The sequence below is a fragment of the Cajanus cajan genome, chromosome 6, assembly GCF_000230855.2.
Source record: "Cajanus cajan strain Asha chromosome 6, NIPB_CcT2T_4, whole genome shotgun sequence".
Taxonomy (NCBI): Eukaryota; Viridiplantae; Streptophyta; class Magnoliopsida; order Fabales; family Fabaceae; genus Cajanus; species Cajanus cajan.
This window is the reverse complement of record NC_138522.1, coordinates 4352031-4424119: the sequence shown is the minus strand read 5'-3', so window position 1 is coordinate 4424119 and position 72089 is coordinate 4352031. Positions and strand designations below refer to the sequence as shown.

Here is a 72089-nt window from a genome sequence, read left to right as displayed (position 1 = left end):
TGTTTTTTAGAAGGTGGTTTTCCTTTTCTCCTTCTCACAAATAAACTACCCTAATTGATGCATAACTTCAGTTGTATTGGCCACTTGGTATCAAACTGTCTTGGGGTTTTCTTTGTTTTCTTTTGTTGTGTTTTTTTTTTTGTTCAAAAACCCTAACTTTTGCCTAGGATGCATCCTAGCGGGTATTTTCTTGCTTTTTTCATTTGCCCTAATTTTTGCCTAGGATGCCCTTTACGGGTTTTCATCCCAGCGGGTCATTTTCATTTTTTTTCTCTTTTTTTTTGTACTTGTTTAAATTTTGACAACCATCAACAACATACGTCATTAAGATTGAACAAGACAGAAAGGAAAGAAAAAGATGATTTAGAATGAATGGTTAATGGAGGTAGGATGATTTAGAATGAATGGGTAGTGGAGGTAGATGAGTGTTTAAGTTTTTTAAACAAACATTTCCTTGGATAATTATTATAATCATTCTCCTAATTATCTTAAACTACACATCCGAGTCTCAGGCAGAGTCTTCGCAAAATTTGGCCCCTCATAGAAGTGTTCAAGCCGCCTTTTAGCTTTTAACTATGAGAATCATCACTTGCTATTTTTATCCTTTTTTAGATCCCTAATTTTTGCCTAGGACGTGTCCTAGCGAGAACTTTCGATTTTTTTTTTTTGCCTAAGATGTCATTTGCGGGTTTTCATCCTAGCAGTATTTTGCAAGTGATATCATTTTTGGCATAACACTTCTTTGCTTTGACAAAATCTCCTGTCATCCACGTTTGGGAGGACCAGCGTATTTGATGATTAACACTGCCCCCCATTCCCGTACACCAAGGAGAAAGATGTTGCCCCCACTTACAGGTGTTGAAAGAGAGTTCTTTCATGAGCCAGGATTTGTGGTTCCTTTGTCGGTCAAATTGGGCGAAAGTTGTTTGTTATTTTTTTTTTGTTTTTTTTTGCAAGACTCTTCTTATGCAATAAGAATCTTGTGTAAGACTCTTCTGATCACTTTTCTTATTTTTTGTGTTTCGAGGAGGTGATCTTATTGTCTACCTTAGACTCAGATAATGCGTTGTAGATGTTCGAAGCTTTGATTAATTTTATTATCTTCGGTCATGTTTTTTTTTTATGGTAATTGATTTCTGAATTTAATGTGTGACATAAGAGAGAAAAGAATAGACACAAGGGTTTTATGGAAATGACGTATGTTATTGATGAATGTAAAAATAAAACAAGCCCTTATTTTGAACTCATGATCGTGGGCGAAGGTCATGAGTTAAACATGAACTTAAAGTAATTTTAACTTTAAATTTTTTTATTTTATTTTTATTTTTTTATTTTTATTTTTTTTGAAGAGAGACCCCTCAACAGCTTTCAATAGATCATTCCCAAATAACTAGTTATCATGGTCGTTCGTTGATGTCTAGTCTGTTGGCCTCAAACTTGAGTCGCCCAGTGTCGATAAGTTCTTGTACGCGAAGCTTCAAGGCCTTGCAATTTTCAATAGAATGCCCTGCTGCCCCGGCGTGATAATCGCAAGTTTCCTCGGGCCTATACCATAAGGGGTAAGGCGGTTGTTGCTTTCTTTGCGGTGGGGCTTTTACCAATATTGAGGCCTCCAACAGTTGAGGAAGCAAGTCGGCATAACTCATAGGAATTTCGTGAAAAGTCCTTTGTGCTTTTGAGACTATTTTAAGCTTTCGAGGAAAGACGGGGAGGGTGGTAGCATTTTCTCCCGTAGATCCCTTTTGATTGAATATCCTCGGACTGTGGGGGTTTTGTGATTTCAGCAGCTTCTTTACCGTCAAAATTGTGTGTTTCGACAGCTCTCAATCTTTCTTCTAGAGTATTCAAACATCCTCTAGTATGGTCGATGTCGTGTTGCATTCTGGTCATGGCATCAATCATCTTAGTCATTTGTTGTTTGAGTTGTATGAACTCCATAAAAAGTACCCGACTTCCTTCTTGTAGAGCTTCCATGAGTCTTTCCCCTTGAGCTTCGTGAGTATGGAGTGTTTAGGAGACACCTTCGAGTGACAATGAATAGTTTTCTATTAAACTATTTGGATGTAAATGCATGAAAGGGAATTTCTAATAAAGATTCGATGGCTCATCCTTGAGCGAGGTGAGTTATCGGTGTTCCTCTTCATAATATTTTATGATGTCACAGAGGTCACACTAATTTCTTGTCTTAGATACAAATCCCCTTGTGATTCTAAATATATGATATGCATGTTCTTTTTTTTTTGCCTACTCTTTATCATGTTTCTATTATCTAAAGGGGGAATGATGCATGGTAAAAATGAGATTTCTTTTATTGATTTTTTTTTTACAAAAAGGAAACTACCTATATGATGTTAATAGAATACTGACCTAAGAATGTACAAAAGGGTATAAAATCTTTATTATTATTTTTATATTTTTATTAACAGTTTGCTTGTTTTTTTTTTTATAAAGTTAATTCACTTTTATTAGAACAAATAATGCAAACAAATGCACACAAACATGTTCAATCAAGATACACCTGCGAACAGTCACGTTTAAATTCTTGGTCTGTGGTCCTTGCAAGAAAAGTGCATTGTATAGGACAGTTCTAATCTCACTGGTCTTAAGGCCCCCAAGGTGCCCCCATTATAGGGACCCAGTATCTCTGTCGCCGTCACCTGGCAAACTCTAAGGTCTGTCGCAGTATTTCGGGCTAGAGTAACCGGTTATCACCTTGAGTGTGATTTCCGACAAGGCTCGCAGGCTCTAAGGCCAAACTTGGGTCGGTCGTACGTCAATCACTCCTTATGTTTAATACCCTCATGCCCCCGGGCGTAGGGGGAACTGTTGTGTGCAAGGGTTTGTGTACAATTTTTTTATTTAAAAAGATGCAGAATTTAAACAGACAAACAGATATTAAAGCCAAACAAATAAAACAAACAAGGTAAAGGGGAAAAATATTTAAATTATTATTATTTTTTAATTAACTTCATCAATTAAATGGGCCTGACCCTCTTTAAACTTCTCCAGTGGAGTCGTCATCTGTCGCAACCCGAAAATTTCCGATCTTGTGACCTATGGTTTAAACATCCTTTTAAAGATCTCATCAATTAAGGAATGCCCGAACACCAGACTAATCCTTAATCAATGGTTTTGAAAATAGGTTCTATGGAGTCGCCACCAATGTTTTACTCAAAACATTGGAAAAAGAAAAGATTTTTAAAAGATCCAATAATAGCCTTGATAACCAGAATTAGGTTCGAGGGTCGGTTACATGTAAGGAAGGTATTAAGCACCCTTACGACGCCCTTAATCGGTACCCTATGACGAAGTTAACATTATAAATAATAATAATATAAATATTAAATCCCCTTTTATTGATGACTATTTACATGCTTGAATTTTAAATTAAACAATTGACTCTAAAATATCTACATGATTATTTTTATTATAACAATGTAAAATAAAAGAAGAGAAAGATAAAACAAGAGATTGATGAGTAATACCTCGTAACAAGCTTTATTGGATCTTCAACTATGAAGGTTTTAGGTGCTTTGTGGCAACCTTTCACACTACAATAAGCCTCACAAAACTCAAGAAGTACAATAGGAGAGAGAGAAAAAAAAAATGGAGAAATTTCAAGCTCTATGGAGCTTTGGACGAAATTTTGGAGGTCCTTTAGAAATGAGCACAAGCCGCCTATTTATAGCCTTCAGCAGGGGTCCAGAATGGCCCGTTCCGAAATCAGAACGGCCCGTTCTGGATCTGGCCGTTACGTGTTATATTTTTACCTTAGAACGGCCCGTTCTGTAGAACCAGAACGGCCCGTTCTGACGTAGAACGGCCCGTTCCAACCTAACTTTTTTAGGCCTTTTAGGAGTCTCGGAACGGTCCGTTCCAATTCCAGAACTGCCCGTTCCGGACTTGGGAACGGCCCGTTCCGGGCCACTAAAAAGAGTTGATTTGGGCCCTTTGATGTCTTATTTTGCTAATTGTATGCCCCGGGCAAAATTGGGTATCTACAACTATAACTATTTTAATACATAAAAAAACAAAAAATAGAGAGGCACAAAAAAACCCATTTCTCTACTAGTTTATATGAAAAGGTATATGAAATATTTTCTAAAAATTAAATTTTAGTAAGACAACGAACTATTAATTTATAATTATATCCAATTTTCATAAAACTTGTTCATTTATGAAATATATCTACCTCTTTTGTGGATATGATTTGGTGGAAATGATCTTAGAAGCATTTTTTTTTATGAAGTAAAAAATATTTTTTAAATGGTTTTGTTAATTAGATCACCCTAATATTAAAGATAAAAGAAGTTATAGTAAAAATAATTTTAAGATATTAAAATATTAAAATATTTTATACTAACTCTAGACTTTATGAATTTAAAATTAATCCTTAAAATAAAAACCTTCTAAATTAAAATCCTTTAGTGGATCTTTCCAATAATATAAATTTTTACCATAAACTTTAAAAATGAAATGTGTATTTTTTTTTATATAGAAAAAATCTACACGTTGAAGAAGGTATTCATTTTAAAAGAAATTGTAAATATTAATCCTTAAATACGAACTCTAAAATAATAATCGTTTTAGTTAATTTGTTATAGAGTTTTACCCTAAAAGTAAAACGTTATATAGTGAAATGTATTTTTTTTATAAAAAAAAGGTGTTTGCCTTTTGTTCTAAGAGAATGCTAACATTGAGATTGAACTACTTATAATAAATTATATTTGACAATATAAAGGACTATACTTTTTATTATTTATTAATTCTTGAATTGTTTGAATAAAAATATTAATATATATATATATAGATAATACAAGAACAAACTAATAATTGACAACATAAATTATAATAAGAATGATAACAAAAATAATTGTACTATTTAGTTCAAACAAATTGAGTTGTCGTCTTGTCAATTCATGCTAGGTGTATAGTTCATGATTAGTTCTTAATGGCTAACGAAATGTTTTCACATAATTATTTACTAAAGATCTCGGATTAGAAACATTCTTTTCTCTTGATTGATAAGAAGATATCTCCATTAAATATGCAATATTATATCATTAATGGATAAAATACTCACCTATTTTGAATAATCTTAAATCTACTTATAAGAATTAAACACTTATTTAAGGGGCACAAGATATTACTTTAATCCTAACTAATATTTTACCTCTAAACTCTCCCTTTAACTTGAGTATCAAAGTATTTTTACACTTACCATCATTGCTGATATTAGAGCACGAAGATCACTGTTCATTTCGCTAGAATACCTACAAAACTTAATGGTAATAACATTAACAATTTTTAAGTTAAACGATGAATTAGAACTCCAAATAATTTGAACTAAATAAGCAAGTATATGATTATATACTAGTTATGAAAAAAAAAATTATTTTATGTAGAACAAAAGTATGCAGGGGCGGATCTTCATAGGGACAGGGGGGAGCCACGGCTCCCCCAAACTTTTCTAAATTTTTTTATATATATATATATTAATATTATATTTATATATTATTATATTATTAATTATAATAAAACTAAAAAAATTATGTTAAAAAAGAGAAATTCTAATTTTTTTAATTAATAAAAAAATAATTTATAATTTTATATATATATATGAAAATAATCTGGCACCCCTAAAAATAATCTGGCACCCCTGAAAAATTTTTTCAAGTTCCGCCACTGAAAGTATGTATGAGAAGAAAAAAAGTATGAGATAAGTAATGAAAATTATAGTTGACCGAAAAATCAACATAATTAGAATTGGCATGGTCGACCATGAACAAACAAAAATTATTTATTTTTTATTATTTATGGACTTGTTATATAATTGTATAATTGTGTTTGCTTAGTTATGTTTATTTTGTGATTTTTCTCGAATGGTGTGAGGGGGTCATAGTAGAGGCATGACACCCTTGTTTTTAGTATTAAAATATATAAAAAAAACTTTTTAAATTATTTACTTTATCAAATTTGTTCATTTTAATTCCTCCTCTAATTATTGCTTTACTAATGCCATGATTCCTTTGCATGTTACAAATGAATATGACTTTATAGAGTTTTTGAATTTTATATATAATAATACCTTGAACATTATCTCACCACCTACTCTATTGGATGTGTTAATGCTTCTAACAAATTTAAAGTTATTTCCTATATAAGATATTATTGACAAAATTGAAATCGCTTCTTTAACATTTTTTAGATCACTTAACTGAAGAAGGTTTCGTATCAAGTTTATAAATATGCTTGCAAGAAAAAAATGTAATACCTTCCTGTATAAAATAATGAAATATATATTTATTAACTAGACATAAATCCCTCTTCAATTAAGTAAACTAAGAAATATCAAGAAACAAGTTCAAATTTGTCTATAGTATCTCATACAGGAAGCAACTTCAAATTTATCAACAACCATCAACATATCAAATAAAGCAGGTGGTAAAGTAATGTTTGAGATATTACTATACATAAAACTCATAAGCTCCATAAAAACAAATTCCTCTGTAACATGCAAAGGTAGACATAATATTAATAAAGCAATAATTAGAACAAAAACTAAAAGGAACAAATTTGATGAAACAAATAATATAAAAAGTTTTTTTATGAATGTTAATACTAAAAGCATTAATTCTTAGGGTGACATGCCTCCACTCTAAATCCCTTATTCCATTTGAGAAAAGTCCCAAAATAAACACAAGAACACACAATTTTTTAAGTCTAAACCAATAGAAAAAAAATTACTTTGTAGAAGAAAGGGCTTTTGACAATCAAGATAATAGAACTAATGAGTAGTGTTCTAACTCTCATAATTACAGAGCAACGCATATTCCAATTTGAATCATTGCGATTTGCAGCCTCATAACCTATGTTAACAATAACCAACTTAAATCATTGAGAAACACTGACAATTTCAAGAAAAGATATGTTTTTATTCGTGCAAGCAAAATGAGAATGTTTTATTTTTATTATTATCTTTCTTTATCAATTATGTAACTTCCTTTACATACTAATTTCACTTTTCAAAAGGAAACTTGTTTAAAGCATACCGAACTTTTAGATTCAAGAATTTCATTTAAAACACACATGCTTTTGAAACCCAAAGGAATATGTGAGTGCAACAAAAAAATAAAAAAAGATACAATGAAATTCACACATAATGAATTATTTCAGAAAAATAAATCTAAACTCACTATGACATGCTTGACACCAATTTCAGAACCTATAGCTTTAAACTAAACTAATTGGCAATTTAACGTCTCTAAAACAGTGAAAAGACAAAATAAATAACAAATTAAGTGCAACAAAAGGGGCAATATAATGAAACAAGAAAATATAAATAACAAGAAAAAAATGAAATAACATACCTAACACCAGGGTTCATAAACCATAAGAAACGATATAAAGAGTGATTAAGAGTAGGTTGACATGGAGTTGGAAGTTGAGAGCAACAAGAAGAAGGGACATTGAAAAACTTTTGGCTCAAGCCATTTTGGAGGTGAGTAAAGTATAAAACGACGTGTAATTAGTTACGTTAGTATTGACAAGGTCAATGATAATAAACAAAAATAAATTAAATTAAAAGTAGTGTTTCTTAAACCAACACAATAAATAAAAATAATGAAAAATAGATAAATCATTTTAACCAATCACTAATCCCTTTATAATTCATATGACTTTATACTTACCATACTATGTGTATCACTTATTTATACACTTTACGGGCATAGACAAATATATGAAAACTAAGTTCAAAAACAGGCTTGTGCCCAACAATTCACACCCTTTAAATTGACACAAATATAAGTTATATGATTTTTACAATTTTAATTCAATAGTATGTATAGTCTAATTAATTCTTTACTTTTAATCATACAATTATAATTATTTCAATTCAATTTCTAATAAAGGGTTTAGGTACATCTTTATATTATGTTTGGATGGAAAATTTAAATAGAGTAATTCATTTATTTGAAGAATTTCAAATTTTTTAAGGTGAAATGTTTTGTTTAGATAGAGAATTTACAAAGAATTTGAAATCCAAGCATTTGTGAAATTCTTTAAAATAGTAAAATTTCAAATTCTCCCAAAAAAGTAACAATTTGAAATTTCTCATATTTGTTTTCTTATTTCACTTATATATTTTATCTTATCCTTTATCTCTTCATTCTTTTAATTATTGAATATTCAAAAATATTTATAAAGTTATTAAATATTATCTAATATTAATTTATAGAATTATTAAATATTTTAAAATTGGCTAATATTCATTTTTATAAAATTTAATTTAAAAATTTCAACATATGAATATATTTTAAAAATAAAATTTACCATAGTGGAATCAAATTATCATATACATCTACCAAAAAAAATACAATTCATAAAAAGAATTTTAAATTCCTTGAATTTGTAAAATTTCCCATCCATACACACCCTTAGGGTTTCCTAAGAATCCACAATTACTCACAAAGCCATAATCACATACAATTCATAAAACCAACACATCAACACATGCATATATCACAATCAAAATATCACAATTTCATGACAGATTTACACTAGGTTTGGTTTTAATCCCTCACCCTCGTACATGTATACATACATATGCATAAAGCCAATGGATTAAGGGTCAATCCTGCTATCTAACAGTTACCCTACACTCTGTATCAATGTTCTCACTCTTCCTTACCAAATGTTAAAATCTTGGTTTGATTTTTTGAGTTCTTTTCGGTCGTCTGTAATTCTCCTTCTCCAAATGACCAAATGCACAATCATATTTTTATGAGAAAAGAGAAGTCTAATTTTACAAATGTATTTAAAAGAAAACCCTAGCCTCTATTCACACTCATGACTTATCCACAAAAGCCTATATACAAATTTTAAATTTTAAAAACATAAAAATTACTCATATCTCATTCTATCTCTTAGAATATATTATCTCTTAATTAATTAATTAAAAAATATTTTTAAAGATAAATGAACAATTATCAAAATAATGAAAGCAAGAATATATCTTTAAAAATAATAGATAAATAAACTATTATCTTAAAGTATCTTTTAGAATATATTATTATCCTTATTAACTTTTTAAGAAAATCTTATTTTTAAATACATAAGATAATATCTTTTCAAATAAAATAATTTTAAAGCTTTGTTTTTCTTATTTGGAAACATTCTTATTTATAAAGATCTCTCAATTAATCAAAACTATAATAAATGATCAAAAACATGCAAGCAAATAAAATCTACTTATATCCCTAATAATTAACTTAATAAATAATTTCACAAATCTTTCTTTAATTAACAAAAATAATTATAACCATTTAAAAAAATTAATATAATTATATAAATTATTTATTTAATTAAAATATCTTTTAATATTTTTAGAAAAACTAGGATATTACAAATAAATTTAATCGTGGTAGAATCAAAATATCATATCCAAACAAAATATTTTAAGAATGATAGAAATTGAAATCAAAGAAATTCAAATACCAATAATTTTAAATTCCTTGAATTTGAAAATTTTATCATCTAAACACACCATTAGGATTTTCTAAGAACCCACAGTCACTCAAAGAGTCATAATCAATCACTCATAGAGTCATAATCACATACAATTCATAAAACCAACACATCAACACATGCATATATCATAATCAAAACATCACAATTTCATGACAAATTTACACTGAGTTTGGTTTTAATTCCTCACCCTCATACATACGTTCGCATAGAACCTATGGATTAAGAATCAATCCTGCTATCCAACAATTACCATATACTCTGGAACAGTGTTCTCATTCTTCCTTACCTTGATGAATGTTAAAATCTTGGTTTGAATTTTTGAGTTCCTTTTCAGTCGTCTCTAGTTCTCTTACTTCTCCAAATTATCGAATGCACAATCATATTTTTGTGAGAAAAGACAAGCCTAATTTTAGTAATATATTTAAAAGAAAATCATAGCCTTTACTCATACCCATAGCCTATCCACAAAAGCCTTTCTTAGTTAACCTTGCAAATTTTAAGTTTTAAAAAAATAAAAATCACTCATATCACATTGTATCTCTTAGAATATATTATTCCTTAATTAATTAATTAATTAGAAAATATTATAAAAGATAAATACACAATTATCAAAATAATTAAATCAAGAATATGCTTTTGAAAATAATAGAAAATAAACTATCATCTTGAAATATCACTTAGAATATGTTATTATCCTAATTAATCTTTATAAAAAAAATCTTATAGATAATAAATACATAAGATAATATATTTTCAAATAAAAATATTTTTAAATCTTTGTTTTTCTTATCTACAAACATTCTTATTTATAAAGATCTCTTAATTAATCAAAATTATAATTACTGAGTACACAATCATATTTTTATGAAATAAGACAAGCCTAATTTTACTAAAGTGTTTAAAAAAACCCTAGCCTTTATTCACACACATAACCTATTCACAAAAGCTTATCTTAGTTAACCTCACAAATTTTTAATTTAAAAATAAAAATAAAAATCATTCATATCTAATTGTATCTCTAAGAATATATTATCCATTAATTAATTAATTATAAATTATTTTAAAAGATAAATACAGAAATATTTAAATAATTAAATCAAGAATATAAATAATAGATAAATAAATTATTATCTTAAAATATCTTTTAGAATATATTATTATATTAATAATTTTTTTAAAAATCTTATAAATAAATACATAAGACAATATCTTTTCAAATAAAATAATTTTAAATCTTTATTTTTCTTATGATTATTTAGCTGAATAACTGATATCCATGGGCCGAATTCAATAAGGCGGCCCAACCTTTCTTGAGCCACATTTTAGCTTATCGACCCAATGATAAGTTCCCAGGCAACTACAGCATCATGTTCCTACTTTACCAACAATACAAGTCATCATAATACTCTTTCTTTAGACCCAATTAATCATCCACTTAAGTGTTGTTATTTACAAAAAGAAATAAACAACAATCTTACAAATGAACAATTATTCGATTTATCTTTTTGTGATTTAATTGCAACTTTCCATTATAAAAGAAATTTGGTTGGAGCTTTGAAAATAAGTAATAAGAACAATAAAGACACAAAGTTGTTTTATGGTGCATTTCCCATATGTTCTCATCGTTTCAGCAGCTGAATATGGTAATTATCAAAGATATTATTTGATTTAGTTAATCTTTCACCTGACTTATTATTTAAATTTGTTTTAAAGTTAAAAAAAAATTAAAAATAAAGTTAACAAATATTTAGAGATTTTATATATTTTTTTCTTAAAAGTTACTGGTAATATTTTATAAAAGTTTGAAATTATCACTCATCAAATTTCAAAGATTAAGTTTTTGGAAAGTTAAAAAATGACGAGGTGGAACCGTGGAAGTAAAAGCAAGAAACCCTCGTCTTACAAATTAAATTTGTAGAGTTGAGTTAGGCTCAAATATATTATTCTAAAATCTCTATTAATTAGAAATTAGATAATTAAATAATATATAAGTGAAAAATAACCTTTATCTTTACAAGAAATTAAAAAAATTTATTTGTATTAAATTTTATTAATTTTACAATATATTTTTTAAATTGTTCTCATTATAAGTGTTAAAAGAAATAATACAATTAAAATGTCATCTATTTAAAAAAAATTACTAAATGTGAAAAAATTAATTAAAATTTGTTTATAATTTTTACAATAAATGTGATTTTTTTATTATAGTACAGAATAGAAGGAGCAATGGATTTTCACCCAGTAAAATGATTTAGCAAAGAGTATGATTAAGATCAGGCTAAATTATTTTTTTCCTTTGTTTATATTATTTAATTTGATCATTTTATTTTTAAATATTTAATTTGATCATTTTATTTTTTTGAAAAAATCAATATTGTTCTTTTGATCAAATTAAGATTATATCAATATTTTAAAAATGAAAAAATCAAATTGAATAATAACTGACAAAATAATTTATATTCATGTGTAATAATTAAATAACTGTTTTTATTTAAATTATTAAATTAAAACATTAAGAAAATAAAAAAGTAAATTTTTCAAAAAAAAAAGCCATTGTTTTTTTTTTTTTTTTATCTCGATTTTGGATTAGATTAACCAATTTTTGTATCAGCCAAAGTTCTTTTTTTTCCTTCATTAATTTAATTGACTCATTCATCTACTCAAACTGTAAAATTGAGAGTATAACAAAGGTTAAATTTGAAAAAATTCATGAAAATAAACTTAGTTACATTAACAAGATGATGACAGATAACAAATTGAATAAATAATAATAATAATAATATAAAATATTTAAATATATTTTTAATCCCTTAAATTTAAAATAAATTTATTTTTATCCTTTACATTTAAAATTATTACTTTTAGTCGTATAATTTTTAAGAGTTTATTTCACCAATAGTATATTTAAAAGTGACATATTCAAATAATTATGCATTATCAACTAGATTTAATGTAATATTTTTACTAATAAATAAAAATAGAAATTTGTGCTTAATATATAGAAATTGATTAAAATACATTACATATAAACCAATTTAAAAAGTTACTTTTTTTATATATGTAAGTTAAAACAAAATTAATTTTAGAAAAATAAAATATATATAGACACATTTTAATTTTTTTGTAATTGATTAAAAAAGCTTTGTGATGACATAATAGTCTTACAATAACCACCTTTTATGATGATTATAAAATAGACCAAAAGTTTGAAGAAGAAGAAGAGATGAACCTAAATGTGAAAAGTATTTTTTTTGTCATCTTGTATGTTTTTTTTTAAAACCTTTCTAGTACCATTTTTTTCAAAAATATTTGTACTTAATCTTATGTATTTGTCATTATAATAAAAGCAAGATAATGCATACTCGTTGTGGAGCCTAAAGAAACTTCTTAAAAAGAATATTTGTATTAATTTTGAGATAGTAAAAATCCTAATGGGATATAATTTAGAAAAGACCGAACGTAATATTGTTAAAAGTAACTGACTTAAAAACTTTGTCGATGATCTTTAACTCTTTTATCTTCTCGCTTTAAAATAAAAGTTAATCATCTATACATTATTAGTGTAAAGTTTTTTTACACTAACAACCAATTATATCTTTTAATTATGTCATATCACTATAAATACATTTACTTTTAACAGTGACATGATACAATTAAAAAATATAATTAATTGTCAGTGTAAGAAAACTTTACATTTAACAGTGTTAGGTGGTTAACTCTTAAAATAAACCTTTTATTTACTATGTAAAATAATTTTTATAAGACAAGAAGTAACCTTATTACTATTTTAATCAAGTACCTTCATTTTATAAGATGGGAATATATATATATATATATATATATATATATATATATATATATATATTATTATATTATTATATGACCTTCTTAATGTTTTTTTTTTCCTTCTATATTTAATTCAACAAAAGCGTAGGGTATATTTATTGAATATATACAAAATTATTAAATATTATATTCTTTAATAATATAGATATTGGTATATAGCAACAAAAAAATAATAAAATTTATCAAGTGAAACGAAAAATTTGACGATTAAGTTATCAATATCTATATTATTAAATTTTATAATATATAATAATTTGATATATATGCAATAAATATATCTCAGCTGAATTGTATATAGAAAAGAGAGTTTTCCAGAACATCAAGAATATCATTTTTTTATATGTATGTATTATGTATTTTTTTTGACAATTTCTTAAAATCACAATTCAATCATTTTTTTTGTGTGTTTTTTTTTCTCATTACTTACAAAATAATCACAACAAAAAGTTTGAAATAACAAGAATAAAAAGTGCGAAAACTGAAAATGTGAAAGTAAAAGTAAAATAAAATCCAACAATACAACTGAAGTTTGATAATTTCGTCTTAGATTAATTATAAGATGAACCAATATAGACAATGGCTTCTTAGATTGATTTCTTAACGATTCATGTAGAAACTCGAATCTAGATAGAAATTTAAAATATTAATATTTTAGTATGTGAAAATGCATAAACATGTTTATTAATTATATAATTAAATTTTATGATAACTAAATATTATATTTTAAATATATAAATTATATTTAAAATTAGTGTACATAAATATTTTTAAATATAAAATTATATTTATAATAATTGTAAAGAAATTCCTACAAATCTTTTTCATTGAAGAAAAGTCCTCAAAAATATTTTCGTGTGAGATAGAAGTTTGTGTTTAATATATAAGGGTTAATTAAAATCCATTAATATTCTAAATTGATTGTAATATATAGAAACTAATTTAAAAAATTATTTTTTTATGCAGATTAAAACAAAATTAATCTAAAAAAAATTAAAAACATATATACACTTTTTAATTTTTTGTAATTAATTAAAAAAAAACTTTGTCAAATCAATTTCTTGTACAATCAATTAAAAAAATATATTATACTTTATTGATATAAAAAAATTTATTTAACAAAAAATCCTATATTCAATTCTGGCTGTGTGTAAGCTAAAAAAAATATTTAAAAAAAAATAACAGAACCTTCATAATATTTTAAATTCTATTAAAAAAATTAGTTACTATATTATTTAAGTATCTGGATCCAAAAGATTATTAGATTTCTTCTTTTTTCCTTCGAGGGAAGAAAAAAAGCTCATAGAAGAAAATATTCTACCCATAGAAGAAAAAAATGAATTACATACATGAAAAAGTTGTATACATCAATATGTATATACCGTTATGGAATCTTATTATTTTTCTCATTTGTATTTATCGTTTATCTTCTATTATAAATAATAATTTTTTATCTATTAAAAATACAATGAACATATTAAGAATCAAATCTAAAACTATATATATATATATATATATATATATATATATATATATATATACTATTTCAACTTGAACTGCTATATATATGCCGACCCTAGTGTAAGTATAAATATGATTAGTTTATGGTAAGGGAATTAGAGATAAGGTAATGAGAAAAATGGTTGGATTGTAGGCAAGTGTCGGAAGGGCAGCAAAATGAAAGAAACTAAACAAAGGAAGAGGTGCATGATGATTGATGAGTGGACAAGTTGTTGAGGCAATTGCAGAATTCAAATATTTAGTGACCATGACATAACCCAGTAGACAAGGGCAAATTAACGTTCTATGTCCCATGTTCACGAGGTTAGTGGAGAAATAATAAAGGACAGTATCTTTCCTTCCCTATATTCACTGCTCCTTATTTAAGATTCTTGTCCCACTCCAATTTCTAACACATTCACCAAATCATACAATTTCTTGCATTCAATTCTCCCTCAGATTTACACATGCATGGTGTAAATACAATTATATCTTGTGGGACCAATTCATATTCGATTTTTCTTCATCGTTTTTTATATATATACAAAAATACACCATGCCATGCATGCTCAGGAGAATTCAAACGTAAGATTTTACCAACAAAAATTAAACATATACCGTTTCAGCCATGCACTCTTGATATATTACATTTTATACTAAATAGTTCTCATCATAAAAAAATGAATTTAACTTTTTACTATAAACCTATATATAAGAGACAATGTTACTCTGACTGAGTAAGATAATATAAACGATAAAAAAATTTCCATTTGAATATATAATATAGTTTTATATATATCGATAATTCAAATTTAACTATTAATTGAATAGGCGATAACAATTTTATATCAATTGATAAACGTGTTTGGTAGTTCAATTCAATATAATGAATTTATATAGAGTGTATGTTAATATATATATTTTTTTTGAAAAATAAATATATAGTAAGAATTCATTTTCTGATATTGATGAATATAATAAGATGGAATTCTTTGTAAAGAGATTTATAGTAATTAAAAAAGAATTGGGGTGTTATATATGGAAGAAAGAAAGAAAGAGGTGTTATAGTTCCAATTGGACAGTAACAGCGGTGACAGAAAAAGCTTCACGAGATACTTGGGATGAGACTCTCTCTATTAGACTATTACCCTTCTTCATTCTCTCTACTTTTCTACCATCTTCTTCTTCCTTATGTCGAAATCACAATTATTGTATCTCAAACTCTTCCTGCCACCTTCCACCTAGTAACAAACCTTATCTGCCTATTTATTTTTAAAATCTCATTCACTAACAAAAATCATTCACATAATATATATATATATATGACATATTTTTCTTTTATTTCATACTGTAAAATTTGAATCATCAACGTTTAACCAAATTATCCACAATTCAAATCTTAATATTGAATTCTTGGGTATAACATGGATTATACTGTAAAGGAAATACTAATATTCTTTATCACTCTCAATCATCTTAAAAATTAATACCAAAGATTGGTCGAGCTATAACGATAATTAATGCCTTCAATTTACCGAGATTCCCTTAATACGGAAGCTATGCTTTCCTTACATCAGTACTTGATTATAGGTTATCTTTTGTAGGTTAGGATCATCTTCATGTACTTGAATTCAGGGGCTTGCTTAAGTTAGAGTCGCTGAAAAAGTTGGTAAGAACATAGACCAAGTCGCTAGTCTTCAACTAAATTCAAATTCTTTAGCTTATGTTTAATAAAGAAGAAAGAAATTAATGAAAGGAAAAGAAGAAGAAAAAAAAAAGAAAAAGAGAAGAGAAGTATGAAGAAATGGATAAAAAATAAAGTAAAAATAAAGGTGTTTTGGTAAAGGAAAAATAAAAGAGAAATAAAGTGGAAGTTTATTTTTTTTATAAATAATTTTATCTGAAAATAGTAGGTAAAAATTATTATTATTATTATATTTATTTATTAGTATTATTGAAAGTTTATTTTTTATAATTAATTTTATTTATAAATAATAAATAATTTATTATTATATTATTGAAAGTTATAAATTTTCATTTAAAAATACTAAATAAAAATTATTATTATTATCATCATAAAAATTAGATTGTTTATTATTTTTATTATATATATTTAATAAATTTTTTTTATCAAAAATTATTACTTTTTTAACCTTCTCACACTTCCTTACACTTCCTTATTGATGTTCTCCTCCATCTTTCCTTTACCAAATAAACCCTTAAGATTTCATACCGAAAAAATATAATTGAGAAAAAGAATTACTAAAAGTAGTTAATTAAATTATTTGACAAATAATAATCATTGACAACTTAAATTAATAGATACTTTACGCTTGTAATTAACATGATGACGCAAATAAAATTATTAAATAAGTTATTAGTAACATTAAATATTGCATTTTTAAGAATTTCATGTTCATATATCGTTAATGTTATTATAATAATGTTTAAACAATCAACTAGTTAAAAATATTCTAAATATGTATATTAAAATAATTATTAAAAAATTTAACAATATTATTATATATTTTATTCCTTAAACATTACTACCTTAAAATAATACTTAACGTACAAGACCATCAATTAAATAATACGAAGAAAATAATTAGAGAACGGTACATTTGCAGAATATTTTTACTCGTTGGCACTATTTTTATATGGTAATTAGCTAGTGGAAGAAATACACTTCGAATTGACAAATAAGAAAAATGTAGTAGGGTTATGAATAGTTTATAACAATTAAAAAGAAAATGTGAGAGATGTAAGATACTAATAAAATAAAATAATGAGTAATTACAACGATTAAAGAAATAATAAGTACCTAAAATTTGAAAACCAAATGCTAGCATTGATTTTTATTAGATGTATACAACCATAGATACGATTAAAACATATTTTATAAGTCACCTGAAATCTTATAATGCGATTACTTATTGTCATTTTTCGCATGCATGAAGATACAATATAATTATTTAAGTTAGATAAAACACAAAAGGTTACTTGAAACATGAAAGAACCCATTCTTTCCCCATCATAACAATTCATGTAAACACGATACAATGTTATTCATAATTATTGGTTTTGTCTTGACCTCCATAATCCATTATTCAATCCGTTGATCAATTTGTGATGCAAATCTCGTGCATCCCCCTTCCGTACCAAATTGTCTGTTTCCTCAATACAAAGTTATTATATAAACTTATGATCCCAAGATAATTAAAATTACACAGAGAAACAAATTAAATATAGTCACAGGTGTATACTGCATATGGTATCTCGTATAGAGTATAGTGCTAGCTTGGAGAATTGGACAAGTTGATTTTCTTGTCACGTACCACATTTTACATGCGACGACAAAACTTTAACATTCGTACAATTACGACCTTCCATGCCAAGAATGTTATAGCCTATATACAAGGTTCCCGAGTTAACTTCAATTTGACGTACAGCTAAGCTATTTTGCTTAGTTGTAAACCCAGAGAAAAGATATACTATGAATGGATAAGACTTTCCAATGTGAATGATAATCAAACAAATGAACATTTCGTGAACCAAAAGATAGCACATTTACGTTTCTTCTTGTTTTTGTGAGATCAAATAAAATCAACATCTGAAAAATATATTGTCAAATAATATTCACGTGCTCATGGAATCATAGTCATAGCCGCATATGGATAAATAGACTCCATGAGATGACATTGGCATTCCCAAGAGGGAACAACAAGCTACCTTCATTTTTTTAATGTCATGTGTTGAGTTGAGACACATTCATTAGAGCCAAGAAAGATGAAGACTCTATGTATGATAGAATTAATTTTAAGGCAATTGATTTGTGATTATATACGATACTTGAAAAGTTTTTTTTTTAATTTTTAAATTACCCTTTGATTCTGATATGTTTCACCTTGATTACTATTTGGAGGAGTGAAAAATACTGTAAAAATATATACACATGACTAGCTAAAAGTAACTGAATTAGATTGCGTGGGTGAACAAGAAGTTTTATAACGCCAGCTTGTGTTGAAACTTGAAACCCGAGATTTATCCAAACATGTTGTGAACATTACTAACAATAATTTTTGAATGTGAAGGTTAAGTAAGAGGCTGAAATTGTGAAACTAGTGGGCCACCAAAATCTTGATTTTTTTATTAAAGTATCTTGATCTTGCATTTTTGTTTTTAATGTTGGTACTAAATGAAAATCTTTTAAATAAAAAAAATGATGCAATATAATTTGGGTTAGATTGTGAAGTGCGATGAAAGATATATATAGGTAAAAGGAAAAAAGAAGGAAAGTGATATAAATGTTAATATGGAGTTGACATAGATAATAATTAGGCAAGAGAGGAAAAGTTTGTTGGAGTTGCAGAAGGAGACAAAAAGTGGGTAAGTGTGTTGTGATCCTCCCTCGTCTGAATCTGAAACAAAAAGCAATGCCCTTTTCCCTCTGCAACATCTTCCCTCTTTAACTCCGTGTTTCCCCATTGTTGTGCAAAGGCATGTCCACAATAAACAACGTTCCCTGTCCCTGGATGGAGGAAAGAGAAGACGAAAACTCTGCTTGTGTTTCTGCTTCGTGGCCCATTAACTCGAGGCCCAACAACATGATAAGCAGCGACACAAACACAAGCTCTGGTTTCCTCCCAAACGACTTGTGCGCCTTGAAGCCCATGGTGGAAGAAGAATGGTACCAACACCAACACCAACACCAAGACATCACCTTCGACCCCGACAACCTCTTACTCCTCAACCTCAACCCCTTCGACCTTCCCTTCCTCGACCCTCTCCCTCTCCCTCTCCCCGACACCCCCCTCCCTCCCCCTCCCACCTCCTCCTCCTCCGACAACCCCCTCTTTCTCAACCGCTCCAAGCTCCTCAGACCCCTCCACTCCCTCCCCCCCTCCGGCGCCCAGCCCACGCTCTTCCAGAAGCGAGCCGCGCTACGGAAGAACGTCACCAAGCCCCACCACTTTCACCATGCTACCTTCAATTATGACTCTGATGACTTCACTCAGACTAATACTAACACTGCTCCTAAGCTCGATGAGCTTAGTGCTAACAACGCTGCCAATACCTCCAATGGGAACACCACTCCTTTCGACCACAAGGGCAAGAAGAAGGGAATGCCCGCTAAGAATTTGATGGCCGAACGACGTCGTAGGAAGAAGCTCAATGATAGACTCTACATGCTTAGGTCCGTTGTTCCTAAGATTAGCAAAGTAAGTAACTCTTCTTTTCTCTCCTATTTCCATCCTCAATTCATGTCAAATTACTTTAATTGCTTGCTTTGCTTTGGCTCCATCTGTTACTCCTTTAGGACTTGTTTGGATAAATTTCTTCACAATCACTGTAAAACAAATTGAAATAAGTTTCTCTATATGGATAAGTTAAAATTAAGATTTTGGAAAGGTAGCATGTAAAAGTATGTATAAGCTAATTTTAACTCATGGAAGAGTTTACTTCATTTTTTCTTGCTATTTTTTTTTTTTTTTTCTATAAGTGATTCTGGAGAAGTTTAAGCAAATTGGACCCTAGTTAATTGATGTAAAATTACTTTGTAGATGGACAGGGCTTCAATCCTTGGAGATGCAATTGAGTATCTTAAGGAGCTTCTGCAAAGGATTAATGATCTTCATAACGAGTTGGAGTCGACTCCTGCTGGTTCTGCACTCACTCCTGTCTCCACTTTCCATCCTTTGACGCCTACTCCTCCTACACTGCCCAGCCGTATCAAAGAAGAACTGTGCCCCAGTTCATTGCCAAGCCCCAATGGCCAACCTGCTAGGGTAATGTTGTTTCTTCTCCACTCTCCGATCTTTCCCTTTTGCCTCCATGTATATAGAGTCTATTTGAATACGTGTATAGCAAAGTTTGAGGGTTCTTTTACTAAAAAAACTTTTTTATTTTCAGTAGAAAAACTCTCAAAAGCTCTTTTAAACTTGTATCTAAACAGACATACTCATTTCGACCAAGCTTCCTTGCTTTGTGTTAATGTTACTGGAAACTGGCCCCATTTGAAAGAGCTTATTTAGATTAATCTTATCACATAGATACTTACGTAAGTGTTTCGAAGAATTTGAGAAAATGGCTTATAATATTACTTTGCTTATATAAACTTTTCCATAAACACTTACAACAGAATAAAATAAAGAGGTAAATTAAAATGAGTCTTTTCATAAATTAAAATTAATTTTTGCATAAGTTAATTTGTAACAGTTTTTTCATTATAGTTTCTCCAAAAACTAATTTTAATTTATATACAAGTTAATTATAGTTTATGGGAGAAGCTTATCTCATTTTGTTTTATTATTATAATTATTTTCCTATAATAGGATCCATATCCATAAACAGTTTTTTTTTAAAACTTATTTCAACAAGCTATTCGGGATAGGAGTCTGGATTCTTAGCCCTCACAAAATTGACTGCACGAAATCCTATCCATTAAAATTAAATTATACACATTAAATAATAAACGAAAACGTAATATATATATATATATATATATTAGAAACAACTTATACGTAAGTTCTTAATTAATCTATTTATGTGGTGGGATATATGACAGCATGCAAATTTTTCTATGTGCTTTAATAATTTGGAAGTGAAGTTTTGCTTGTTTACCAACTCTACACTAATCAATCTTGCTTTAACACTAGGCTCATAGGAACAGTCAACATTTTGTGTTGCTATTGGTGTGATTTAATAGAAGCTTTTATTAATACAATGGTGCGTGCAATTATAGGTTGAGGTTCGGCTGCGCGAAGGAAGGGCTGTTAACATCCACATGTTTTGTGCCCGCAAACCTGGTCTGTTGCTCTCAACCATGAGGGCTTTGGATAACCTTGGATTAGACATTCAGCAGGCTGTTATTAGCTGTTTCAATGGATTTGCTATGGATATTTTTCGAGCGGAGGTAAAACTTTTATTCTGTTACCAACACCTACATGTGTGTTTGATTTAGAGTTACATTCAACATAACCCAAAAGCAACACATTAGTTGCTTTGATATTTTTGCATTGGAAAGATGAAAAAGTCCGTTTAACTAGTGTTAAACGGTTTCCCAAACACTTTGTACATCACTTGGAAATCAAATCATGTTGCTACCAAGCTGCAAGGTTGATTGATATTTTTTCCTCAACAGTCTCAACCTTGTTATAAATATCTAGTCGAACTTGGTGTCCCACCTGTTATAGATAGGAGAAGAGATATATCTAAAGAGAACTTGGTATGTCAACTGTCAAGATCCATTATAAGATGCGTATGATATTCTAATGGTTTCCACATCTATTAATGGCTTAAGTGTTGGAATGGTTTTGTAGTTTCTGCTTCTTAAGAACATTATTTGCTCTGTAGTTGTCATCAAGGTTACACTTATTGTTGAAGTAAATAGGAATTAAAAGAGTTTTGTTATATACTACTAAAACGTTATCCAAATAATCTTCTCAAGAGGAATATTAGAGACACTCTCTCTACTACTAATTGAAATTTATTGGAAATCACAAATTTTTTGTGGGTTCTACTACTAAAGCAAGAGGGAAACTAAAATTTGTGATTTTCAGTAAATTTAGCCAATAATAAAGAGAGAGATAGAAAGGGAGTTACTAGCATTGTTCGTCTTCTTAATACTTTTTGAATAAAGTAGTACATGAAAACCATAGATATATTTAATGTCTTAAATATATAAAAAGCATTCAATAGTGATTTGGAATTTCGGAGGATGATTTAGAATTACTTGATAAAAAATCATGTTTGCTATTAAACTGATGATTGTTGTGTAAAGACTATAACTATCCTTCTCTCTTTCAGCAATGCAAAGAAGGTCAGGATGTTCATCCGGAGCAAATCAAAGCAGTTCTCTTGGATTCAGCAGGCTACAATGGCATGATGTAACTAGTTTTGGCAAGAAACAAACTAGTAAATGCCATTTCACAGTCAAATTTGGCAAAGTTTAATCAGCTTTTTCTTTGTAATGTCCTCAATTTAGGTGTACGATACTAGCTCTGATAACTTAAGTTTAATTTGAGGTAGAAGAATTTTTCACATGAATTTTACCCCGGCACTGGCAGCAGCAGTTACTGTTTGGTACCTTTCACATGTTCATGTGGAACCCAAGGTTGATGATATTTCGAGTTCAATTAGTTCAAGGACATTTCTGAAGGCGCGTTTTGACGTGAAGTTTGTATTTAGGTTAAAACCCTATTTTGGTCCCTTATAATCTTTTTTTGTTTCAATTTAGTTTCTCAATAATTTTTTGTCTCAATTTGGTCCCAAATTAATTAATTGGTTTTAATTTAGTCCTAAATTAATTAATTGGTTTCAATGTGGGACTTTCCGTCCAAATTGCTTTAACGGTGTTAACTTTTGGCCACGTCGACGCCAAGTAGATGCATACGTGGCATCCACGTGGATGAGAATTTTTTGAAAACACCTGGACCCAGAACGGCCCGTTCTGAAATCGGAACGGGCCGTTCTGGGTGCACTTTTGGTGTGTTAATTTTGTGACACCCTCTACCCCATTATTAATATACAACAAATGTAACAATAAAATATTTCTTTTCTTCTTTTTGGGTAAATAAAATCTTTCATAGTTGACAAATATTTCAAATATCACAAGGTAGAAGATTCACATTCGTAACTCATAAATCATAACTCCAGTGTAGAAATTATAAAAGAAAAGAAGTTAAGATTTTCAATACAATTTAGTGTAAAACAAGAAATCATATATATACAAATAATAATAAAGGAAATATAAATTAACTCCAGTAAAGGTGGCAGTGCCTCCTAGTTAGGAATCAATTTATATTTTCTAAATCATGTAATAAAATATAACAAGGATATTCATTCTGGTCTTTTATCAAGAACGTTCAAATTACAATTTCTTAACATACATTTTCCTTGAATTATCTACGTTATTTCTTCGTTAGAAATTACAAAGAAGAGAAACTAAAGTTATTAAAACAATAACATATTAAACTAAAAATAACTATGCCCCGATGTCACATCCTATCAGAGCATGCCCAATTGAAGCCTTTAAGCCTCATCACCAACATCCTCATGATGCTGATCATCTGCAACATAATTTAAAACATATACAAAAACAACAAGGGAGTGAGAAACATCTCACTCAGTTTCAGGTGAAGAATAAAGGTTAGATAGCACCCACACACACACAACAAATATAAGTCACATGTAAACAATACACATACATCATCAATATTACAAATACATTCATTTATCATGCAATGATGTCATGGACTCATCTCATAAATGCATGCATGTGGCGCCATAAGGAAGTTTCACATATCATCACTGGTGACCCTAAGGCACACCTGCACAACTGTCGGTGACCCTAAGGTACACCTGGTTAGCATATCATCAACTGTCGGTGACCCTAAAGTACACCTGGTTAGCATATCATCAACTGTCGGTGACCCTAAAGTACACCTGGTTAGCATATCATCAACTGTTGGTGACCCTAAGGTACACCTTGTTAGCATCAACTGTCGGTGACCCTAAGGTACACCTGGTTACATCACTGGTATGCGGCCTCAACGGCACACCTGGAATAAGATATGCATATGATGCATGTCATACATTCATTATTTCATGAACTCAACATTTAACTTATTACAGAATTTCATTTAGTACATCATGTCCTCATTTGTCATAGTCTCATAATCATAGTTTGTCTCAATAGTCAATTCTTAGGTCTCATGTCATTTGTCCATATTTCACATGGTCATGTCATCAATATTCCTCATAAGGTCCGCATAGGTATTCACAGAGATTCAGAGAGCATTCTTATTTATATTAAAACTCATGTATTGTTAACATTAATTTCATATTCATTTATTACTTCAACAAAGAAAAAGGTAGAGTAAATAGAAAATCAGACAGAACAACGGCACTTTCAACAAAAACAAAGTAGAATAAATAGAAAATCGGACAGAACAACGACACCTTTAACAAAAAGCAAAGTAGAGTAAATAGAAATTTAGACAAAACAACGGCACCTTCAACAAAAAGCAAAGTAGAGTAAATAGAAATTTAGACAAAACAACGGCACCTTCAACAAAAAGCAAAGTAGAGTAAATAGAAATTAAACAGAATAACGACAAAGGATTGGGGGCCAATCCGACAAACAACTATCCAACAATTATCCCCACACCCCTGAGCGAGGTTCTCACTCCCCCCCTTACCTGGATAGGCGGAGTTGGAACTTGGGCAGGACCTCCTCCTCTGGATCCCCTCTTTCTTCCCTCTCTTTCTTTCTTTCTTTCTCTCTCTCTCTCTCTCTCTCCTCTTTCTCTCTCTAAGATTACCACTTCTTGCTCAATATAAATTTTTCACCCCCCCTTGGCCCTATTTATAGGCCTCCTGGCGCAACCGGAACGGCCCGTACTGATTTCGGAACGGCCCGTTCCGGATCCTTCAAACGTGGGCAAATTTCTCAACTGGAACGGCCCGTTCCAAAATCGGAACGGCCCGTTCTCAAAAAGCAGAACGGCCCGTTCTGAAACCAGAACGGCTCGTTCTCAAACTCAGCAGAACGGCCCGTTCTCCCTCCGGAACGGCCCGTTCTCCTTGTTGGAACGGCCCGTTCTGGGCCCGTTCCCAACCTAAAATTTTAGCTTATTTTAGATGCTCAGAACGGCCCGTTCCACTTTCGGAACAGCCCGTTCCGAGTTACTCAAATGCCCCTAATACCTTTATAAAATTACGAAAATGCCATCAATAATTACGAAAATGCCATTACTAATAAAATTATCCTTTTAAGGAAATTGGGGTGTTACAAATTTTGCATCCGGAACGGCCCGTTCCAAAGTGCAAAATTAACACACCCAAAATGCACCAGAACGGCCCGTTCCAGTTTCAGAATGGGCTGTTCCAGTTTTATTTTATTTTTTTATATATAAAATATTAATAATTTTATAAAATATATATTATTAATTATATTTTAATTATGTTATTATATCCAATAAAATAAATATATTAATATTTTTTTTATATTTTATTTTATTATGTTTATTTTATTAATTTTTATCATTTTATTCCTTTAATCTAAATAAGTTGCAAAAAATTATAAAGTGATATTCCTTTTATCTTATTAATTATTATATTTTTTTAATAAAATTAATTAAGAATATTTGATAAATATAACTTGTTATATATTAATATACTTTTACAAAAATATAAGTATATTAATTAGAAATATATATCTGATCTTATATATTTATATTTTTGTAAAAGTATATTAATATATATTAAGTTATATTTATCAAATTATTAGTTTATTTATAAAAAGGGTAAAAATATTATTGATATTAATTTATCAGTAATATTAAAATACTAATAATATATAAATTTTATTTATTTAGTAATAGTAAATATATATCATTTGATACATTAAGAAAAAAAATATACGTTAATTTAAATAAACAAACAATTATATAGTTTTAAAACATTATATATATATATATATTAAAATTTTAAAATTATTAAATTTTTAATGAGAAAGACTAAAATTTCACAATTATGATATTTGAGAGATTAAAATTGTTCAATTAAAAATTGTGAGACTAAAATTACACAATTATAATCTTTTAAGGACTGAAATTACTCAATTAAAACCTTAGAGATCAAAATTGTATAATTATAATATCAAAAACACAATTAAGTAGAGAATATTTTATTCACAGTTCTGGAACGGGCCGTTCTGAAACTAGAACGGCCCGTTCTGATTTCAGAACGGCCCGTTTTGAAAACAGAACGGCCCGTTCTGATTTCAGAACGGTCCGTTCTGCTTCACTGGTGGTGTTTTAATTTTGCAACCAGAACGGCCCGTTCCGGTTTCAGAACGGGCCGTTCTGGGTTCAGGTGTTTTAAAAAAAATATTTCTCATCCACGTGGATGCCACGTATGCATCTACGTGGCGTCCACGTGGCCAAAAGTTAACATCGTTAAAGCAATTTGGACAGAAGTCCCACATTGAAACCAATTAATTAATTTAGGACTAAATTGAAACTAATTAATTAATTTGGGACCAAATTGAAACCAAAAATTAATGAGGGACTAAATTGAAACAAAAAAAGATTATAAGAGACCAAAATAGGGTTTTAACCTTGTATTTATGTTTGTCCAACCTATTGTCCTCTTTGTACAGATTTCAACAAGGACAACTTTAAAGCAACTTTCTTTTTTCGTGTTCTTTCCCCCGATGAAGCATGGTCTTCACACACTTGTTATATATCCCCTTTAAAATCAAAAAGTAGTGGAGAAACTGAAATGAAGGAGTTAGGAGTATGGTGCATCTACAGCAAAATTGGTAAATTAGAGGTTTTGGCTGACAATCCCACTAGTGGAGTCTCCTTTTGAATTTAAAATTATAAATGATGAATGGAATCCTTGGGTCTAATAAGGACGGTTGCTAAAGCACCGACGCTGAAAACGAGTTCCACTAGTTATGCGTCTTTTTTAGATACTAATTGACCTATATTAACAAAAGAAGAAAAAAGCTAATTGACCTTGAAGACGGTGCTTCCTAGAAGACGGCTTTATCGCGTAACCTCAAGTATTCAGTTAAGCGCTGACCACCACAACTAGTGGTCATCCCAAGAATTAATAATCACAAACATTTCTTCAAGTGACCTCACTTGGCAAACACCAAGAGTAAATGAACAAAATTTAATTATACATGATGCAGATTAGAGTATCCACAATTTTCATTTCACAAATTATGATTAATAAGAATCAAATAAAGTGGATACCAACCATAAGACCGCCCTCGTATACGAAATTTTCATTACATTAACGGGTTGTTGTTCAGAGGATGGGAGAGAAAGAACTATGTACAACTACAACTACAAGGTGGGATTGTTTAAAAAACGCAAGGCAGATATCACCCCATATCACCTCGCTCAAAACACAATTGAATACAATACTAGGACTAGGAGTGTATAACTGGGCAAGCAAATACTACTAATTCCGGGATTTCCAAAATTGGACGGATACTCTTTCATGCCATCTATATATTGATTGATTCCAAGCAGTCAGCCTGTCTTCAAGTTATGTTCTTCAACTGGATGGCTTCATCATAGCTCCCTACTTTCCAGCCCGGAATCTGGTTCAAAACAAAACGTTACACCATGAAACTCCTCTAATAAACAGAGCTAGATTCAAAATTCATGTATGTGGGGCAATTTCATGAGGACAGAAAGTTACCCGAAAACTATGGAAATCAATCTACTAATCATTAAGCGTCAAGGCCATTTTCTGAATTGAACTTTTGATGCTGCTGATATTTAACATCTTTAGCATCTGCACCTTCACTAGCCGTAGCCGGCTGGCTGTCTTCATTTCTTGAACTCAAGGTACCCGGGCTCATTTTCTGAATCTCCTCTTTAGGGTAGATATAAATTTTGCGAACCATGGCACAGAATTCCCTGAATTGGAAATTAGAATTATATTAAATTATGTCCCATTTTTCGAGGAAAAATTAAATATTCAAATAGTAAGTTAACCAAGGATGTATAATCATAACACAGATCCTTACTGCCATGGATCGTCGCCTACAAGCATCATATCACCTTCATTATCAGTATAAACAATAAGCCAATCCTTTTTAGTAGACAATAATTCACCCCCAAAATCAAACAGCTGGTCCAATTCAGCAACTAATTCATCATAGCCGCTGTACTTTGTGAGGTCCACTGACCTACCAAGTGCAATGCCCTTCTTGTGAACCTAAAACAAATAGCATGTGGTTAATTTTCCCGATAAACTTCTAGCTTTCATTTTTCAAAACAAACAGTAAAGGACCTTACTTTAGTGCAACTCCTAGCGGAACCACCGAGAGGTTTAGCTTGAACATCTTTCATATGCACCTGAGAAGTCTCTAGATCCTCGGCAGGTCTTGAGCCCTTTGAGTGGTCTGACTTCTGATCATTTTCAGATGTTCTTTGTTGGTGTGGTGTCAGATGCATCTGATCAGCAGGCTCGCTCACATTTCTTTGTGATACAGAAGGCTCTGATACAGCGGGGCCACTGATAAGTGAGATACCAAATAGCTTACAGTCACCATCTTTTGGTTTCGTAGCATCATAAGCTTTTGCTGACACTGGTTTTGACATAAGCTCTCTAGAACAAGGACTCTGATATTGAGTTACGGGTGCGGGTGGGGGTGGCATCAGGTTTCCATGTGAATGCTCAACTTTATGACTATGCAGTGCAGCGTATTCACCAAATGCACTGTACCTCAAATTCCCTCGAGCTTGGTAAGTTGTATCACCACCATGTGCAGGACCTTTTGTATTAGAGTCCAAGATGTTCAGTGACAGATTAGAGGGCATTACAGGCCACGGATGAGGCACATGAAGTTTGCCTTCATGATCCAATGATTGCTTTCTAGCTGTATAAGCTACAGGGCTCATTTGATCCCCACTAGCCCCAAAGCTTGAAAGAAGATCAGAATATGTAGGCTCATTCCTCCCCATTGACATCCAGCTCTCTGAACCATACCTTCTTGAAGTAGTAGAAACAACATCGATCTTTTCATCATCTACTGTAGGTGGCCAAACAACTGACTTCTCAGCAGTATCAGACTCATTGCTTTCTGCAAAATTGCCTCTCAAGGTCGAGAATTCTTGACCTTGCAAGACCCTTGGAAACCCATTTGTTGGTGAAGGGTCTATGCTTACTTTAGATGTTGCTGTTAACCACCAAAAAATATTAGGCCTCAACCACAAATAATTTTTAAAAGAGAGGCTTCTTGTAAAACATCAAATATCCAGAGCCAAATAATCATACCTTCTCGAGTAAGAACAGAAGAATCTGGGGATGAAGGAACTGCATTACCCCGAGGCCTTTTGGGCCTGGGCATTGAAAGAGGATTCAGAGCTGGAGGAGCAAGAGCTGGTTCAATTTTCCACGGGGAAACTCTATCGGGACGAGGCGTGTTAGATGTTTCATCCCATCTCACCTGAACGACAAGAATAACACCATTTTAACATTCATTGCATAACAAGACAAAAAATGTAGCATAAAGAGTAGAGATAAAACCTTGAGGCATCTCCATTTGGAATCTCTCCATCTTTTGGGATCAGAATCTTCTATTCCAACAATCGTACCAGTAAACCTGCAGTTTAACAAGCCATATCAAGCAATTTTTCCAATTAAAATTGAAATGGATAATCATTAATAATAAAGCACGGCAGGATCACATTATATTTGACAGTAGGAGGCGAAAGAAAAAACAGCGTATACGATGACAAGTCAATCATAGATGAAGACAACTTTCATCGCCCATACCTCTGCTCTGGGGCCTCTTCACCTTCAAACCTCATTTTGAACCGCATCCCAATGCTATAATTATTTTTGAGAGACTCCATGTATTGATCATACGGAACAATAAATTCAGCGGGACTGGTCCTGCAAAATAATAATGACGGCAAGTGCTGTTAATCCTGCTGCTAGGGAATGGATCGAATACTACCAAGAAACCATCAACATGTGTTCGTCCACAGGTGACACAGGATAAGAGTTTACAGACCTGGGCTTGTAGTAAACAGTGAAAATGGTCCCCGTCAAGATGGCATGCCAAGCGGTTGCAAGGACCCCGAGGTGCATGCTGTGGCTGGAGATAACTGACGATGGAACATTACCCTGCTGTCTCATTGCTCTTCGGACACCAACACGAAGTTCCCCATTCTCACCTCTGCAAATCCCTGAATTAGTCCCATTCCAAAAGTAACGATCAGTGCAATCTAAAACCCTAATTCACGGTATAACAAACCTAAGAAAAATAAACGCATCCCCCGCAACAAGCCTTTTGGAGCTGACAAAAACACTCCAACCACTCTGAAGCAAGTGTCTTCGGGGTTGACCTGAAATTCACTCGACTCATCAGTCACAATCGACACACGACACACTAGAATATGACAACACTAGAACGATGAGTAAGTAATTACCCCGAAAAATATGTTTAAATCGCCATTCATTCCCATGAAGATCCTTAGCCACCAATTCCTGGGTGGGTGGCTGCTTGGACATATCCTGTAAACAAGCACGCGATACATCCAACGTCAGCCAGCCATAACGAGACACCGAAACTAAATAGAGAAGAGAAAAGGGCAAGAAACCAAACCAGGGGAGGAAGACACTCATCAGCATGCCGTCTCAGCACGGAAAACCCACCATGGGTACTCGTATCAGACGCCGTCAGAGTCTTACAGAAAGAATGAACATGAAACCGCGGCGGCGGAGGAGGCGGAGGCTCTTTCTCCACGGCATTCTCATCTTGCTACGCGCATTAAATAAACAAGAATAAAAAAAAAAGCATAAATATGACGTTTTCACCCTATTACTCTCTCCCAAAAACAAGCAAAGGGAACTCACATTTGGCTCCGGAAGCAAAGTGACCTGAGCAAACACCTCATCCGTGTCGGGTTCGGCCTGCAACAACCATTCTCTTTTTGAGGATTGCTTTGTTCGAAAGCATGGGAATTTTTAATAACGAAAAAGTGAGACAGATCGAACAACACTACCTTGAGCTGCACGTTGATGACCCGACAAAGGATCTTGGGCGGAAGATCGTAAACCGGCATGTGCTGGTCCGCCACTTGATTCGTCGACGCCTCCACCTATTTCATCACACAATGTAAACGAGAAACCCCCAAAAAAGAAACCAACACATCTCACTCACTCCAATCCATCCACAAACAACAACACAAATTCACTCCCAAAAATAGCAAGAAACGAAGCTCGTCGCAAATCTGAGCTCTGACTCCAAAAGGAAACTATATTCTCCAACATAATTAAATGAAAAGGAGTTTGAAGAAGGAATGAAATTAATTAATTAATTAATTAATTAATTAATTAATTTACCTGCTCAATATGCCCCTGAGGAAAATAAAAGACGCGCTCTCTCTCCCGCGGCACCGTGACGAGAGGACCGGCGCAGGCGTGCCACAGTTCCCTGAAAAGTGCTGCTTCGGCGTCTACCAAACAAAAAAACGATTCAAATTCAGAATTCCGAAACGCGCGACAAAACGAAGGAAGGTAGAGTGAGGTAGTTAGGTACCTTTGGGCGAATGAGGCTCGGCAGTTCCTCCGTCGTTATGGCTGATGCAATTTCCCTTCATGGTGACCTCCGATGATGCCATTTTCACAGACCTCACCACAGATCTCTCATCCGCAAAGCCCCTGGCGGAATTCCACAACGGCTTCAAACACAGAAAGTCTGGAATTGACGCGAACGACCTAACCTCGAAGCTCGGAAGTGAGAAAAGAAGTGGCAAGCGAATAATTGATTCGTTGTGGCAGGCGCAATAGAAGAAGAAGAAGAAGAAGAAGAAGAAGGGTGTGTGTGGTTTTGGGTTGTGAGAGGGTGAGACTTAACCAGAGTGGTCAAAAGAGCGTGCAATAATTTAAACCGCGGTCAATCCCTTAACCAATGTGTGAGAGAGGGGAAGGGGAACGGGCAGTTGGCGGTAAGAGTAGGGTGGGGAGAGAGACGGCGTTAACGCGCTGTCGAAGAGTGATTGGATTGGCCTGTAACGGCGTGTGTGGTGGGAGTGGGAAAGTTGTTCTGTTTTTATTGGGAAATGGCATTGTCGTGCTATTAACGGGCAGGCCTTGATGGATGGATGCGATTGGAATTGAATTGGATGCAAATGCAAATGTGCGCATTTCACATTTCACATTTCACATTTCACATTTCACACTTCACACACACCCCGGCGCATCTTAACCACTTTTTCCTCTTTTAGTTTTAGTACATCCAACCCAACATTTTCTTTTCTTTTTTATTTTCTTTTTTTAGGTGTCTCTCACTCCATTTATCTCATCTCTTCCATTATCTCGTGCAAGTATGGACCTCACTCTCCAATTCCACCTTATTAAATGCTTCCCTACACACTTCAACTCTCTAAGTCTATTCTGATTTTCTTTCTATATGGGGATGCCTTTTTCATTACATAAATACAACACTCCCCATGCTTCTAAAAACATTTTCATAAATACCCGCCAAGCCACCATCACCCCTCATGCATGCATAATGCATTCTCTCACCCACTCTCCACTCTCCAATATCAAACACTCCCTGAATCCATCCAAAGTTATTTAACAAAAATAATATCTAAATATTTCAAAATATGTTAATACATTATTCCATGAGGAAAAGGTTCAAAAAATCACTTGAAACATTAAAAAAATAAAACGTAAAAATCTTCATCCACACTATGAAGCATGGCACATCGTACTCGATTATTGGATCCTTGGACTACAAAAGGGAATGGGTTTCAGTACATTTATTCTCCTCCTTGCGCCAAATAACAACCCTTCATGGCTGTCACGTTTTCTACACGCATCGCATCCAACATACAAAATATTACTTATAAGTTTAACATTAAAAAATAATATGTTTTCTTTTTTTTTAGGTTCGCTCCTAGAGTATCGACCGCTGATAACAGTGACTAATTTTCTCATTACGTTGGAGGTACTAATCCCCTCATTACATTGGAGGCGCCTCAAAAAATAGGATAACTGGTCCCAAGATTTAATGCGACTGTATATACAAGGCAGAATTCAAACTTTCAATCTTGTTTAAGAAAAAAAAAATAATATGTATAACTAAAGTAATACACGATAATATATAAAAATCGGAATTGGATAATATGATCTCTATGTGCTGTTTCGGCATCATGAATATCTTTTATTCTGCGTTTTTCTTTTCTCCATGGCGTCATATACACACTGTATGAAATTAATACGTAGCAAGGAGAGGCCAGACCATAATGTGGCATGTGCTGCCATTTAAAACATGAATTAAATTTCCCATCAAGGACTAATGTTAATTTATGACCCTTTTTTATTTTATTTTCTTACATATGAGAAAAACAAATTTGATGTTGGTGTATTATAATTATACTATAATAATATGGTGAATAAATTGATTGTTGCAAAAGGGTTAGCTAGTGATGTAGATTGAGGAGTAGTAGTGATATATGATATTTGAGGGAAATGCAAAAAGTATATTAATTAGGAAAAAAGAAAAGAAAAGTAATATTGGTTGGGGGGGCGATACGAGAAAATGGAGAGAAAGAGAAAGGTGGAAAGCAAGAAGGAGGGAAGGAATCTTTGTCCCGGCAGAAATAGTGATAAACAAATATTAATAGTTTTACTATTAGAAGATTAATGTTGTAATTAAAAATGAGTAGTGAGAGTTAAGTCTTGGTGGCAAGGCATGCGACATGGACATGGCATTACGCATAAGTTGCCAATTTTATACGTAATTTATTGCCTCTCTTGTTTTCCCGCGTGGAAATCTTATCTTCACAAGCTCAAATGGACGTGGTCCCTGCCCCCCATTTTTACATCCACCATCACATGCATATCAATCCCATTTTTAACCCATTAATGGAATCAATCATTTTCTCCATCCATCATCATGTGAACGCTACCAAATTATCACTATCATATACCTTCATTACCATTTCTTTTCATCTCTTGCATCTTATCGTCTTATTTAATCAATACACTCATTTTTATTCTCAAAATTCTATTCTTTTATTTTTATTTTATAAAAGTTAAATAAACATCTTTCTCTTTCTCTTTCTTCCTATTCTAAAATACCAAAACATCATAAATATCTAATTAAAATAATTTAACAACTAACATTGTGTTGTGAATTATCATTTATTTCATTTTTTAATTATAGTAATATCTTATGTGTTGATTTGCCCATTGGTGGCTTTAGTGTTGGATTGAGAAGTAAAAACCTTGTTGCTTAGGTTTTGGTTGTTCTGGAGGAGAATCAATAATCTTAGATCATGTTGTGATTGTATGTTGTTGAGATTGTATGGTTTGATGATTGAAATTGTTGAGAAAAGTTGAGTTGTGTTAAGTCTATGAATCATGTTCTCAAGGTGTGTTTTGTATGAAGTACGTGTTTATGTTTAGCTATACTCGCTCACAATGTCAATGTGACTTGCTCAAGCGAACTTGTTTGATCATTTCAAAGGTAGTCTATGACTTGACTCGAAGAGTTTATTTGGTCCTTCTAAGTGAATTTCCCTTGCTCAAAGTGAGTACCCATTTACTTGTGCGATCTAGTTGCATCTCCCAAGTGTAATCTCTGCCTAAACTCGCTCAAAGCAAGTTGTTGAGCAGTTAGAGTGAATTTTCACTACATTTACTTCACTCTCTTCTATTTTTATTTATTTATTTTTATCTATTTCAAAGATTTCAAACATAGTGTTATTTAGAGACTTGACTATTAATAGGGTGAAGATAAATTGATATCTGTAAGACTGTAACCAAAAAAAGATAACTTGATAGTCGATATCAACATGTTTATTCAACACTTAATATTATTATTTTAGGAAACTTTCGCCCTACTTAAGCGTTAGAATAAAGGCTCCCCATTTTTGCTGCCCAAAAATCAATTCCCATTACCATCAAGAATCACCATGCCGCAGTCTCCCACTTATTCTACCATGATGATATATATTACGAGCTTAGGACAAATTAATTTAAAATTATTTTTGCACCGTACTGATTTTTCATTGACTAAGTGAATCATCAAATAGCTCTTTTAAGGTAAATTAATTTGTCAAATATATCTTATAACAAAATTTGGATAATTTTTAAATATTTTTGAGTAGCTGAGGCAAGACGTTATAATTTATAAAATAGATACGATAATCATAAATACTAAAATTATTAACCTATTAATAATAATAATAATACAATCTGATTTATGGAATAATAGAAATATATAAGGAAATAAGGAATTCACGTATATAATATAATATTATCGTCTTAGTGAATATAGAGAGACTTTTAAGCTTAAAAGAAAATAAATCTTATACTCATTGAATGTCCTAGATTGGAATAACCATCAGGTATTTTTAGAGGAAGTTCCATACTAGGACATTTTGGTGTCCATCATGAGACTTCAGGAAAACTCTTTCTGTGACACTATAACTGCAACTCACGATCATGTGATTAAACTTTGACTATGTTGCTCTTAATCCCAACACGTTTATATGGTCAAGAAACTTGAAATAAAAGACAACTAAGTATCCAATCATATATCTTTTCTTTTAATGTTAAATTTTATTTTACCTAGACATATAATATTTGAATTACTTTTTGATAATTTTGTTTATCCAGAGTAATTCTTTGAATGCGATACTTACAAGATTACACCATTCATTTGAGTGTAGGATTTGTGAGGAGAGAAATTTCTAATTTATATTGTGTTAAATAGGAATGACAACGGAGTGGGGTAGTGAATACGAGTTTCAATATTCTTGTCTCCGTCTCCATTCTTGTACCTTATACTCATCTTTATCCTCATATTTAATGGGTACAAAACTTATGTCTCATTCCCGTTCATGTCCAATATTAAGTGTACCTGATCGCCTCGTATCCATTCAAAGATTAATAATTTTTTTTTTTTGCAAAAAATATATGAAATTTTTTAACACGAAGTAGTAATTACAAAATTTTTAATTAGTTTTATTTTAAATAAATTTAAAATAAAGTAAAAATTACATAAATACTAAAAAAATTATAAAAAAATTAAATTAAATTTCTAGAAATTTAAAATGAATATAAATATGAATAATATATATATATATATATATATATATATATATATATATATTCATCCCATACCCAATTCATAATATTATCTGTACTTATATCTATATCCAATCAAAACTTATATCCATATATATATGATCAAATTCAATTTTCTCCATAAAAATTGAAGTGGATTGACACATTACCATAAGTACTAAGTTTACTTATTATCTATAGTGCCAAACATGATAGGAACATTGCGGTCTTCAGCTTTCACTGCTTTATTTTGAAACGATATAAAATAGAGGTTTAAGAATAGAGTGATTTAGTTGCAGCAAATTCCCCACTTGAGGATGACCTTGTTTGTGGCAGTAGCAGTGGCCTCGCTTTTAACGTTGCTGTTGCTGTTGCTGTTGCTGTTGCCGGTACCAATCAAAGAGAAACCTTTTGGAATTACTTTGTACATAATGAGATTGTAGATATTTAAATTGGATTTAATTTATATAACATTGCCATCTGTTGCTTATTTAAATATTATTTTATAATTTTATGATTATTTAGACTTATAAACTAATTTTAAAATATCTAATATAAAGAATTTGGTATCCATAATTTATATATATTGTCTTCCTTCAATATAAAAAATATTATAATTGTTGTATTATTCCATGTTAATAGTTATAATCATGCATTAATATAATTGTTTTAGCATTCCATTTTAATTGTCTTAAATGTGCAATGTTATAAATATTCTGATAATTTGTTGCCGTTTTTATAGCACCTCGATTATAATAACAATATTATCTTATTAGTCACATATATTTTATTTAAAAATTACCACGCTTAAATTCATTTAAAGTGTTCTACTTATCAAGGTTTATATGGCATTTTGAATAAATTATTTTCTTATTTGTTATCGGATTAGGCACATATTACTTGTTAACCTTTCTTTGATTTTGATCGGGAATTAAACATTAAATTTATTAAATATTTTATAATTTACGAGTATGTATTATATTAAGTTATTCACTATTATAAAATATACTCTCCATTTTAATACATTATATTTATTTTGTAAAATTATCATTATTAATTACTTATTACAAGATATAAAATTAAATATATTATGTGATAATGAAAAATAGACTACTGTTATTATTTACTTAATTATAATTTGTTCTAAAGTTATGTGAAATTACTTTTAAGAGCCTACTCTTGTAAATTTTCTCATAAAATGCCAAAATGTATGTCATGTTACAATTGTTACTTGATTTTGCTTTATTAAATTTATTTTTGTAAGAAAGTTAAACATTTTTTTAAAGACAAAATCGTGACTGCTCAATAAATATCAAAGTAGACAATACATCGGATGTGGTAATCCCAATAATACAAACAAACTTACAGTCAACAAAAAAAAATCTTTAACGTGAAGAGTGTTTTAAGGTTGACGACAAAAAGAAAAATCTTTGACATAAAAAATATTTTAAGGTCAATCACAATAAAAAAAATCTTTATTATGAAAAATATTTTAAGATTGGCGACAAAAAGAACAATCCTCAATATGAAGAGCATGTTAAACTCAACAACAAAAAATAATTCTTGACGCAAAGAGTGTCTTAAAGTCAACGACAAAAATAAAAATTGTTGATGAAAAGAGTGTTTTAAAGTCAACGATGAAAACCAAAATCCTTGATGTGAATAACATTTTAAGGTCGGCGATGACAATAAAAATCTTTGACACAAATAACGTTTTAAGGTTGACAACAAAAACAAAATTCTTTATGTGAAAAACGTTTTAGTGACAAAAATAAAAATTCTTGATGCGAAGAGTGTTTTAAGGTTATCAACAATAATAAGAATTATTGATGCGAAGAGTGTTTTAAGGTTATCAACAATAATAAAAATTCTTAACATGAAAAACATTTTAAGGTCAATGACAATAATAAAAATGCTTAACGTAAATAACATTTTAAGATCGAGGATAATAATAAAATTCTTGATGTGAAAAATGTTTTAAGGTTGAGGGGAAATAATAAAATCTTTGATGTCAAAAGTGTTTTAAGGTCGGAGACAACAATAAATTTTTTAACATGAAGAACATTTTAAGATCTATGACAATAATACGAAATCTTTGACGTGAAAAACATTTTAAAGTTGGTAACAATAATAAAAATTCTTGAAATGAAAAACATTTTAAAGTTGGTGACAATAATAAAAATTATTGATGTGAAGAGAGTTTTATGGTTAAGGATAATAATAAAATATTTGATGTAAAAAACATTTTAAAGTTGGTGATAATAACATAAAATCCTTTATATGAATAGTATTTTAAGGTTGACAATAATAATAAAAATTATTGACATAAAAAATATTATAAGGTTGATGACAATAATAAATCAAGTATGATTGACCAATTTGTCAAATACATTTTATAATAAAACTTTATAAATTTTCAAGTCATTTCTCGCAAGTAATTGGAATAAAGCATCATAATGTATAGAATAATTATAAATACTAAAATTATGAACTTTTAATAACAACAATGATACAATATAATTTAAGAGATGATAAAAATAAATAAGGAATTTATGCTCATAACATTATATATATAGGCTCCTAAGTTTAAGAAAAAATAAATTTTATACTGATTAAATATTTTGGATTGAAAATGAGGTCTTTGTAAAAGAAGTTTTATAGTGAAGTAATTTTATTATTATTATTTTGATATTTAGAATTAAAAACACTTATAATTTGCACGTATAGATATTTAAAGTTTGAAGAGGAGTGTTTGAGAAATGAGGTAGGAAATGGAAGAAGCGTAGCGTCGGTGTGACTAAGGTGAGAGAAGCATCGGCCAGGGCCAGGGCCAGGGCCAGGGCCAGGGGTATATTTGGAATTAGAGAAGTGCGTCGGTTGGAATGAATGATGATAAGATTAATAGTGTGTGTCTGTAAGAGTAAATAATTAAGAAAAACAAATGTGGAGTGAAAGTGGGTCCCACCATTTGTCCCCTATTTAGATTGCAGTGTTGCAGTGGGACCCAATTAGGGAATGCCCCCTCTCCCTATTCTTTTTGACCCCTAACCCACGGACCAATCCCCCTTTCCTTTCCCTCCCTTTTTATTATTTATTTTTTTATTTATTTAATTACAATTCACAACTCATCAATACCTTATCTCTTCACTCTTCTCTTTGATAACTGCTCACTTCTACTCTTCTCTTTTGCATTTCACTCCCCAAAGCGGTGACATCACATCTATAATAATAATAAAAAAAGTTACTACATCACACTATGAAAAAGTAAGAAACCCTATCTGTATGTATAAATTGTCAAGTTGAAGGTCCCATTGGTCAGGACAAACTTGGTAAGAACATGGTCATAATGATAGTACTGGAACACCAGATAAACCTATTCAAATCTATTATTAACGATGGTGGGTTGAAAATAGTACAATAGAATTTACCCTTCCTTTATTCACCCCTTTTTTCTGGCACCCCAACTTTAAATAATTTGTCATGAGTAGTTAAACAAGGTTGGAATAAAGGTAGTAAAAGAGATTAGCCAGGAAGGAAGGGGTCATAAACTATTGATAAAAAGTGAGACAAGGGTGGGGCAAGGCAGTGAAAGGAGGCAAATCCTCATTGGTGTGAGGAAAAGCAAGAAAGTAAGTAACAAACAAAAGAAAGGGATGAGGTCCTGAGATTTAGGACTTTTTGGCCTTTAGGAGGTATGCAATAGCAATAGTTTGAACTTGGGAGATGGAATTTCCAGTTATGTACAATGATGTACAACCCTAGATATATAAGAGGACCTAAGTCTTTTAATTAATCACAATCAATCAATCATATACAAGAGATAATAATAAGGTGTGGATGATTGCACGTATGGGTGTGTGTGATCATGCAATATATGAACATAGCTTCAAGTTCAACCCCTTCCCATGGTTTTGGTTGGTGGGTGATGGGTGATGGGATACACTCGCAAAGTGGGGGAGAAGACTCAAAATAGACCAGTAGATCACATAAACAAAAGTTAGATAGTTCTAACACCACTTGTCCCTACATGTCCTTTTTTTTTTTTTTTCCTCTCCCACTTTCCACAATCCTTTCCCTTTGCTCAAATTAGTTATAAAATTAATGCTTTATTAAATATAAGTGAGATGCAGATATTTTTGGGGGAAATTACGTTATATATATATAAATTGTTTGTTTCTTCCTAATATTAAAACTTATAGAAGATTAAATTGATTTCACTCATTTAAAATATTAAAATTCATTCTGATAATTTTTTTTTTCTTTGATGGAAATTTAGAAACACGAAACATTACTCGTGTTACCTTTTGAACGAAGAGCAGATAAAGTAGCACTTCAATCAATGATTTTGTTCAAACAAAGCTTCGTGAGACCGGGTCAAGACAAATTAGAGGCTGTATGATCAAGCTCAACCTAGATATTTAGTGGTGAAGAAATCCATTTTTGCTCAACTTAGTGTGAATTTGCAGGAGAAGTGTATTTATAGGTTTAATTAATCAAAACCAACAAAAACATGTGGGAAATTCTTCTAAATTTCTAATTTCATCCTTAAAGTATTCTCAATAAACTCCATAGATTGACCTAATAATTAAACATGTGTATTCATATTATATATATATAAATCTAATGTGTAAGAATTTTATGTTTTGATTTTTACTGCATGTGAAAATTCTTTAAATTAATAGCAATTATAGTATACGAATTAGTCTCAAGTCTAAAATAACTTGTGATAATACAAACAAAAATTATTATTCTCTCTCCTGAATGATCTTTAAAGTAATAAAATTATATAACTAATCTCTCGAATATTGTAAATTATAACAATTAACTAAATTAATACATATTCAATACTTACAGGATTACTTATTATATTACCTTGAATACAAAAAAGAAGAAAAAGTGATACCCGGAGAACTAAATTGATAATTTATTACAAGATGAAACAACTATTTTGAATTCATACAATTAATTATTAATAGATAAATTATACTTTTAAATTTTTTATGATTTAAATATAAGGTAGCGGATCCAGTAAAACGCTAGCAGACACATCCATTCAAGCAGGTGGGTTGGTGGTATCCATGTTACCCAGTATGGTGGGCCTTCGTACCATAACTACACGTTAAATTTCACAAACAACAACCAGGTGACATTATTATTTATACAACAAATTACACATTGGATTAATTCAACTTAAGCCTATTAAGATCAAATTATAAATTAATTAATATAGTATCGATCATATCGGATATATATATATATAGTAAATTGGATTGTTGGGGAAACCATTATTTTTATAAAAAAAAAAAAAACTTTTTCCTACTGGAACAGAAGTGGGAATGACATGGTTTTGTTTATAATGAAATGCAGAATGAAATAAAAATAAAAGTAATGCTCCGCTTTATGACATCGTGCTTATCAATATTATTCATTAGGGGGTGGTCGGAACTATTGTTGATGATAAGATTAGTACAAAAGTTAAGACTATTTTCATTTTATTTATCTTGTTCTGTTTGAGGGGTGACATTAGGTTCATTGTTATTTCAAACAAGTAACTTTAATTAAGATAATGATGATGATAATATAATTATAATGTCTTGTCTTGTTGTTTAGTTGGGCCAATAGTTCATTAATAGCTGTCACTAATCTGTAACTGCAGTCCACAGAAGCTTGTTTACCATTAAACAACCTAAGGATTTGGTGAGATCATATTTTAGATGTATTAATTTACGGACTAATTAACTAAGGTGGCTATTAATCCAATTTGACTATGCGGTTTCCATATTAATCAATTATTTGACAAAATTGATGCTAATTACAGAAGCATATATTACTTTCTCGGAAGCAATTATGACCATTAAACTTTTTTTTAAAATTTATTTTTAAGTTCCTAAAGTTTTTTTAAATGGAAAATTTGTAAAGTATTTGTCACATAACTTGCTACTATTCTTAATAAGGAATATTACGTCTCTAACCCCCGCCATATACTTAGAGAAATTTCAGGATACTTAATAGTTGAAATTAAATGAAAGTCAACTAGGATTAATCATGATTATCTTGAATTAGGTTCACTTACCCTTCATTTCCTTCAACTTCATTATAGAATATTATGAATGATAATTGTCGTTATTATAATATTTTTTATTGATAAAAAAAAATATTATAAATATTAGTAAATATTCTTTCTAATATTTTCTTAATACTTTCAGTTATTTTTGGACACTGTAATACTTTCTGTCATTAATTTCAATTTATTAAAAATTATAAATTTTGATGAATCTTATTGAATTGATAATGCTAGCATATTTTATAGAATATTTCATTACACTTCGGTTTCCTTCTATAGGTAACTGTCAAATTTATTGTTTGGATCATTGGATGATGTTCAACTAGTGACATAATGCAACTCGATAAACAACTCATCTTTTGATTATAGTATTTTTTTATACCCATTTTTTCTTCTGAAAAGTACAAAATAAACTAAAAAGGGGTAATAAAAGTATACAAGAAAGGAAAACAGAAAAGTAAAAAAAGAGGGTAAATTTTAATTTGGAAAGGAGAACAAGCATTTGGAGCATTGTTGGAGTCGTTGGTGAGAAAATGAGGGCACTAATGATATGGTACACATTTTAACCCTACATGGCATGTGCCATACTTTCCCCGTGGGATTTGAATCTGAGAGTATGTGAAGGGCATTAATTAGGCCTCGGAGTGGGGCTTCATAATTTCTGGCTCTCATGGCCCAAGAACACCTTCAATTATATGACATTTTCAAAAGTAGAATGCAGCGTGTCAAATTAAAACTTTGCAACAAAAAGAGAAAAAATGGAAAGAAGAAAAACACCAACACCATGCCTCCTTGTAATCTTCAGAAAAGACCAAAATTCAACAGCCAAACATGGGCTAAGACAGATAATATTGTTATTTTAAGGAAATAAAATAAACCTCAACAAGATATGAGTGTGCATGTCATTCTTTTACCTTTTTATTATTCCTTCTTTCTTAAATGAGTTTCTAAGATAATAAACCAACCTAAAACTTATTCCCACGTGTAGGTTCACTTTATGCAGCCACCCATATCCTCAATTTCTAGGTATGAAAACCACATAATAAACATCCTTGTGAAGTCATGAACTTAAATGTTGTCTAGTTCACACCCAACCGTTTTGAAATAGTCAATATCTATAGAAGAACATATATAAACGAGTATTTCTAATTAAATGCCTTATAAATATATAATTATTGTCTTTTGTTGAATATTTGTTTATGTATTAACTTAAGCTTAAATAATCTTTTATATATCTCTTAAAGAAAAAAGTAAATTAAAAAATGGAATAAATTTTTCATAAACTAAAATTAGTTTCTTCATTGAGAAAACTCGTTGGATCATCAACAATCATATTATCGCAAATAAGATTAGTTTCTAATTCAATGGATTAATAGATAGAAGTGACATGATAAAAAAAAAAATCTCTCTTAAGTTAAAAGTTAACTTTTGAAAGAGTTAAAATGAAATATTTTTTTTTTCATTATGTATATATAAGCAAGTTTTAATTTTTTTTGAAGAAACTTATACTTTTCTTTTTCTTCATAAAAGTGTTTATAGAAAAACTGATTCGCACCTAGTTTTGGAACTGCAATGCTTGCTCCACATTGAATTGTGTGGTAAACTAGCCATCTAGCACAATGGAGATGGACACAATTTATACATAAATGAAATGATGCAAAAACGAAGTATTTGGAAGCAGAAAGCAAGTGGTTTGTGAGGTAAGAGAAAGAAGAGAGAATGAGTATGGGGGGTTTGGCAGCTGGAACGTCACAAGATTTGTTCACATAATTGCACCACTTGGCGTCGTGGTTTCATTTGGAAATTACTAAAATTTTGCATGGGTGCAATCTCAATCTGAGTCTCTTTCTATCGTAGTCAATTTTGACCAAGACGATCTCTTTGGGGCAATGATTGCACCCGAAACATGTGTTGTTAGAGTCTTAGTTTGTAGGTTCAAAGAGGTTGAGTAGATGAACCAAACATATATATGATATTTGTTTTTGGTTTGGTGACGGTGGATAATGTTGAAGCCTAGGGATAAGAGGTCGTTTTCAGATTGGTCCACATCATAGTAGAGAAACCAAATAATGCTGAAAATAAGATGGCAAGTTTCACAAGACTCAAACACCTTCTAAACCATAAACGGCTCATTCTTTCTTTCCCGTTATATATTTTCTGTCAAACCCCTAACCCACAACTTTGGACCATAGAGGATGTTACTTTATTTAAATACTCTCATTTATGCATATATATATATATATATATATATGTTATGTTATGAGAATGAGGCCTATGCTTCAAATGAATTTTAATCATCCAAAATCACTTGGCAGAAAAGATATCGCAACAAATAACTCGTGCCTATTGTTTCTATATATGGATGCACTATCAACTCACTCTACTATTGTATAATATTATATATTCTTTAATTATTTTATTAATATTTAATGTGTGATTTAATTGATAAATAATTTTAATAATCTAAAATATATTGGACTAAGATTTTTCATATTATACTCTTTCATGTATGATTTTTGGACTCAATACTTATATGAATGATAAATGATTTATTTAGAGTGAATATACAGATAATTCTGATATTATTTTAAAATTTGAGTTATAAACCTAATTCGGTTCTATAAAATTAATTTATAAGATAAAAATTATTATTATTTATATATTTTTTAACTGACTTTTTTCTAATTAATATAAAATTGAAATTTAGATATTTTTCAAATACTAATTTTATCAAATATACTGCAAACTTGAAAGAGAGAGAGGGAGGGGCAACTGCTAAGTAGTCATGTCATGTGCTACCCTAATTATTATGAGTGGAGACAGCAGTAAATATACTTAACCTAATAAAGCAACATTCATAAAGATACGTTGTACATCTGACAATTCTCGTACGACAGTTACACAGTAAATATGTCTGCCAATTAATCTCAAGGTAACTGTCATGGATATTTTTTGCTTTTAGGTGGTAAATAAAATCATACGACAGTTACACAGTAAATATGTCTGCCAATTCCAGAAGAAGAGAAAAAAAAATCATTTTTGCCAACTTTTTTTTTAATTTTTTTTATAATATTTTGTACCAAACTTTTTATTTTATTGTCAAATTTTATTAGAAATACAAGTTTAATTCAAATTTAATTTTACAAAATTGATATATAAGATTTTATCATTTACTTATATCATTAATTGATTTACAGAGTAATTATCTCGATTTATTATATTTTTTTAATTGAGTAAAATGATAGATAAAAGTTAATATTTTAAGACTATCAAATTAAAAATTAATTACATGTTAGAATCTTCTAATCAAATACTAATACCTATTTAATGATTAATTTTGTTGAAACTAACTACTAAATAGACCATTAAGTATGTGTTTGCATTAAAGTTAATTTTAAATAAACTTTATTTTGTAAAATTAAATTTTAAATCGTTTTTAATGGTTTTTAAAAGTAACTTTAAAATTATTTTTAATTTTAAACAGAATTAACCTAATATTTTGATAAGTAAAATATTAAATAAATTCATTTATAACATATTTAAAAACTCATTGAGAAAGGAGGAATCATGTTTGGAATGTGAATTAATTATATTTATAACTATTAGCTTCTAAAAATGACATGAAACATAGATAATGATCACATCCAAATTGTGAAATAAAAAACGTTTTTAGTGTTTCAAAAAAAAAAAAACTTAACACTTTTGTTATCTAAAATTATTCTTAGAAAAGTAAAATTTGAAAGAAGGAGAAGACGATGCAGGTTACATCAAAGTGTATTACGTTCAACAAGCCTAAAACCCCATCTACATACCTAAAAGCACATTCATCATATTATGACAAAAAATGGAATCAACTCAATTTGGCATTCGTTTATCATATTCCGATAATTAAGAAACGAGGAGGGAATGTCGCATAGGGTGCGTTTGGTGCACAGTGAGTTGCAAAACAAAAAGAATAGTACAGAATAATTTCTTAACCTGTATCTTGTTTGAAGAACTATGAACAGTACAAGTAAAATAAATTTTACAATATAATAACATTTAATATTATATATATAAAGCTAGCAATGTTATACAAAATTTGTTCTCAAACTATGAAAGAATGAAAGTTGAGAACCACATTTAAGAAATAGGTATATAAGTGTGGATTGAAGAGGATAAGGTTATTGGTATTAAGAGATTAAGAGAGTGAGAGTGCAAGTGGGGGAGAGGGAAGAGAGAGGTCCACGAGATAAAAAAAAATAAGAGCGTGAATATATTGATCTTTTGAATAGTTTGTACGTGGAACAAAAAGTTGTTCCATAGTTATTTGAGTAATAAAAGGCAAAATTTTTGTTTTGTTATATATGTAATCTTTAATTTGTGTTGTTCATGATGCTTTTTTAAATTAAATATGAAACAAAAATAGTTGTCTTGTCTCATATATTTTAGCAAATCAAATGCAATCGAATAAGATTAAGGAATGCAACTTGTATGATAGTGAAAAAACATTGGCATAATTTTAATGTTTAATTAGTCGGAGTGTTCACTCACTGTGAGAGACTTACCTGCCTCTCTCACCCTATAATTAATCTGTATTGCTTATAAGTTATAGCACATTTTATGCTTATACTTATTGAGGACTCTTATTTGTTCTATTTTTTTTAAAGAAAGAATCCTATTGCTAATTTACTTCATTTTTTTTTTAATTTAATCTACAAATTGTTATGTAGGAGCAAACCATAAGTTTTATTTTTAATTATATATCTTGATGATGGAAAATGGTAGAATAAATAGATACATCTTATATTAACAGACAGGACATCAATGACATGTGAAATTATCAAAAGAGACTCTTAATGAAAATTAATGTCAACTCAAGTGAAAAAATATTTTTAAAAAAAGTTGTTACCTAAGTATAAAAAGTGACATGTAAATATTTGATCCTAAATCTTAATAGAAAACGCGAGTTTCATTTGTGTCAACTTATGCTGTCTTTTTCATTATACCATGTCTTCAAAATAGTAACAATATGAACATACTGGGGGAGGCTCATCGTTATATGTTGAAAAGGGTTCAACCTAATAAATCTTTAAATATAATGTTACAGAGTTTGATTTAGGAACTAATTATAAACAAATCCTTCCTAAATGTCAAATTAATTTAAAATATAGCATGTAACACGGGTCAAAATTACGGAACACGTAAAAATTATGGTTAAATGAACCTTACCAATTCATGATTTAACTAGCGATTGTTACGTCAAATGTGAAAATTAAGATGTACCGAGTTTCGTAATTATGTTACGAACATTGAATCTAATAAATTCACAAAAAAAGAAGAAAAAAAAAAAACACATGCATTGAATCTGAAAAATGCTGTCATAATCAGTGACATAATCACGATCCAGGAATTTTTCACGGTCTCGTGTTTCTCTATAGTTTTTTGTAATTGATTCTCATACTACTACAATTCCGTCACGTGATTAAAATGGGAAACCAAAGTCTTAAACCACATTTTCCCCCTTAACGGTACGATGAACTTAAGCCTCTGTATGCAAAAATTTGAAAAGATTGAATGTTGCAAAACTCAGGCTTTTTAGTTGAAAATTAACATGGCCCAGTAAAACAACCCACAAGCTTCAGGCCCCTTGGGCTAGTTCTCTCTCTATGAACGAACAAACTTCTGGGTTGGGCCTTTGGGCTTCTGATTTCTGGACCAAGAGAAAAATCTGAGACATGAATTTTCATTTGATAAAATTTATATGCAGTACCATAGGTGCTATCAGCACTCTTCTTTAATCAAAATTAAAGTTTCATCTAAGTAATACGTGTATAAAATAATTTTATTAAATGCCAATGTGTATTACTCAGATAAAACTATAATTTTGATTTAAGAACAACACTATTAGTACATATAGTATTGTATCTAACCTTACAAACACTTAATTGACACTTCATTTTTTTTCCAATCTTTCTTTTTCTTTTTTTACATCATATCACCTATTGCATTTACATTTTTCTCTCTTCTATCTCTTTATCTCTTTAGGTGTAGATTGACACAAAGTATCCAAAAATCATTTTTCCATTGAGTCTTGGGGGCATGCTATTTGCTTGTTAAGAATATCTTTGCCAACAGTGTCAGGTTCTGGTGCAAGCTTATGAGGAGTTTTGCCTTCTTTGTCTACGGCATTGGGATTGGCCCCCCTGAAATAATTGGCAATTTCTTTTAGTAAATTTTCTGAGTAAGTATGAACACAATATGTGAGATATCATATAATACATGATGGGAAAGTTATCATGGAAACTGAAGTTTGCAAGGCACGTTAAGAATAAGTAGTATAAAGTCGACATGCAATGCAATATTCCTCATGGGATAATGATAAAAATAACATGTGAGCCTACATACAGGTAATATAAAAAAGAAAAATAGGAAAAACAAAATTAAAATAAACTTCTCCATAAATTAAAATCAGCTTATTTTCTTATTTTTTCCTCTTAGAAACTTGAAGAGAAGTTTATCTAATCAGGTCTTATCTACCTTGTAATAAGAACTCTTGCATTTGCAGTCTTCCCTCTCATAATGCAGTAATGTAGTGGTGTCCTCCCTTTAGAGTCAATAGCATTTACATCTGCTCCATAGTGTAGGAGCATCTCCACCATTGCAGCGTCACTTGTTAGGCATGCCAGGTGAAGCACACTAGAACCATCTTGTATGTCCTTAGCTAGTTGAGTTTTACTTTCATATGACATGTTTGGATTAGGTGAAGAAGGCATGCTAGTACAAAACCCTGCACAACAATTCATTATTATTCTAATAGGACTCTCTCCTTTATCAACACTTAATAGTATTTTGATGATAAGAACATATACCATATATAACTTCACTACTAATGGCATTGACATCAACATCTGATTTGATAATGTGCCGGTACACTGCTTTCTTGTCATTGGCACTGATGCTTTCTACCACCTGTTGTGCCGTCGAAAGCAGACGGTTGTTGTTGGGTGTCTGGCGAACAAAGACTTTCGCAGAATACTGCAACAAGAAAAAACATCATGTTCTATCTCCAACTCCAACACATTCAATTCAAGTAATGCTGCAACAATTAGATTTCTTCCAGCTGCTAGAAGTTGGAATCAAGTATTGTGAAGCACAAAAATATACAAGATCAAGTAATCAAGAAGCTGTTATACAACTACCTTCATAAAAAAAAGAAGCTATTATACAAAAACTCAAGTTCTCTGAATGGACGATCTTCATAACTCTTTATAACATAGTGTTAGCCGAGTGTTGTTAACCAAGGGTGTCTAAAAGATTCATTTTGAGTTTGTTTGGTTACAAGTTTTGAAGAGCTTTTGAAAGTTTTTCTACTGATTTTTTTCTACTGATTTTGAGTTTATTACCTTTGCATGGATGAACCTCTCCTTTAGTGAAATAGGGTCGTCATGTGATGGTTTTCTCGCATGAAATAACTTTCTCTGTGGCTTGGATGAACTACATTGCAAGGTCCATGTTAGTGAAAATTTAAATAGTTAATCCCGTCAATTATGGCAAAACTTACCCATCAAGAGTTTCATCAGTTTGGGAAGTACTTGATGAATGCAACAGTTCTTCCCACACTGAGTTTGCAAAGAGATTCCCCAGTGACTGAAACATTGTCAAGACAGAGGAATCCCATATTTTTACATCAAGTGTCAGTGATCTTACCTGTGAAAAAGAAAATTTGAGGATTGAAAACAGAAAGCCTTTTGTTTTCACTTGTAATAATAAAAGAAGTACTATGCACAAATTTACTAAAATTATTGTGATAACACTATAGCATAGTCTTAAATACGAAATCTCAATTACTTACTTTTGATAAATGTACACCAAGATTACGGTGAACACCGGAACATTCGATGCATACAAGGATGCCAAGGTTTAAGGATGCCCAATCAGGGTCAGGTTTGCCACAATCAGCACATTTGTCATTCCCGCCAACCTTTCTAAGAACATCAATTGGCTTTTCATTTTTTATAAAATCCCCACTCCCTGAACGATCATCATCTGGACCTTTTAACAAATAAAGGTTGCTCGCAGAGTAACAATAACCACTTTCTGAGTCATCTGTCTGTCACATAATCATTGTTTTATATCAAACAAAGGTTTCAATCACAAAATATGAAGTATAGTAAGTTTGCAAATTTTTATAATAACTACTTTAAAAGTTATACTAACAATGATTTTCAATTAGTTTACAGTGAATTTCTCTTTTTACATTGTGACTACATAGAAATCAAATTCATTCTGTTAACAGCTAAAGGATGATAATGGCAAGAGTTTTTGCAGGTAAACAAAATACAAAAGAAAAATATATGGTATACCAGTGTCTGTGCACTTAATAAGGAGGCAATTACGCCAGTTATCTTTTCCATCCAATCCATCTGGTCAACGGCATTTTCTGCCTGCATTATTTTGGCCTTAGTGAGGAGACAAAGGAGTAATGATAAAATGGCAAGTACATGTCAGATGTCACTAAGTTTTTGGAATGAGTACCTGCAACGTATAACTCTTTGCTGGTGAAATAATCCTGAAACAGAACCTTAAATCAGTCTGTTCAGCATCAGTCTTGATTGTTGATGTGAGCAGGTTCACTGTATGACGTGCTACAGATTTTTCATCAGGGAGCAGAAGTCCATGGTTATGTGAAGAAAGCAGGCGACTCAAAATTCCAGCACTATTATCAGCGGCACAATTTCTGTGTACAGATGCTTGATTGCTACTCTGCTAAACGTGATGAAATCAGCATTATCTACCTAGCTTAGATAGTATACTAACTTGGTAAAATTAACTTATACATAGTTTAAAATCAGCTTTTAAAGAGGCTAAATGAGAGAATTTTCTATAAGGGTGTGATTGGATAAATTTCTTTGGAAACACTTATAAAAGAGAAAAACGGGAAGAAAAAATAAAAGAAGCTTCTCCATAAACTGAAATTAGTTTATTCATAAACTAATTTAAAGAAGCTTTCTCCAATTAATTTCTTTAAAATTTTATTTTTAACTTTTATATAAGCTAGTTTTAGCTTCTAAAGAAGCTTAATTTCAATCTTTTTTTCCTATTTTTTCTCTTTTAAAAGTGTTTCTAGATAAGCTTATTCAAATAGATCATAAATTAACTTGTGTGTAAGCTAATTTGAGTTTATCATAGAAACTTAATAATTTATTTTTCTTATTTTCTTTGCATGTAAGTACTTATTAAGAAATTTATCCGAACACGCTTAATACATGGTTGTAGTGGAAACTTACATGTAATCCGTTCCATGGTTTCCTAAAGTAGTAAAGCATTCCGCGGCTATCAAGAACAAAATACCTTCTCTTCCAGTCACCCCTCAAATTTGAGGATCGTTTAGAGAGATATCCTTGGCGAAGGATTTGAACCTAAAAATAGTGCAGATGGAGAGATCAAAAGACAGGACTCAGAAATGAAAGCAATAGAATGAAGTGAGTACATAGAGAAAGAGTGAAACGTCAACCTTTCCATTTTCAGCAGATTCTGTTACAGCATCTGCCACTGTATTTGATATCCTAGAAAAAGGCTGCACTGGATTCCCATCACCACGGGGAGAGATATAAGGGCCATTCAAGGACAACATGCTTTCATGATGAACGTGTTTTTTGTACTCCAACATTCTTTCACAAAGACTAATCTGCTCGTCATTGTAACTTTCTCTTGCTTTTTGTGTATAAGCCAAAACCTGCAACATGTCAAATACAAGAGAGGAAATATTCCACTCGGTAAATAAATAAAAAATGTTAATAGTTCACTGTTTTCAAATCCACAATTTTTCTCAACATGTCGTTGTGGTTATGCTGATGGTATCACGAGATTCACAACTCAGATTATCCTATAGTTTGAGTTTTGAGGAAGTGTATCAACAAATTTTTAAACATGTTATTGGTGCGAAATATTACACCATGCATTTTGAATGTGTATTCTAACCTTAGACTCATAATCAAAAGAAAACTACATTTATTATCCAAGTATCCACAGAGAAAAAAGTATTTTACCTCAATAATAAAAGGCTCCAGCTCATGTAATAGCTGATATCCCTGCATGGGAAAGACTTTTTAACATCAGAAGTGTAATGTGTTGTATAATAGGTATTACAAAAGGAAATTCAGAAAATATATTTTTCAGCTATTTTTACTGCAAAAATGTTGCATATTGAAAATGCCATATATAACTGAGTCATATCATATACCTACCTGACGATAATACCGAAGATGAGCATCCATAACTCCAGTGACAGCCTCCAAAAACTCAAATCTCTTCTTGGCCTCAACATTATGAAGAGCACTAACCTAGAATAATAGAAGATGAAGTGTGTTGAGTAGTTAAGGCCAAGTTTATAAATTTTCATACTATTATTCAAAGCAGCATATCTTGTTCTACTAAGAGTACCAGATTGAAACGAGCTTCCTCAAATGAGCTTCTTGCATTGTGCAATTCCTGGAATGTCTCTCTACCAAATTAGATTGAAAAAATCATGGTAACCCATGACAAGCTAGGACAATATTCATGAATAAAAATGCCAAAGATACGCTACATGACGTACCTCTTCTACAACAGTGGCAATATCCATCCTAGTGCTTTTTCTCAATGACATAAACTTCTCACGTGCCTGTAGCATAAAATCAACGTCGTATTTGTGTTAAGATCAAGACTTAGGCTCATGCAGTAGAAGGAGAAACCATTATACTGTTCAGTTTTTGTAAGCAATTTAGAAGCACCTGATCATATACAAGGGAAGCTTTCTCAAAACGCCTTCGAGCTTCCTGCAAACATCATTTGAAGCATGAAAAGTGAAGAGGAGATTGATTACAAATCATCTGAAGACAATAATTATTTTGTTGAATATAAGAAAATCAACTCTTAGGAGCATTATTCTTTTTGAAAGTCGTGTCAATTTTAAAACTGAATTCCATCAGTGGTAGCTTTTAATTTATTGTCCATAGTTTAACTGCTAGTCTTGTAATGAAGTTATCTCATCAAAGTCATGATTTTATTACTTTAAGTTATTAGTTTGCATTATTAAACCAATAACATATGGATTCTCCAAACTATTATTTCTGCTACTCACTACGTACCTTAACATCTAACATATCGACGTTTAGCATGTTTAGTAACCGATCATTCAGCACGTGCTCCGCCTAAGAAGCCACATAGAGTCACTTAACAATATCAGTTACAAGTTAATACATTGCTGAAAAATAAGACACTGAAAACATTAGACAAATCATTACCTGTGACCGAAGAAGTTCCTTGTATGTACTGATTTCTCTTAAAGCAATAGAAAATTTGGTCATAACAGGTCCTGATAAACACCAACATAAAGTTTATCAAAACTAATAGCAAAAAACAAAATAAAGTTGTATTGAATATTCTAAGAGAGCATGATGGTTAAAAAAGCATGGGAAAAGATAAAATAAGCATATCATGCTCAAGATTAGAATATTTTGGAGCATCATTGACCACATTATGCAAGGAATTGAAGAAGTTTCCTTTAACGGCCTATATAAACATATCATGCACAGAACTGGATATTATACATCCAATAACAATACATGACTTGTTACGCTCATCCTAAATTTTTTATGTTAGCGCAGGGCCAATATATAACTCAAGAAATAGCTTCAAAATACACTAATTAAGCAGAAAGCATATGACAAATAAAATAATTTGGGTTTATATGTAAGTTTATTTTGTTTATAATTAAAAGGCAACATGAGTAAAAAGATCAACAACACTTACCTCCCAAAGTTACAAATAAAGGATCACTATGCCCTCCTCCAAAACTTTCAAGGGCACTTGCAAATGCAATGTCTCCATCATATGCCTCTCCAAGCCCTTCCCTGTTATTATAAATATAAAGTAATTATTTGACACAAAAAATTACATAATTATAAAATATTGATAACTAATAAACTAATTTATAAAGTTATATGCACGCTATAGGCACATGCAAAAATTTCTCTCATAAATTATTGAGAACGTGTTCAGATGTTAAGGATTAAGGTTTAAGCAAAATCCTTCCATGTTTAGAGTTTCAACATGTCTCAAAATAATTTGTGATGCTTCTAAGTATTATTATAACACTACCTAATCCAGTAACCCATCCTACATTAATTACCAACAGAACAAACATGAGGCAATGCAGTCTCTAAAGTGCGAAAGGTTGAAAAAATTAAACAAAAACAATGGCATGGAAAACCCACGTGTACTTTCGACATCCTTTGTAGAACTTGAAACATCTCGAGCGTAACGATTCTGAACTTTCTTCCATGCACTGGAGCTGCATCCACACCCATCATGATTCATAATTAACCAACCAATTCGTTGTAAGCACACCAAAAAATCAACCATATAAAAACACACGACACGACCCTCCTAAACAACAATGACCATGCATGCAAATAAAAAACATCAATATTCACGACATGCATGCGTACGTAACAGCAATGTTCTTTAATTTGTATTTTTTTTTCAAAGCACCCCAACACCAAGAATAATGATAATGTTTAGATATTGAACGGGAAAAAGAATACAATACACAGTACAGAACCTGTTGCCGGAACATGGGTGAGTCGTTGAGTTTTGAGAAATTCATTTTCAAAAATAAAAAACAATGTTTATGAATATTCTTCCTAGTTTTTTTTTTTCTTTTTTGTTGTTGTTCGTCTTCTTCTTCTTTGGGAAAAGTATAATTCTAATTGTTCAAGAGAGGTAAAAGAAGGAATAGTATAAAAAAAAGAAGACGACAGGCATTTGTTTGTTTAGTTTTTGTTAAAAGTAATGTTATTTTGAGTGCGCATTTGAAGGTTTGAAGCTGTGGTTACGATTTTGCATGTCTGTCGCTAGAAATATCTGAAGTGGCTCTTTTATTTTCTCTCTCTAATCACACCGTGTCACACTAACGTACAACACAATTAACAAACACCTGATTCTAACTTTGACCATCTATGTGTGTTTCTATAGCAGTTACATTGGTTGTTAGTTTAATCCAACACCACCATAACCATTCCTTTTACTTTCATTCCAACATATTTCCAAACAACACACCCTTTATATTTTCCATCAAGATAGAGACCATTCCAATCCTGCATTTTGGTTTCACCTTTCAAAATATATATAAAATTTAGGTTAAATACCTTTTTGTCTATTTTTATTTTGGATTTTCTATAAATTTTGTTTGATTTGTTCCTTATTATTATTTTAAAAGTTTAATTTCTATCCATCATCATGTAATTTTTTTTATACTAGTAACCAATTAAAAATATATGATACATAATAGTTTGTTTGTCTTTTATTGCAGTTATTATACAAAATTAACAAATTTCTTGTAAAAACAAAAAGTAATTTATGATTGAATTAAAAGACAACATAAACAATGCTGATAAATAGAAATTTTTGACGGAATTTCCGTCGGAAATGTCCCCCAAAAATTTTTGACAGAATTTTTGTCGGAAATGTCGGAAATATCTCCCAGAAATTTCCGACAGAATTTCTGTCAGAAATTTCTGATGAAAATTCTGTCAGAAATTTTTGACAAATACTTTCGTCGAAAATTTCAGACGAAATTTTCTGAAGGAAACTTCCATTAGAAATTTCCAACGAAAATTAATATTTTTGATAGATTTTTTTTTCGATAATACTTTTTCCGACAGATTTAAATTCATCGGAAATCCGTCGAAAATATCAAATTCCGTTGAAAATTTACTTGTTTCCGTCGGAAATTGACATTTTTCTTGTAATGAATGTATGTATATAAGTTTTATGCTTGCCAAGTGAAAAAAAATATCATAGATATATCATATATTTTTTCATTTATATAGATATTTTAGTTTTATATACCTTACACTTTTTCCATTACAGCCGACAGTTTGCTTACATGTATTTCATGAGTTATTTATTATTTTAATATAGACTAAAATAAGAAGAAAAAGAATTCAATATAAGAATTATCTAAAAAGATTATGATTTTATTAAGAACTAAAACAATTATACAAAGAATTAATTTGAAAAAAATAATAAAAAATAAAAAAAGATAAAAATAAATAAATAAAATTAAAACATCAAGATGGACCACAAACTTTTGAAATTTCTGTTCTTTTTACCAACATCGATTCCAAGTTTGAAGGAACAAATAAGAGGGTCTTGTCTCCGGTGTATCCTGTCCTGGGCACATGAACACGCAAAACGCGTTCCAGTCCTTTTTGTGTCGCCTTTCACAAATTTGGACACCTCTTACACACAGTTAATGTGTTGCCTTCACAATTTTGGAGTTTACTTAAGGCTTCTGATTATATCAGAGTTCACTATCTCCCTTGAGCTTTCCTAAACATTTTTATATATTGCACAAGTAAAACGCACTTCTCAACCTCCAATTGTGTTGGTCTTTTTCATTTTGAAGTCAGTGGGTGGTAATGAAGTGGATGTTGAGATATGTATGATGAAGCCAAGGAGATGAAAGGGTTGAATGAGAAGAAGGTGGAGGCTCTTCAGGAGAAGTGGGTTGCTGCAATCATGATGCACAATGAAGAATACACTTGTGCTAGGCACAAGTTACTTAATGCCCAGTTACTATACCCACAACTTGGTAATATTAATCTCATGCTGACCATCTGTGAGATACTACTGCTTGCTTCCAGTGTGAGGATATCAAATAATGACATTGATTTTCAATGCATTCTTGATATAATATATCCCTCACTCACTTACTCTGACGCTTTAAACTCTCTCCATCATCTAGTCAACTCCATAGATGCTGTAAAAGACGAGTTTCCTGGAGCTGAGTTAGCTCTAGAGGTTGTACAGAATGCATTGAACATGCTTTCAGACAGAGAGAAGCGTTTTCATTATGGTTTTAGGCATGACAATGATCTCATTTCTTCCAATGAGATTTCTGCTTCCACTTCAGAGAGGTGTAGTGATAGCTCAAATCATGATGTTCCCCTTGAACAGGGAATTTTGGAGGAATCCATTGAAGTAGATATCAGTGAGAATACTTTGTGTGCCGGGAAGTTCAAATCAGAAGATGATTTTGCCACTGGTCAAGTTTGGGCCATTTATTGTGGGGAGGATATCATGCCTCGTCAATATGCTCTGGTGAATAGTATGGTTTTAGACAGGCAAGTTTGGGCAACAATTTTAGAACCTGAGCTAGTTCATGAAAATGGGGAAAAATGGAGAGAAAATCTGCCCATTGTTTGTGGAACGTTTAAACATGGCAATAATGTCATGCTGGATATGTCACAATTCTCCCATTTAGTCAAATATGTGCATGATACTACAATTATGCCTCATTATCTGATTTATCCCCAGAAAGGTCAGATTTGGGCAATGTACAAGAATTGGAATAGAAAATGGGAGCATATCGATTATGAAAAATGTCAATATTGGATTGTGGAAATTATTTCAAATTTCTTTGAAAAAAATGGGATTGAAGTAGCCAAACTTGAAGAGGTACAAAATTGTGAAACATTTTTCCGGAGGCAAAGACAGGAGGGGGTTGATATAACTCGAACAATATGTGAAACAGAGATGCTAAGTTTTTCCCATCAAATTTCAGCTTACAGAGTACTTGGAGTTGAAAGGTATGGCATACCTGAGGACAGCTGGCATCTTGAACCCAATGCTATACCTCATAAGCAAAAAATATGACTCCCAAACTCAACCAGTAGTGATCCAAAGTTCCATTATATTGAGCATCAGGTGAGCTTCCAAGTATCTTAAATGTTGCCTCCAAGTATCTAAAATTGCTAAAGTGTGAACTGTGAAGTGATGTTGTAATTATTGTGATATTTTTTTTATTCTATACATGTAATTTTCTATTCCTCCAATGATAAGATCTGATATTTGGATTAAACTATTCTCAAAGCTAACAGCCATTGAAGATCTTCTTAAAGGTGCTGTAGCAAGTTTATATTTCCTTTTCTTTGCTTTTTGGTCTTCCACCTCACCCTACCTAAAACATTTATTTATGTTATCCAGTCATCTTTTAATTTTGGTGAAAAAAAATATGAATGCTTCAAATTGCCCATATTCTCCTTAATTACATCACTTCTACTATTGCTACTATATGCATCTTTGTCTATCTTTAATTTATTTGACTAAATGACATAAAATATATATAAAAAATAAATTTATTTTTAATATTAAATATATAATTGCATATTACTCGTACAATGCTCAATGATTTGGTTATTTTTTATTAAAAATAAAGTAATTATATACTTAATATTAAAAATTATAATTTTTTATGTCTAAATCATAGACAATAGTCATTTTATCTGTTTTAAAATTGTCAAATAAATATAAAATTCTAAATACAATAACATAATAATTATCTTTCTTGAAGGAGAGTATATTATAAATTTTAGATGGAAATGAGTAAGAAAATATTTTCTACTATGTAAACAATGATTAATTTGTAACACTACCTTATAATTAATAAATATGGTAGGTCATGAGGCAATTAATAAGTTTCAAAGTTTGGATAGAAATTTTTTGGGTGAGAAATTTTAAACATTTTACTCTTTATATTTAATATTTCTAGAATTTTTATCATCAAATATTATAATATAAATATTTTATGTTAATTTTAAGGTAATAATCAATAACTTAATAATTAGTAGTTACATTTTATATGTAAAATTTATTTACATTTATTTTAAAACTGAAATAATTAATAATTAATATATATATATATATATTAATTTTTATTATATAATATTTGTATATAAAAATATGTAAGAGAGAAATTTTGGAAGGAAATAGTTATGGCAAAATTTATTCTCTTTATATATATTATAGATAAATATGTAATATACAATTATACATGCAATAATTTATACAATATTATAATTACTTATTTATTTTCACGGTATCATTTGTTACATTTTATATTTTTTTTAATTAATCAAGTATTTTGATTATGTAATTGTAAAGTCTATTCTAAAATGAAATAGATTTAGTATTCTCATTAATATTTAAATAATGTTTGATTAAGTGAAAGTCTTCAAATATAGCGTGAATAATGTTCATAGATAAAAAAAAAAAAAAAATTCTTTCTAAATTATTCAAATTACTATACGATTTATCGGGAGTATCATTTCTCTTCTCTTTTTTTTTTTTTTTCTTTCAATTTTTAGACAAAATTTAGCACGAGAGACTTAATATTATTGCAAAACTAATAAATCTAAACATGAATAATTAGAGACTACACAATAAATTATACAAAAACTAATATGGTAATTAAGTCGAAAGAAAATATGTGTCACAAATTTTAGACAGATGCCTAGAAAAAAGGAGAGGAGCAGTGCACTTTTATTAATGGCAATGAACTTGAGTCCATACACCTTTAGCCAAACAAATCTTGAAAATAAATTTTTAAAATAAACAGTATTTTTTTAATAAAAAAAAATTTCGATGCACTTTTAAATTTATATCCAAAATAAGTTTTAATCTTATTTGATACAATTCCTTATTTAGTTATTTTTCAATTTTCAGTAATACTCCTGATGAACCTTTAGTGCCTAAAATTGATGATAAAAGTCCGTATTTCCATGGGAGCAAGTTCTACAATTTGCTTTTCTGGGTCTACTGGTCCTCCTCTCCGTACTTTAGGTTCTTGAGGCGACCCTTTAACTTGCCAAACCAACCTCTTCTTCTCCATTTCTGCTCTTTCTTGGTTAGCTGATAAGCTCACTTCACTTATCTTGTTTATCTGAACAAGAGGGAATTGCATATGAAACACCTTACACAATGACATGCTAAAGCTGAAACAACTAGCTTTTAAAGGAGTATTAGTTCTGATGTTTCTTTTTTACCTGTTTGTTGGGAAACAGCTTTTTAACTTCTACAGTTGCCTTAACTGAAAGAAGCTTGTCCTCGTCAATCTTGCATTTGTGAAAGAATAACAATTCAGTGTGTTGAAAAAACAAGGCTCAAAAACAGTTGAAACAAGGAAGGAGCATATGAAGGATAAAATCATTCAAGAGTGTAATACAACTAAAGGCATATTTAAATAAATTTCTCTAAAAAAATTTCTAAGAGAAAAAACTAGAAAGGAAAAATAATATAAGTTTTTTCTTAAGTTAAAACTAACTTTTACGAAAATTTAAGTTTTTAAATAAATTAATAAGAGAGAGCTTCAATAAATTAGGTTAAGCATAAACTAATTTTAACTTTTTTTTCTCTCTTAAAAGTACTTTTCAAAAAATTTATCCATACATGTCACAATTAGATAGAAGCAAAATAATGTACCTCGTATAGGTGAGCCAACCGAAGGAGAACTTTTCCATCACCCAGATCCTGCAGAGTACAAGAAAATGGTTTAACATTAGGAGTGAACAAAAACTATGTAATCTTCAATGTCAATTAAGAGGCTCAGCGTAATTAGGAATTGAAATTCAGGACAAATATCAAAAGATCTTTGCTTATGGGTTACACTACCCATTGAAGGGTGTACTAGGTTGCATTGAATAAACATATTTTGGACAAATGTTTGATGAAATGAAAGACATGCACCTGGAGGGTTACTACTGCAACGTTATCTGGTAAGTTATATGAGGAATCTATTCCTGAGAAGGTAGTGGCATGAGAATCTCCCCAGTGACCATCACTCTAGAAATTATGCGAAAAATGAACAAAAAATATTCATCAGTAGAGTCACAAGTTCAGTCCACTGGCAACTTTCAAACACTTCTAAATACAATTCTTTAATCACATTCACCTCTGTGAAGGCTAAGAGCAAGGGCGAGTATATCTCTTGACCAACTGATCGACGCCATCTAGCACCCTCTCCTACAGGATCAATTCTGAAATAGTACTTCCCTAGCACCTGCAAAATTTATTGTATGTGATGAATGTGAAAACTATGATCCTTGCCAACCCAAAACTCACAGGCTACTTGGATTTACTTACAGTTAACCCTGTACACTTATCATGGATGCAAACTGTTTCATTCAGTGCCTCATTAACACCTCTGGAATCATCCTGAAGTAATCTCCTATAAGAGGAAATGGAAACAGTGGAGTTTGATCATGCAATGATACATAATGAGCATAAGCAGTTGAGCTTGAACAACATATCAAACCTATGAACCATTAGCTCCAATTGCCCATCTTTGATGCTGGATCCCCCTACAGCTCTATCCACCAATATAGAGAACTCTTTGTTTTTATCTTTCAGGTAAATCCCAAGGTTGATCTGAAACATGTAACTAGATTTCATTAATCAACAACTTCAAGGACTGTGTCTTCAATTCTATGTAGCATCTTGTAACAATCGTGGTTCAACAAAACATACAGGGTAATAATTTCCAGCAACAGGCTGATTTACTTCCAAGTTCCAATCTTCTCTGTAGTCTCGAACCTGTAAAAGTATGAATTATTAGAGACATTCATGTGGAAAACCATAACTAGAATTCAAGTGTTCAGCCTGTTTGACTTACACGTTCAATGAAATCACGTCCATTAGAATCAGTATAGAAGGTCTTGTCGCTTGCCAGATTTGTTTTGATCTCAGTTGCAATTTCTTTGCCATCTCGATCATCAATGGGTATAGGTCCAACCTGATGTCAGGAGTTTCATCTTGATTATTGGCTCTTAGAGAATAAAATTCTAAGTACCCGCATCAGAAAAAAAAATTGGGAGAAATTAAAAATGACTTACAGCAAACTCAACTTCAGCATGCTCTTTCCCCTTGTATAGTCTGGTGGTCTGTTCAATTAAGCCATGATCAAATATTGAGTTATATGAAGCTTTCAATAATGGACGCTAAAGAATAAGCCTACATAGCATACCTCTAACAGATTAGAAAAGTTTTATATCTTATCTTACTACAATAATTCATGTTATTCTCGGTCTCTCACATACTTGTGCAAGTATATTAGAACCATAAATGTTTGAAAGAATCAAAAAGTTGTAACTCTAAACATAATAAATGTCTTTTTTCTTTCCTTTTACGTCCTTTTTTTTCCTCTACACATTTTTTTATGAAGACTACACATATTATCTATATAAAAGAATTAAATTCTATAATATGGTAAAATTGACATGCAATTACTGCAAAGTGTGTGGCAACCAAATTAAAAATTAAAAATATTATCCAATAATAACTTATATTTTTTGTCTTTTATCCTACGACATTGTACTTTGTTATAACGGTAACAGATTCTGAAGACAGATTTGGAAACTTGTTTAATAGAGAGATCACATTAAAACAAAATGACCAGGCCAAAAATAGATTGTTACATAACTACCTGGTATATCCATGAGTTGATCTTCTGATGCACTTCATGCACAATTGGTCCCCGAAAAATCGTGAGAGGAGACTGAAAGTTTTTAAATAAAAACTCATTAATTTCTTTTTTGAAGGTAACTCAATAATTTATTACCACACTAAATGTTGGTAATTGGACATAAATTTTTAGATAGAGAACTTCACCTTCCCGTTGGATCTGATGGGAGTTGGTGAACCATCAGGGCGAAAAACATATGCTCCAGACGCCTTTTAACAATTCAGAACATTTAAATCAATAGCTAGGCACAAGTAATCAAACCATCTATCATCATAATAATCTCATGGAAAGAATAATCAACTCAAATTCTCCGGATAGAACAAAGTGTTATCACCTGAGCAGTATCTGTCCCATCATTTCCATTCCCGATGTAAAATTTATATGCCTGGTCTATAGATTCCTTGACCTTTCATTGTGAACAGAAATTTAGGATGCATGTCATATAACCGTTATATAATGGTATAGATTTTTGCTATATTTTGGGATAAATAATAATGTATCATCGTAACCACAAACCTTGCTTCTTCTGTTGATATATTGAGTAAGTTTCCCTTCCTTCACAGAATAACGCAGTTTCAAGTTATTTAGGCCCACTGTAAGTGTATCACTCTTATTCCATGACTCGTAAGCTGTATGTGTATCTGAAATAGTAGCTGCAATGCAATTGCAAATTTTCTGCTTTAGAAAAAACTAAACTATACTCTTCCACAAAAATTTATAGCTTTGTCTCGTATTTGAATTAATGATAGCACAATTTTCCAGATTTCAGAAAGGGGAAATCAGGACTAACCTGATTTTTTGCCATAGGATACATAGTAAGTGCTAAAACCAAGTGGGGGAACTGTTGCTGAAAAAACAAGCCAGTAATTGGGTTTCACAGTTGGAGACACTCCCAAGTATGCTAGAGTGTGGTAGTTTCTTAAAGCAAGATAAGCATCAGGTATTGGCACCAGTTGGGATTGGATCTTTTTCCCACTGGAATCCCGAACAACAACATTTTCATTGACAACCTAGAACAAATTTGATAGACAAGCAATGTCAAGCAAAAGCAGTGTTTGAGGATGGCTTGTGTTTTGTCCTTGCAATATGATTTTTCCACATTAAGTTCAAAATATTCTTCATTCATGTTTATAAACGATAATTAATTCCACAACACATGAAAAGATGAGTCGCAGTGCTTCAACTAGAAGGCAACAACTGGAATATAAAAGCATTGAATCTAGATTGTTCATGATTTAACAAGAAAATATTAGGAGGTAGGTACTGTGGAGTGATTGAAGGAAGAAACTCACAGGAATCCTGATGATATCCTCTCTTTTCCATCCCAGAGGATTGTAAGCAACCACCACCTACAGGAAGCACTGTATCAGGAAAATCTTAATAGATAAAGTTATTGCATTCTAATAAGCAATAGATTTTATGTCTTTGGTCCTCACCAGGTTTTTCCCATTTGAGAAGTCAACTTCTGATGCGGGACAGTAACTTATGTTCAGAAGTGGACACTGTAATGACAAGACGGAAGAAATAAAAATTGAAATTGATGGACAGAATCAAATGGCACAACCAATAATTCGACCTCAGCATCAAGTCAGAATTTTCTTCTTAAAATATGTCAATATTTTTCAGTTGTTTCAAAAGTAATACAGCCTTTCACTTCACCTACTGCTTTGATCTTGTAGAAGTTGCATAATAAGCTTTGTGATGGTTATGAATTGTGTAATCCTGATTTAGTTTTACTGCCTAAAAATTACTTATAGTTGTGCACAAAGCATGAATATCAAGAAGGAGATATAGAAAAAAAATGAAACCTCCTCAAATTTTTTAGTTAATTTCATTTCCGTAGATGTAAGTGTATAATAACTACTTCCTTAGTCTATTAAATGCATCTGCTCCAGTGAACAGTGAAGCATGTATGAAAATTGAAAATCACTACATTCTAAGCTGTAGATATTATATTTTCTTGGATAATACTAATTTTTTTTATAAAAGATGTTCCAAAGGAAGAACGATAACCTAATTCATGAAATGTATGCAATTGAATTTTTAGAGGAGAGGCACAGGACTTAACCACATTAAATTTTGTATAGTCTCCATCTAAAGCGATATTATCAGAGCATGAACATGCATAAGTTCATGAGCTTCATGGATTTAGGGGTAACCATATTACTGAGTAATTTATCTTGAATATGATGTATCCTACAAATTGAATTCTGTACAAGTTGTAGACATCACAAAAAGATTAGCCATATGCCTTAAGATGTTATTTTTAGACTAGTAATCAACAGACAGCATGCTAGTGAAGGAAGAAGTGTAGGACAGCTCAAAATGGTTGAACAAAGAACATCACTACTTGCCTGCTGAAATTTAATCTGTGGGCTGCTGCAATCTGTTTTGGTTTTTCCCTCTGTCAAACAAGCAAGCGATACTGCAACAACTTCCTCGGCCTGAATAAGGCATTGAAAAAAATATATATATAATTTTGAGATTATAATAAATAAAGTTCAAAGATAATACAAATATACAATTATTATTACCTCTGTGTAACCTATTGAAAGCCGTTTAGCATAATCATTAGCAACGTGTTGCTTTTCTGTACCAGTTACTGCATCATGGTGTTGAGCAATAGCCAAAGCTTCGGCCAAAGAGTCAGTTTTGGGGCTTAAGGCACTCTTCCCTTTAAAATACTCCAACTGCCTTGCTGCCTGTTCAAGAATGAAGAGCAATAAGAGGCCAGTTGTGGAATTCTAATAACTTCCCAGAATATTCCAGTGGAATCGATTCAAAATGCTCCTAATCACAACTTTCAGAAGAAAAAAAGAAAAAGAGGAGCTCTGAATTCTTATAAGCTTCTTTTACCAGGTTATAAACTAGATTAACCAAAATAAATTTGTCTGGTGTGAGAGTTTATTTTATGAACTTCTAGCTTATTTCCATAAGTTAATTAAAGTAGCTTAAGCTCTTTTTTTTTTTTTTTCTCTATCCTTTTTTATCTTCATTAATTTATTTAAAATTCTTTTTTACCCAATTTAATTTATAAACCATTTTGGACATTTGATTCTCTCACTCTCATTGTTAAATTGACTATTCAGCTCTTAACTTATAAGCTTTCAAGTAACTTATAAACTTTCAATCAGCTTATAAGTTAATTTTACTAAATACACCCTAAGCCTCTTAGATCATCTCAAGTCAAATCAAATACTTAACTACATCAATTAACCACGGTTAGAAGGCTTACCAAGTAGTAGCCACTCATCAATCTAACATAACCTTTGAGAGCTGGCCTGCTTGTAAAATACCCCGTCCAATAGGCATTCACACGATCTGCATACCTAATAAATGCATGGTCCAAATATGAAAAATAACAAGTTAGAAGAAGAAAAAAACAATAGCTAAATATGAGGTGATTGTCAGGGTAGCAGTTAAGCCACCCAGATGCCATTTTCAAAATCATGTTGCTGGCATAAGCTACAATTTGCAACTTCTTCCTGAACATGATTTTGAGTTGGTAACTCATGCAATTTGTTTCATATTTTGGAACTCACGGAAAGTAGTCATCAGTCTTGATTGGCCAGGCCTCATTTGCAGCATGTTTTGCATCAGTATATATTGATGGGGTCGAGTATAGGGCATGAACCCGGCCATCCTAAATAAGAAATATCCAGCTGTTCCATTAGTATGTGAAACCACTATAACAAATAACCTGAGTTTGATTTAAATTCATGAATCATATAAAATGTCATTTATATGACAAGTGAATATTTAACTTGGAATGAATCAGCCAAACTTAAAAGGTAAGGAGAAGAAAGTTAGATTGCTAACATGCAATAATTAAGTAAACAGAAAAATAAAAATTCAATTAAGGAGTTGAAGATTAGTAACTTGATTGACATAGTGAATAAACTTGTCCATTTGCCGAAACCAGGTATGTGCATATTGGTACTTGAAATCTGTCCCCATTGTCCACATTATATGATTTGTGCGCGTAATATTGGCCTGAAACAGGACAGCCAGTGGAGTTGTTGCCTCAAATCATTATCTAAGTGCAACTGATAAGCTTTAAATCATTTAAATGACATTAAATATGAACTAAAAATAGTATTTCGTTTCTCATAATTTGAGACACATCAATTCTATATATAATAAGCATTTTAAACCAAACAAATTACCAACCATCCATTCCTAAGATAAATTTCATACCTGTGAAATTGCGGCTGCAACAAACTCATTTACTCTTTCAGGGACATTGTAATCAAATAAACTGACATCATCCTTCAAGTGGAAAAAAAAAAGGTTTAGATAAGTACATACACACTTGGTAAAGGTAATTGGCCCCACAGCAATATTTGACTCAGACTTTACCTGAACAATGGGAGAATCGTCGTTTACTTCATAGTAGAAATTACTGGGAGGTTCGTAATTCTCAGGGAATGCACCAGAAAATATCTGTATCCATGAACACTTTTAGTATTCATACGTAAAAGCCTTCTAGGGAGGATAAAGTGGATCCAACAGAAGCAAAAACATTGTTTTTTTTTTTTCCCTGTGCAAAATCTATATAAAGTTATAAGCATAAACCACTTTGGTTTATTCACCTGTGATGATGAACCAAGGCTCTTAGAGCCTCGCCACACAACTTCAAGAGATTTTTCATCTTTTCTCTTAGCTCTGTCTTGGTAATCAATCCGTGCAAAGAATAGAGAGTCAAATCCAACCTGTGCCAACAAGGGTTGTGCTTAAGAAAAAAGTAGAAACGCTATGCAGAAAAAAGAAAAAGCAATGCTGTTGGTAAATCAACTCTAATGTCATCTTTTTCCCTCATCAAATTTTGCACATAAGCAAAACGTTACCTCTGCTCCCAACAAGTAGGCCTGTACAGCAGAATGTCCAAATGGATCAATCTGCCACCCTATTCTCGGAGTCACCCCAAATTCTTCTTTAAGAAATTGATGTCCAAGAGTTGTCTGATCAATCATGTCAATGTAATGAGCAGTAGCCTCATCGTGCATACAATAACCACCATTTCTGCAATCCAAAATCTTAGCACTTAACATATGTCATCGCAACTGAAAATGTTATTATACTACTTCAAAGCAAACCCACATGAGTTTTTCGACGGAGACTAGTTATTAACCAAATCAGTGAATACTTAATACTAATAACATGATTTAAAAAAGTCACAATCATCATTAAACAATTAAAAAAATGTGCTTCATTGAGTATGTAGAAAGTGTGAAGGTGGAAAAGTTTGCTAGTTAAGAATCTTTCATATCTCCACCTACTACAAACTCAACCAAACACAACACACCCTTAATCTAAAGGAAAATGCGATAGGTGAATACATGAACTCTAATTGACCAGAGTTGACCAGCCCCTTGACTATGTTCTGGATAGCATCACTTTGTTCCCTCCACCACCGCTCGAAAAATGCCTGCAAACAACAACATAAGCAAAGAACATCACATCAACGAATTCACGGTCCCTTAAGAAAATGCAAACAACTTCAATATGTGAGGAAGTAGTGGAGAACACTTACCTGTTCAACATATATGAACTTGCGATTCTTGTCTGCCAACAATGCTGGTACCAGGGAATCTAGCACGTTTTGAACACACGCACCCTGCAGTGAAAAGAAACCACCCATCAAAACCTTTAAATCTTTAATATATCTGATACACACACTGAGAGAGTGAGAGTGAGTTACCTGAATTGAGTTGTTGGAACCAACATAGTACTGATCAATGGTCTTCAACCATCCAACATCATCGTGAGAGTGAGGGACCAAGTGGACATTGAGCTTCCCAGGAACAATGGTTGAAGTTGTGTTGTACCTTATATACTTGGATTCCGAGGAAAGGATGCACCCCAACAAGAGTATAAGCCATACACTCAAACCAATATTCTCCATGGAAGTGACTGATACTACCAAGCAATCAACAACTATGAAGAATACTTCGTAGAGGGAATGCTTATTTATTTGTAATGTCGACAGTTTTTTTTTTTTCTTTTCTTTTCTTTTCACCGAATGTATTAATTAACGTATTTCAATCGTCTCTCACCTGTTACTTAGAATATGCAGACAAACGTTTATATTCTTAAATTCTTCGTTCAAATATTATATTTCTTCTTAAATTCTTAAAATATTAAAAATACTCTTGTTTTGAAAAATTAAAATATTGTATACAATTTCTTTGGATCCGAGTATTGTATATAAAAAAAAATTATTTGAGGAGAAGTCCATTTAAAATAATAAATCAACTTCTCTATTAAGATTAATTATTCTTGTTAAAAAAAAAAGAAAAAATAAATAAATAAAGATTAGTTATCCATGAAATACTTCTTATCATTATGAAAAATAAAAATAAAAATCTTTTCTTAATAAAAAAAACAATTGATATAAAAAGTATACATTTAATAAATTTAATATTTAAAAGTATTAACAAAATTAAGGGTATATAACATTGACAAAATAAATTAATTACTACAACGTAAGGAAAAAAATCATTTTGTTTTTTATATATACTATATTATAATTAATAAATACAATAAAAAAAACAAGAAAATTTATATTCATATATTTATTAAAATATCTAATTTGATTTTTTAATTTTTAAAATATGCAATATAGTCATTTTCATTCAATTGAAATTCAAGATGTTAATTTCGTTTACATGTAACAATACGTGTTAGTTTTTTTAATTGTGTCAGATATATTTATAAAATTAGCACTGATAGAATAAATTTGATAAAAAAAAAAACTACATTGTATTGTTTTAAAGAGTTAATGAACAGATTGATCTTTTTTAATAATAGAGATTAAATAAGATACTAAAATGAGTGATTTAGGCAATGAATAATAATTAATTAAAAGAAAACGTAAAGATGTTTGTGGATATAGGTGGCGGAGGATCCTCCGCAATCTTTATCGTATTTTTTGTCGTTTGGTTGCTATTATTTGTATTTCTTAAGTATGCATGTTTCATTGGAAGAACGATAGGTGAATAGAGTACCAAGAGGTCACTGTCACTTTTGGATTTCCAAGAGATTACAAAAACGCTTAAAAAGACTAATCACGATTCACGAATCACGAGGTTCGGGTCCCTCGCTCTCGCTCAACGTTGCCGCTTTCTGCAACTCATTGCTCGTCTAACATGTGACTCACCTTCGTTACAGATTACAAATATTATAATTGGAAAAAGAAAGTCTCGTTCAAATTAAATTCAACTTTTAATTTTTTATTTAAAATATTAAAGAGTTTCTTTTATTTTAAATAATAATTATGTATTTTTATTAATTTCTTTGAATAATTTTTAAAATACAATTTAACATGACAACTTTCTAACTTACAACACAATTTATCATCACAACAACTTATGTATTATCATGCATTTCAACCGAGAGATCACTTACAAGTTACAACACAAGTGAACATTTTAAGTGGCTTGACTTTACTAAATCAACTTAACTACCCGATCTTTTTACCTTGTTAGATCAACAACAAATTTATATATCAATTCACAACACAACATGTTTTTTCAGATTTTACCACTTAAAAGAGGAAAGCCTAGTATCTTTGTCAAGAATAGAAAAACTTTGGTATGAGTCTACCATAACTTTGGTATAAGCCTACCATGATATTAGTAGACATCAACTAAGTCTATATAGAATTAACTCATCGACTACCCTTCAAATACTACACTCATTTTTAGTAATCAGTTAAGTATTTTATCCCTCAGCTTCATACATTGCTCAAATTGGTCACTTCTAAACCAATATGACTAAACCTAACCCTCATACGGTATCAACTGAGGACTTAGAGAAGACTCAACACTCTACTTCAAGAGGCAACAAATTCAATAAGGATTTTTCAACAATTCGACTCTCAAAGCATGACAACACATATCCACACAATGACATATTTTAACTTATAAAATAACACCTTTCTTCTAGTCCTAATTTCACAACACAGTACAACAACATGTCTCATGCATATCACAAACAACTAAACACGACAACATACTTCATGCATATCACATACAACTCTAAACAATAACATACTTCAACACTAAAGCAACTTAATTCTTCATATTTAACAACTCATAAACAAACAACCTTTGAAGCACCCACGTCTAGCACCACTAATCTCGCGCTTGACGTAAATGAGACAGAGAGCCTATAAATCACTTACGTCTGATGCCACTCATCTCATGCTCAACGTAAATGAGACAAATAGCCTTTAAATCAGTCATGCTTAATGCCACTCATCTCACACCCAACTTAAATGAGATAGATAGCCTTTGAAACACTCATTCCTGACACTACATCTCTTCTGCCTAACACCACTTTCCTTATGCATGGCGTAAACAAGACAGAGAGCCTTTAAAACACTCACGTCTGACGTCACTCTCCTTGCGCTTGGTGCAAAAGAGACAAGGAGTCCCTAATGCATTCTCACTCGACGTTATGATGTTGTGCATGACGTTATTGCATCGTTCAATAACTTTCAATTAAATGTATATATAATCTTTACAAAATTTCATACTTTTATATGTATATATGTATACACACATTGAAGTGTATACAAATAAATGTATATATATAATTTATTTTATTTAATATTTTAATAAATTACTTTGATTTTAGTTATATATTTCACATTTCTTTATTAACTAAATGAATGACAATGAACTAAAAATATTTTAACATATATTTTAATTAAAGTATTTTTAAATCTTATAACATATATTTCTTTGTCTGTGTGTAGAGGGATCTACTTACTCTAAGAGTAAGTCTTATTTAACTTATTTCACTTAATAACTCATGTTTTATATCAAATTTTTAACGATCTAACAATTAAATTAAAAAAATTTAATGCATAGATCAAGTCTATAAATACTTTTAAAATTTTAAAACTATTTGATACTTCTTTTCATTAATTTTTATTAACAAATAATCATAAAAATATTTTATATGTTGACTTGAATCTGTATAATAAAGTATCAAAGTTAGGTTGGTTTAAGCTGAACATGTGTGGCATATGTCATGATTGTGATTCCCTGTGTACTTTGATAATTAGTTGTGTTATGTGGTTAATTGAAGTGTTATTTAATATAATTATTTTGTGTCAACATTATGGCTGGTAGAAACGGTCGTGTTGCCATCGATGCTCTTCAAGTGTTAACACAACCGATAAAAGCTGATAGAGTT

The 72089-nt window shown here is 30.9% G+C and overlaps 5 protein-coding genes across 6 annotated transcripts; 2 read left to right on the top strand and 3 right to left on the bottom strand.

Moving 5' to 3' along the window:
• The first annotated feature begins 19203 nt into the window (after positions 1-19203).
• Positions 19204-23134, top strand: LOC109789690 (transcription factor ICE1). The gene is made up of 4 exons (XM_083076563.1): positions 19204-20093; positions 20436-20660; positions 21617-21787; positions 22681-23134. Exons 1-4 carry the CDS (start codon positions 19374-19376, stop codon positions 22762-22764), a joined length of 1200 nt encoding a protein of 399 aa, XP_082932689.1. The 5' UTR covers positions 19204-19373; the 3' UTR covers positions 22765-23134.
• A 4410-nt stretch (positions 23135-27544) lies between these two features.
• LOC109790401 (auxin response factor 2A) lies at positions 27545-32527 on the bottom strand. The gene is made up of 15 exons (XM_020349545.3): positions 31952-32527; positions 31756-31868; positions 31416-31511; positions 31267-31323; positions 31016-31171; positions 30840-30924; positions 30665-30755; positions 30422-30586; positions 30181-30300; positions 29932-30007; positions 29680-29851; positions 28698-29581; positions 28427-28617; positions 28096-28316; positions 27545-27994 (listed from the first exon to the last, which is right to left on the bottom strand). The coding sequence occupies exons 1-14, from the start codon at positions 32031-32033 to the stop codon at positions 28127-28129; spliced, it is 2478 nt and encodes an 825-aa protein (XP_020205134.1). The 5' UTR covers positions 32034-32527; the 3' UTR covers positions 27545-27994; positions 28096-28126.
• Positions 32528-47882: 15355 nt separating this feature from the next.
• LOC109790399 (ADP-ribosylation factor GTPase-activating protein AGD1) lies at positions 47883-55447 on the bottom strand. 2 transcript variants are annotated; one of them, XM_020349544.3, is made up of 20 exons: positions 55146-55447; positions 54799-54875; positions 54335-54435; positions 53827-53897; positions 53671-53733; positions 53314-53358; positions 53139-53204; positions 52985-53032; positions 52789-52884; positions 52591-52632; positions 52056-52277; positions 51829-51960; positions 51077-51307; positions 50905-50985; positions 50394-50651; positions 50103-50248; positions 49945-50035; positions 49411-49576; positions 49079-49328; positions 47883-48744 (listed from the first exon to the last, which is right to left on the bottom strand). In XM_020349544.3, the coding sequence occupies exons 1-20, from the start codon at positions 55188-55190 to the stop codon at positions 48615-48617; spliced, it is 2361 nt and encodes a 786-aa protein (XP_020205133.1). In that variant the 5' UTR covers positions 55191-55447; the 3' UTR covers positions 47883-48614. The 2 variants fall into 2 exon arrangements, with proteins under 2 accessions (XP_020205133.1, XP_029125493.1); XM_029269660.2 differs by having other exon boundaries at positions 51077-51304; positions 55146-55441.
• A 496-nt stretch (positions 55448-55943) lies between these two features.
• LOC109790398 (uncharacterized) lies at positions 55944-58912 on the top strand. The gene has a single exon (XM_020349543.3). The coding sequence runs from the start codon at positions 57026-57028 to the stop codon at positions 58241-58243; it is 1218 nt and encodes a 405-aa protein (XP_020205132.1). The 5' UTR covers positions 55944-57025; the 3' UTR covers positions 58244-58912.
• Positions 58913-59880: 968 nt separating this feature from the next.
• On the bottom strand, positions 59881-68901 carry LOC109790403 (putative alpha-mannosidase At5g13980). Its single transcript, XM_020349546.3, has 29 exons — positions 68587-68901; positions 68419-68502; positions 68225-68313; positions 67733-67907; positions 67478-67597; positions 67245-67328; positions 67083-67154; positions 66765-66878; positions 66428-66528; positions 66121-66214; positions 65420-65587; positions 65240-65329; positions 64322-64387; positions 64178-64234; positions 63676-63895; positions 63402-63538; positions 63220-63291; positions 63032-63094; positions 62847-62918; positions 62257-62304; positions 62037-62156; positions 61892-61957; positions 61680-61792; positions 61508-61592; positions 61317-61424; positions 61112-61207; positions 60848-60895; positions 60412-60480; positions 59881-60308 (listed from the first exon to the last, which is right to left on the bottom strand). Exons 1-29 carry the CDS (start codon positions 68788-68790, stop codon positions 60111-60113), a joined length of 3033 nt encoding a protein of 1010 aa, XP_020205135.1. The 5' UTR covers positions 68791-68901; the 3' UTR covers positions 59881-60110.
• Positions 68902-72089: the final 3188 nt, after the last annotated feature.

Excerpts from the sequence above, each read along its gene's own strand:
- LOC109790398 (XM_020349543.3), top strand. The coding sequence starts at position 57,026 with ATGTATGATGAAGCCAAGGAGATGAAAGGGTTGAATGAGAAGAAGGTG.
- LOC109790399 (XM_020349544.3), bottom strand. The coding sequence starts at position 55,190 with ATGAATTTCTCAAAACTCAACGACTCACCCATGTTCCGGCAACAG. Across the intron at positions 53,359-53,670 it reads TCGATATGTTAGATGTTAAG|GAAGCTCGAAGGCGTTTTGA; the intron begins GTACGTAGTGAG and ends TGATGTTTGCAG. Across the intron at positions 50,249-50,393 it reads TTGGTGTACATTTATCAAAA|GTAAGATCACTGACACTTGA; the intron begins GTAAGTAATTGA and ends TCTTTTTCACAG.
- LOC109789690 (XM_083076563.1), top strand. The coding sequence starts at position 19,374 with ATGTCCACAATAAACAACGTTCCCTGTCCCTGGATGGAGGAAAGAGAA. Across the intron at positions 20,661-21,616 it reads CCAATGGCCAACCTGCTAGG|GTTGAGGTTCGGCTGCGCGA; the intron begins GTAATGTTGTTT and ends GTGCAATTATAG. Across the intron at positions 21,788-22,680 it reads TGGATATTTTTCGAGCGGAG|CAATGCAAAGAAGGTCAGGA; the intron begins GTAAAACTTTTA and ends TCTCTCTTTCAG.
- LOC109790403 (XM_020349546.3), bottom strand. The coding sequence starts at position 68,790 with ATGGAGAATATTGGTTTGAGTGTATGGCTTATACTCTTGTTGGGGTGC. Across the intron at positions 67,329-67,477 it reads GCCTTGGTTCATCATCACAG|ATATTTTCTGGTGCATTCCC; the intron begins GTGAATAAACCA and ends TCATGGATACAG. Across the intron at positions 67,155-67,244 it reads ACGATTCTCCCATTGTTCAG|GATGATGTCAGTTTATTTGA; the intron begins GTAAAGTCTGAG and ends TTCCACTTGAAG.
- LOC109790401 (XM_020349545.3), bottom strand. The coding sequence starts at position 32,033 with ATGGCATCATCGGAGGTCACCATGAAGGGAAATTGCATCAGCCATAAC. Across the intron at positions 31,324-31,415 it reads TCATCAACGTGCAGCTCAAG|GCCGAACCCGACACGGATGA; the intron begins GTAGTGTTGTTC and ends TGGTTGTTGCAG. Across the intron at positions 30,925-31,015 it reads ATGAGTGTCTTCCTCCCCTG|GATATGTCCAAGCAGCCACC; the intron begins GTTTGGTTTCTT and ends GCTTGTTTACAG.